The 72,089-nt window shown below is 39.9% G+C and overlaps 1 protein-coding gene across 1 annotated transcript; it reads left to right on the top strand.

Moving 5' to 3' along the window:
• The first annotated feature begins 18,776 nt into the window (after window positions 1–18,776).
• A2M (alpha-2-macroglobulin) lies at window positions 18,777–64,566 on the top strand. Its single transcript, XM_078450108.2, has 36 exons — window positions 18,777–18,959; window positions 21,484–21,667; window positions 22,523–22,682; window positions 22,851–22,903; window positions 25,056–25,076; window positions 25,354–25,522; window positions 25,968–26,052; window positions 27,858–27,978; window positions 28,733–28,847; window positions 29,273–29,382; window positions 31,210–31,371; window positions 36,251–36,478; window positions 36,728–36,791; window positions 37,782–37,924; window positions 38,504–38,653; window positions 40,857–41,024; window positions 41,631–41,739; window positions 44,132–44,252; window positions 44,928–45,156; window positions 45,875–45,995; window positions 46,331–46,452; window positions 46,794–46,845; window positions 51,284–51,367; window positions 51,649–51,825; window positions 52,611–52,698; window positions 54,193–54,349; window positions 54,659–54,733; window positions 55,395–55,575; window positions 57,136–57,359; window positions 58,706–58,924; window positions 59,353–59,480; window positions 60,547–60,637; window positions 61,750–61,818; window positions 63,248–63,350; window positions 64,055–64,096; window positions 64,424–64,566. Exons 1-36 carry the CDS (start codon window positions 18,874–18,876, stop codon window positions 64,438–64,440), a joined length of 4,428 nt encoding a protein of 1,475 aa, XP_078306234.2. The 5' UTR covers window positions 18,777–18,873; the 3' UTR covers window positions 64,441–64,566.
• Window positions 64,567–72,089: the final 7,523 nt, after the last annotated feature.

Raw genomic sequence — 72,089 nt, 5'->3', positions numbered from 1 at the left:
ATTACAGTGTATGGAGGTCCCATATTTTTATTAACCAACTCCCTTCTGATGTAAATTTGGGCTGTTTCCAGTCTTTTGTCACTACAAGCAATACTGCAACGAATAATCTTGAACATACATCATTTTGCAAGAATGCTAGTAAAACAACAGACTGAACTCTTAGAAATATAACTGCTGAGTCAAATGATTTGTGCAATTATAGGGTTTTTGTGATTTAGTTTTGATAGATGTTTTCTATATTGGCAAACACTGCTGCATATTAATTTTACGTCCAGCTAACCTACTGACTCTCCTATTGTTTGATGTAGTTTCTTAGTTGGTTCTCTTCTATTTTCCAGGTATAACTTATCTCGTATTCAAATAATCATCATTTCACATTTTCCTTTTTTTTTTTTTTTAACGTTTTATTTATTTTTGAGACAGGGGGAGACAGAGCATGAACAGGGGAGGGTCAGAGAGAGGGAGACACAGAATCTGAAACAGGCTTCAGGCTCTGAGCTGTCAGCACAGAGCCCGACGCGGGGCTCGAACTCACGGACTGCGAGATCATGACCTGAGCCGAAGTCGGCCGCTTAACAGACTGAGCCACCCAGGCGCCCCACCTTTTCCTTTTTTAAAGTTTATTTATTTATTTTGAGAGACAGAAAGAGGGAAGGAGTGGGAGAGAGAGAGAGAGAGAGAGAGAGAGAAAGCAAGCAAAGCAGGGGCAGAGAAAGACAGAATCCAAAGCAGATTCTGCACCGTCAGTGCAGAGCCCAATGCGGGGCTCGAACTCACAAACCGTGAGATCATGACCTGAGCCAAAATCAAGGTGGACATTTAACCGACTGAGCCACCCAGGCACCCCTCACCTTTTCCTTTTATTCTTAATGCTCCTAGTTTACTTCATTTGTATTTGCTGAAATGTGTAGAGCAAACTTAGAATAGTAAAGATAGCATTTTCGTCGTCTTTCTGACTTATTGTAAATACTTTGTAAAGACACTATATATGTATAATTATGCATGTATAATACTATATAATTATGGAATTAACCACTCATTCCTCTTTTACTGTGCTTTTATAAAGAGTGGATATTGTTCGAATCCCTTCCTACCTCTACAGAAATGAAATCAACTTGATCATGGTGTAAAATCAGTACTCCTTTAATGTGCTGTTGGATTATGTTTACTAACTTTTCAGTTAAGACATTTTATCAGTGTTCCTGAGTGAGATTAGTGTCTCTCTTATCTCTTCCAGGTCTGGATATCAATGTCATGCTCAGTTCATTAAAAAAAAAGAAAAAAGAAAAAAAAAGTTTGAGTTTCTTGTTTTTGTGTACTCAGAAACAATCCACAAATATTTGAGCATGTTAAGTGACATAATTAAGGTAAGCTGCAAATGCCTGGCACATAGCACCTATAAAGATTAGCTATTAACCAATTTTCATTGATTCTAAGACACACATCTTTTCACATCTCCAAAATCAGGGTGTGTTTTACAATCAGTAGAAATTCGTAATTTAATTAGATGAGGTTTTTTTTTTTTTTTCTTTAAATAGTAGCTTAGATAATGGTGTCCTTTATATCAATGATGTCTTACAGGTGATAAAATGCAGTCATATAACTTCTCTCCACTGTGCTCATCGATATTAAACTACTAATTAAGTCATGTTTGGTATACTTCAAATCCATCTTTTTCCCCCTCTTCCCACTGTCACAACCTTACTTAAGCCCTCATTTTCTCTGACTTGAACACTGAAATAGCCTCCTGGTTGGTCTCCTTGTCTCCTAAATTGCTCTACTCCAACGCGTGTGCCCCCCTCCTACCAGAGTGATTGCGTTTCTGCCACAGCCAACTCATTTCACTGTCTACAAAATTGCCTGTGGAATGAAATCTAAATTCTCCCTTATGGCACAAAAGGTTCTAACTCTCCCTGCATATTACCTAACCCCCATGTTGTTTCAAAACCCGTGGTTTTCATCACACCGACCTATCTACCTAGAAAATATTTTGCGTCTGTCTCTGTATCAGCTAGGAATCCCTCTGGCAATAAATAACAGAAAAGCAACTAATAGTTGCTTAAACAAATAGGAAAGAAGTCCATAGGTTGACATTCCAAGGTTGATGCAATTGCCCAATAATGCTGGCCGACACCAAGGCCTTTTCTATCTTTTGGACTTGCTTAGCATGCAGACCTCCACCTCCTCCTATTGCTTCATCATATCAAGATGGTCACCAAACCTTCAAGCATCACATCCATTTTCCGTACAGGAAGAATGAGGAAAGACATTTATTGTGTGACCACTGAAACTTTCACTTTTTGTTACGAAGACAAAAGTTTTCCATAAGCTCCCAGCAGCTTTCCACTTATATGTCGTTGGTCAGATTACATCGAGCTAGATCCACAGCTTGAAGATGGCTAGGGAGAAGGATATGCAATAGTCTGCTTGGCAAATATCTTCTCAGTTTTTGAGACTGAGCTCAAGAATTATATCTCAGGAATTTAGGGTATATGTAGATGTAGACAGATATAGATATAGATGATATAGATATAGATATAGATATAGATATAGATATAGATATAGACATAGATATAGACATAGATATAGATATAGATAGATAGACAGATGATAGATATAGATATAGACATAGATAGATGGTAGATATAGATATAGATATAGATATATATAGATGATAGACATAGATAGATATAGATAGATATAGATATAGATATAGATATAGATATAGATATAGACATAGACATAGACATAGACATAGACATAGATAGATATATTCATCATTAAATGAATATTAAACACCTAGTACATACCAGGTACTGTTCTGTCCTAGACACTAAGGGGATATAGCAATGAACAAAATCCTTCCCCTTGCAAAACTCCTATCCTAGCATTACCCTTTGATCCAATATGTCTACTTCTAGTAATTTACCTTACAGACTACTCTTCAAAAACACAGATGTTCATGAATGCTATAACTAGAATAACAAAAAAAAAAAAACATTGAATATCAATATGGCATTGATTAATTATAATACATACATATAAGGTAATTCAAATGAATATATCTCTCTTGATATAGATAATTATGTTGACATGGGTAGTTATCTACAATATATATTTTAAAGGAAAAAAATTATAGAGCAAAATGTATACTATAATAAACCCACACTTTTATTTTTCTCTTTTTGACGGAGAGAGAGATTGGGGTTGGGGGGGGGGAGAGAGAGAGAATCCTAAGCAGGCTCCACACCTCAGTGCAGAGCCCAATGTGGGGCTCAATCTCACAGCTTTAAGATCATGACCTCAGCCACAATCCAGAGTCAGATGTTTAACCAACTGAATCACCCAGGCACCCCAAATCACACTTTCTAAAGAAAATCCCTAACAAAATTCATGTAGAATCTCAAAGGACTCTGAATAGCTAAAATGGCTTTGAAAAGAAGAATCAGTTTGGAAGACTTGACTTCTTAACTTCAAAAATATTACAAAACTACTACAGTAATCAAAACAGTGTTATACTGGCATGAAGACAGACAAATAGATCAATGGAAGAGAATAGAGAGCCAAAAATCAAATCCTCATAAATGATCTTCAACAACAATGCCAAGACCACTGAAGAGGGAAAAGATAATCTCTTCAACACATGATGCTAAGAGCTGGATATCGACATGCAAAAGAATGGAGTCAGACCCTCATCAAAAATTAACACAAAAATGGATTTAAGAAATAAATGTAGGGCCTACAACTATAAAATTCCCAGAAGAAAACAGAGGGGGGAAGCTTTATGATATTGAACATGCCAATGATAATTGCACTACCTCAAATTTAAGAACTTTTGTACATCAAAGACATGATCAACAGAGTGACAACATCTATGGAATGGCAAAAATATTTGCAAATCTTATATTTGATTAGGGGTTAATATCTATTATATATAAAGAAATTCTACAGCTCAACAATAAAATATCCAATAACAAGCTTTGTTAAATGAGCAAAGATATTGAGGAGGGCACCTTTTGTGATGAGCACTGGGTGTTGTATGGAAACCAATTCGATAGTAAATTTCAAATATTAAAAAATAAAATAAATAAATAAATAAATAAGCAAAGAGCTTGAATAGACATTTCTCCAAAGATGATATACAAATGACGAATAAACACACCAAAAAATGGCAGCGTCACTGGCCATCAGAGAAATGCAAATCAAAATCACAATGATATATTATCTCGCACTCATTAAGATTGCTACTATCAAAAACAAACACACAAACAACCAAAACGAGGATATGGAGAAACTGGAACCCTGTCCACTATTGGCGTCATTGTAAAATAGTGCAACTGCTACGAAGATCATAGTGGTTCCTCAATTAAAAATAGACCTACCATATGATCCAGCAATCTCACTTTTGGGTTTATATCCAAAACTATGGAAAGGAAGTTCTCAAAGGGATATTCGCACATTCATGTTCATAGCAGCGCCGTTCACAATAGCCAGAAGGTAGAAGCAACCTAAATGTCCATCAACGAGGGAATGGATAAACGAAATTCTATACAACGGGATCTCATTCAGCCTTAAAAAAGAAGGAAATCCTGCCACATGTTACAACCCAAATGAGCCTTGAGGACATTGTGCTAAATTAAACAGGGCAATCACAAAAAACAAATGCAGTGTGATTTCACTTATATGAGCTATCTAAAGTAATCCACAGAAACAAAAGGTCAGGTGGTAGTCATCAGAAGCTGGGGGAAGAGGCAAAAAAGACAGTTTGGTGGGTATAGAGTTTCAGATTTGCAAGAATAAAAAGTTCTGGAAATCTGTTTCACAACAACGTGACTATTCTTAATGCTATTAAACTGTAGGTTTAAAAATGGTTGAGATACATAACATATAGAGAAGTTGAATCCCTATGCTGTACATCTGAAACTAACGTAACATTGTGTGTCAAATCTACTCAAATAAAAAAAAAATTTAAGTACTATAAAAATGGTTAAAATGGTAAAAAAAAAATCCATATCTGCAGGTTTATATATTTTATTATTTACAATATTTATAGACTAGAGCTATTTGGAGTGGCAGCTCATGTGTTATTTTCTATTTTCTCCATGCCTATATATTTTATAATGAGTGTGCATTCTTTTCATAATCAGAGATATATTTGAAAAAATGGAATAAATTAAACGTTACTTTCTTGGGGCGCCTCAGTGGCTTGGTCGGTTAAGCGTCCGACTTCGGCTCAGGTCATGATCTCACGGCCCGTGAGTTCGAGCCCTGCGTCGGGCTCTGTGCTGACTGCTCACAGTCTGCAGCCTGTTTCGGATTCTGTGTCTCCCTCTCTCTCTGCCCCTCCCCTGTTCATGCTCTGTCTCTCTCTGTCTCAAAAACAAATAAACATTGAAAAAAAATTTTTAAAAAAAGTTACTTTCTTCTCTTCAACTCTCTTCTTAAAAAATAGTGACCATTTATCTGTGCTTTCACTGTCACCAATAGAATGTATGATGTTTATTGAATGAATTAGTGAATTTATCATCAACTAATGATGATGATGATGAATAATGCTTTCAACAATCTATTTAGCATCAACTTGAGAATTAAATTTAATATGGTTCTTTATTTAATAAATATAGTTATTAAATTCCTATGATGTACCAGACTATGTAATTTTCCAGTAACTTAATATTGTTATTTCTTGAAACCATCTTTTAATGAAATCAGAGAAAAAGAAAAAGGGCTGATAACATTAAAAAGCAAGCCACTTAATGAAATCCTATAATAAGCCAAGATAACACACACCAGCTGTGGAATTTTCTGGTAGTTTGGTTTCACAAAAGAGCCTAAATATATAGTGAAGTGAAGAGATTTAACATCCTTCAAAAAGTGTAACTAAAAGAGCGAAATACCTTCTGAAAAGTTACCCCAGCCTCTGCCAGAGAAAACTGGTGGGAGAACAACTGTCTCTTCACTTAGAAAATATTGCATTCTGGGGCACCTGGGTGGCTCAGTGAGTTAAGCGTCCAACTTCAGCTCAGGTCATGATCTCACAGTTCATGAGTTCAAGCTCCGCGTTGGGCTTTGTGCTGACGGCTCAGAGCCTGGAGCTTGTTTTGGATTCTGTGTCTCCCTCTCTCTCTGCACCTCCTCTGCTCACTCTCTCTCTCCTTCAAAAATAAATAAACATATAAAAAAAAAGTTGCATTCGTACCAACTGTAAGAATATTCGTGGTAAGTTATGCATTGTTCTGAAGAAATTAAGAAGCCTATATAAGGATCTGGTTCATGCAAATATGAGCCAGAGGAGAAAAGCAGAGAAAAACCAAAATTTTGTCTCAAAAGGTCCTATGTCACATGAAGAGACATTTCATAGAGTAGATTTTGTCATAAACGTGAAATCTTAATAATTATTATTCCTTTGAAATAAAGCTTCAATGGAATATATTGTTTACCTAACCTTTAAATGAATTATAGTAAAAACTTTCTTAACTACACCTCACTTAAAAGATTCACCAGATAATAGGGTGGAATAATCATTGGAATCTACTCCTGAAATCATAGCACTATGCGCTAACTAACTTGGATGTAAATTTAAAAAATAAATTTTAAAAAAATCACCATATAAAATAATATCATCCATTTCAAAAAATGAAATCAGTGAAATATTGAATGCTTGTAATTAATAATCATCCCTATTATCCCCACATACTTTTATTCCTAATAGTTGAGTTCTGTGCTTACTCGGAATTTTTGTAGTCAGTGCCAAATCTGTTATGCAGTTGCATTATTAGAATTATAAATTTTAGTAATACATTACATGATCTGATAAATACAAATGTGAAAAAAGAAAAGAGTTCCAATTTTTATATAAATGCCTACATAATAAAGGAGAAAGATACCAAATAATCTAGCTGTATTACCTCCAGAAGCTAGAAAATAAAGAACAAACTAACCCTAAAATTAGCAGAAGGAAGAATATCATAAAGATTAGAGCAGAAATAAATGAAACAGGGAAAAGAAAAACAATTTTAAAAACCAAAGAAATTATGAGTTTTTAGAAAAGATCAACAAAATTGACACACCCTTAGCTGAACTACTTAAGAAAAAAAAAGAGGACCCACATATCTGTAAGAGAAGATATTACAACTATTCTCATAGAACTAAACAATCACAAGAAACTATTATAAACAATTTTAAACCAACAAATTGGAAAACGTAGAAAAAAAACAGAAATTCTTAGAAACCTACAAATTACTCAACACCCAAAAAATGAATAATTCAAATAAAAAATGGGCAGAAGATATGAATAGACATTTTTCCAAAGAAGACAACCTAAATGTCATCAACAAATGAATTGATAAAGAAAAGCTGATATACATAAACAATGCACTGTTGAGCTAGATAAAAGCAGCAAATCCTGCCTTTTCTGAGGACATGAATAAACCTTGAAAGTATTGTGCTAAGTGAAGTGTCGGAGAGAGAAAGACAAACACTGTATAATCTCACTTGTACGTAGAATCTAAAAAAAATCCAAACTCGTAGGAACAGAGAGAATCATTGTCGCCAGAGGCTAGGCGTGGGGGAAATGGGGACATGTTGGTCAAAGGGAACAAACCTCCAGTTACAGGAGGAACGAGTTGTGCAGATTTAATGTACCACATGTGGAGACACTTAACGATATTGTATGGCCTATTGGAAAGTTACCAGGAGAATAAATCTTAAATACTCTCACCACAAACACACACACACACACACACACACACTGGCAATTATGTGAGGTGATGGAGGTGTTGACAACCACTATGGTGTTAATCGTTTCACTGTATATATAGCAAATCATCATGTTATATACCTTAAACTCACACAGTGTTATAGGTTAATTACATCTTGGTAAAGCTAGGGAAAAAAAAAAGAAAAAGAAAATTGTGGAATAATTTCCAAAACGTTAAAATATGTTAGCAATCCATACCATACTTTTTAACGACGTGGAAAAGCTGCATCATGATGTCTAACCAATCAATAGAGTTTTGGGCCTCTGGGGCCCGATTTAATAGCCCCAATCGGTCCTACAAGACTGTGCCATTGCTACCCCTTCAGACACCCGTAGCAAGCCAGGCTGTTACCTAGGCTTCTGACTGCAAATTGGAAGTTCCAATGGCCCCTTCATTGGGTTAGATTAATTTTGCTAGAGTAGCTCACAGAATTCAGAGATACGTTTTACCTACTAGATTATCAGTATATTATAAAAGGACATAACTCAGGAACAGCCAAATGGAAAAGATGCATAGGGGCAAGTGATGAGGAAAGAGGCACGGAGCTTCCATGCCCTCTCTGCGTGCACCGTTCTCTTGGCCCCTCCACATGTTCAGAAGCTCTCCAAACTCAGTCCTCTTGCGGTTTTGTGGAGGCTTCATTACACAGTCATGATTGATTAAACCACTGGCCGTTGGTGATTGATTCAATCTGCAGCCCCTTTTCCCTCCCTATCACATGGTTAGTTCTCCCGGCAACCAGCCCCCATCCTTAGGGAAGGTATTATGCTAAGTGAAATAAGTCAGTCAGAGAAGGGCACATATCATATGTTTTCACTCACATGTGGATCTTGAGAAACTTAACAGAAGTCCATGGGGGAAGGAAGGGGAAAAAAAAAGTTACAGAGAGGGAGGGAGGCAAACCCAAGAGACTCTTAGATCCAGAGAACAAACTGAGGGTGGATGGAGGGGTGGGAGAGACAGGAAAATGGGTGATGGGCACTGAGGAGGGCACTTGTTGGGATGAGCACTGGGTATTGTATGTAAGCCAATTTGACCATAAAGTATCCTAAAAATAAAAATAAAAGTCATCTCATAAGCGTAATAAGAAATACATTTGTTGCTCTCAACACTTAGAAAATTCCAAGGGTTTGGGGAGTTGTGAGTCAGGAACCATGGACAAAGAACAAATATAAATGGGAAATATATATATTTGGTCATCTTAATGACCATTTGGTCATCTTAATGACCAAATATATATATTTTTCTTATAAATCGCAATACTGCAGTTACCAAAAGCTGAAAACCACAATTTTATACACACACATTTATTAAAGGACTACCATTGTTTCATACCCTTTGCTTTGTACATAACATGATTTAGTTCCAAATGATACTGAAATACACATTATTTCAAAGTAAGTAAAAGGAGACTACGTATTTATAATTTGCCATGAAAGTTTGCCATGAATTATAAGAACAACGACATTGAAAACTTAGCAGCTTTTAGTAATATCTTACAAATATATTCCATTGTTTATTTCTTACAAATTGCTATAGTACTAGAAATTGTGGGTTATTTAAACCACGCACAATTCAACCAATGGCTAACTAATAACCTTTGGGCACGACAAAAAAAAACACAAGAAAGAAATTAGAACATCTAAAGCTCTCAGAACATTACTCAGCTCGGGTGGCTCAGTCGATTAAGTGTTTGTTGGTTTTAGCTCAGCTCAATGATCTCACAACTCATGAGTTCAAGCCCCACATGAGGCTCTGTGCTAACCGTGGGGAGCCCGCTTGGGATTCTCTTTCTGCCTCTCCCCTGCTCACACTTTCCCGGTCTCAAAAATAAATAAATTAACATTAAAAAAAAGAACACAAGTATTGTCATTAACATCTAAGTAATTAAATAAAGCTCGATAATCAATTTCATGTTTTCCTATTCTTAAAATCTGATTCCAAGGTTTTCTCCCAGACCAACTATAACTCTCTAAAATGAAGGTTCTGCCACGAAAAAGCTCCACGGTGAACATGAGAGCCACGGAGAACAAAGTGAATTCATATGGCAAAGCGATGAAATAATCCTGTGTGTTTCAGGATGCACACTCACACACACACACACACACATACACGGATGCATACATACACACATTTTTTCATTCACCAAAGGAAAATTCATCCTGCAGCATTATCTCCTACCTTGCTTCGTTATTCAACACTAAACTGCATACATCAAAAGATAAAAATAGAAAATACAAATACCTAAATTAGGACAACAATATAGCAGAATATTTTTACAACTTGGGGTGCAAAAGGACTTCCTAATCAGAAAATAAAACTCCTACACAAAGTTAATATACAAGCAACAGTCTTCGTACAAGTGTCAATGATGAAGTACATCACTAGTAATCATAGACTTAAAATAATGTACCCTTTTGGGGCGCCTGGGTGGCTCAGTCAGTTGAGCGACTGACTTCGGCTCAAGTCATGGTCTCACGGTTTGTGAGTTCAAGCCCCACATCGGGCTCTGTGCTGACAGCTCAGAGCCTGGAGTCTGCTTCAGATTCTGTGTCTTCCTCTCCTTCTGCCCCTCCCCTGCTTGCACTCTGTCTCTCTCTCAAAAATAAACATTAAAAATTTTTTTTAATAAAAAATAAAGTCAAAGATAAAACACTAAACTTTCTGATAATTTTGAGAAGCTATGGCAAGCATATTGTTTGGGTTTGTTATGCTTTTTATCTTTGTACATTCAAATATTTTTCTCATCAAAAATTAGAAAAGGTTCTATACACAATAGAGTACTACGTGGCAATGAGAAAGAATGAAACATGGCCCTTTGTAGCAACATGGATGGAACCGGAGAGTGTGATGCTAAGTGAAATAAGCCATACAGAGAAAGACAGATACCATATGGTTTCACTCTTATGTGGATCCTGAGAAACTTAACAGAAACCCATGGGGGAGGGGAAGGAAAAAAAAAAAAGAGGTTAGAGTGGGAGAGAGCCAAAGCATAAGAGACTCTTAAAAACTGAGAACAAACTGAGGGTTGATGGGGGGTGGGAGGGAGGGGAGGGTGGGTGATGGGTATTGAGGAGGGCACCTTTTGGGATGAGCACTGGGTGTTGTATGGAAACCAATTTGACAATAAACTTCATATATTGAAAAATAAATAAATAAATAAATAAATAAACATTAAAAAAAAGAAAAGGTTCTATAGGCTAACCAATTTGGATGTAAATTAAAAAAAAATAAATAAGACAAGTTAAAAAAAAAACAAAAAACAAACAATAAAATAAAATCTATCATACTTGAAAAAAAATTAGAAAAGGTTGGGGCGCCTGGGTGGCTCAGTCTGCTGGGCTTCCGACTTCCGCTCAGGTCATGATCTCGCAGTCCATGAGTTCAAGCCCCACGTTGGGCTCTGCTCTGACAGCTCAGAGCCTGGAACTTCCTTCAGATTCTGTCTCCCTCTCTCTCTGCCCCTCCCCTGCTCATACTCCGTCTCTCTCTCAAAAAACAAACAAACAAAAAAAAAAAAACTAAAAAACAAATTAGACAAGGTTAATGTGATAGCACAAATAAGAAACACTGATCTTTGAGAACCTCTCTGTAGATACATATTATCATAACTTCAAGTTTTCTTCAGAAAGATACTGGTACAAAGATAAAGCAAATGCACACTCTGATAGAGTGAACATAGTATGTCATTAATTAAGCTTTCTGACTTTGATGGTAGTTAACAAGTAACCAGCTGAAATGTCCTGCATTTTGCTCTCAGAAACTACACTACTCTAAATGTTCTCTTCACTGAGGCAAAATAAAAGAAGTGTAACAATTGTTACCGTTGGAGAAGATACATTCAGTCCCTGGCAAGCACTGTACGAATACAATGGAGACATTTCTTTTCTATTTATTTCTGTTAAGGGTCATATACTGTACCTCTAATCCTAGCTCTTCTCAATTCCCAAGTAATCCTCCTTTGTTCTTTTTTTTTTTTTCAATATATGAAATTTATTGTCAAATTGGTTTCCATACAACACCCAGTGCTCATCCCAAAAGGTGCCCCCCTCAATACCCATCACCCACCCTCCCCTCCCTCCCACCCCCCATCAACCCTCAGTTTGTTCTCAGTTTTTAAGAGTCTCTTATGCTTTGGCTCTCTTCCACTCTAACCTCTTTTTTTTTTCCTTCCCCTCCCCCATGGGTTTCTGTTAAGTTTCTCAGGATACACATAAGAGTGAAACCATATGGTATCTGTCTTTCTCTGTATGGCTTATTTCACTTAGCATCACACTCTCCAGTTCCATCCATGTTGCTACAAAGGGCCATATTTCGTTCTTTCTCATTGCCCTGTAGTACTCCATTGTGTATATTGTTCTTTTTTTTTTTTTTTTTTTTTTTTTTAGTATTTGTTTATTTTTGAGAGAGAGAGAGTGAGAGAACAAGCAGGGGAGGGCCAGAAAGAGACAGACAGAAAATCCCAAGCAGCCCCTCCCCCCTCCCCCCCAGCGCCCCCCGCCCCCACCCCATCAGCACAGAGCTTGAAGTGGGGCCCGAACTCACGAACCCTGAGATCAAGCCCTGAGGCGAAATCAAGAGTAGGACACTCAACCCACGGAGCCACCCAGGGGCCCAATCCTCCCTTGTTCTTACCAGAATCAGTTTTCCTGCATTTTGCTCCCTTCCTTTCTTTTCTGTGAACCCCCTTTCTTCTTTCCTTTACTTTCTTGCCTAGCTTATCCCTTTACCCCAGCTTTTTAGCAGTAAATATTTGCTAACTCTTTCGAAAATGTATAGCATTTGCTCTCTTTTCTGTCAAGGACTTGTTCCCAAGGTACCCGAACTTGCGGTATTTGGATGCTCTTCTACACCAAAGCCCAGAGCCCTTCTTCAGTCATTAAGATCCACTAAGGTTTACAGGTTAGAAAAAAACTGGGTTCCACCCTGCGTCGTGGGCAAAACTACCCCCACGAAACGGACAGCACCCATATCACCGTCCCCGTATTTACCCGCGAGAAAGTTGAGACTCAGGGAGTCCAGCGAGTTTCCCAGGACGGCCTAACCGGGTCAGAACTAGGACGCAGGGTCCTGACCACGGATCCAGTAACTCTTTCCCCTCCCGCCCGTCTTTCTTCTCCCTAAGGAAAGAAAGTGACCGACTTCGGCTCAGGTCATGAGCTCGCGGTCCGTGAGCTCGAGCCCCGCGTCGGGCGCTGTGCTGATGGCTCAGAGTCTGGAGCCTGTTTCGGATTCTGTGTCTCCCTCTCTCTCTGCCCCTCCCCTGTTCATGCTCTGCCTCTCTCTGTCTTAAAAATAAATAAACGTTAAAAAAAAGGTTTTTTTTAAAGGAAAGAAAGCTCCGTCTTGGGGGAAGGGAGCATTGTAGAGAAAACGTGCCTCTTTATCTGGGAGTGTAGTAAAGTGGCTCCATTTCTCCCCAGGATAATTCCTCCATCCACTTGCTTACATCTATCTCACGCATCCTCAGCCACCTCTCCGGGGGTTAGCACTCCTCACCCCGCAATATCCAACCTCTCCCCTTTCGTTTGACTCTCCCACTCAGCGTGTAGAGAGACAACATTTCACATAAGCTTGTACAAGGCTCTTGGCTCGTCAGAGAAACTCCCTCCCGCCCCACCTGTCTGCCCACGACTTCCCTCTCATGCCCTTCCCTTCAGACAAACTCAGTGACGCTGGCCCCTTGTTTTCTCTCACTCCACAAGCTCCCATCAGGCTTCCCACCAACCCAGACTCTGAAACTGCTGGGTCCCGGTGTCCTCCTTGTCCCCAGATGGAGAAAAAACGATCATGTGGTCTATTAGTTGCCTTTCTTTGAGTTTGTTTATTTTGAGAGAGAGAGCATGCGTAGGGAGAGGCAGAGAGAGAGAGAGAGGGAGAGAGAGAGCATCCCAAGCAGGCTCCGCACTCTCAGAGCAGAGCCCCCGATTCGGGCCCAGTCTCACCAACTGCGAGATCATAACCTGAACCAAAGTCAAGAGTAGGATGTTTAACCAACTGAGTCACCCAGGTGTCCCAGTTGTTTCTAGCTTCTTAAAAATAACAAGTTTTGGGGCGCCTGGGTGGCTCAAGTCGGTTAAGCGTCTGACTTCAGCTCAGGTCATGATCTCTTGGTCTTGTGAGTTCAAACCCCATATCGGGCTCTGGGCTGACAGCTCGGAGCCTGGAGCCTGCTTTGGATCTTATGTCTCCCTCTCTCTCTGCCCCTCCCCTGCTCCTGTTCTGTCTCTCTCTGTCTTTCAAAAATGATTAAATGCTAAAAAAAAAAAATTATTTTAGGAACTTAACTTCTGTTATATTTTGAATCGACACACGATAAAACCATGCAAACTTTTGAAATTATTTTTTTTTCTAATTCTGTATGCTATTCACAGATGGCTTGGCATCAGGCCCCAATAACTCAAACTCATAAAAGTCTTCTCTTGGTTATTCTCTTCTTATAACTGTCCTCAGTGGGCTGCCTGGGTGCCTCAGTTGGTCGAGCATCTGACTCTTGGTCTCAGTTCAAGTCTTGATCTCAGGGTCGTGAGTTCAAGCCCCAAGTTGAGCTCCGTGCTGGGCGTGAAGCCTGCTCATTACAAAATTGTCCTCAGAGATCCCACACTCTCCTGTGTTTCTCTCTCCGTCTTAGCCCTTCTTGTCCCATTGGGGGCCCCTGCCCATCACCTAGACACTGGTGTCCCATGGGGCTCTGTCCCGGACTCTCTTCTTCAGCATATCCTACCTGGGTATTATCCCTTTCCATGGCATCAGCTTTCCCCATTTGCTGCTAAATCTATAATCTGTATAAGTAGGCCAGATCTCAGTAAGCTGGCATTGTTCTGATTTCGACTTTAACCGACAGTAACCAATGTTGTCCATTTTCACCGGGCAGTTCACAATGGAACTCTCATCACATTCTCACAATGAAAGGACACCCAACAGTTAAGAACAGAGAGGATCAATCAAGACAGAGATAGTGACTGAAAAAATGATCTAGTTAGGATACAATTTTTGCCGCTTTAGCAAAGAGATCTCAAAATGCAGTGACTTAAATAAGGGAAAGCATTTTTCGGTAACACGAAAGTCTAGGCTAGAGTGGCCTTTGGATGATTCAGGAATGCTTCGTGCTCTGTCTTCTTTGACACATGGTTTCCATCTTACGGTCGACAATAGAAGTTCTGAGCATAGTCATTGTGTCCACATTCCAGCCCGTGGTAAGGAACAAAGGGGGAGCACAGAACCCAACCCTTACTTCTGAAGTCGTAAAAAGCCGCACACATCATGTTCCCCAACACCCCAATCGCCAGAACTTAGTCACATGCCACACTCAGCTTCAAGGGAGGAGGTGAGAAATGGAAGTTTTTAGCTAGGCAGTTTGTCCTCAGCTAAAACCCAGTTGTGTTATTAAAAATAGAATTAGAGAAGGGGTAATAAAATACAACCAACAGTTTCTGCTGCACGTGCAACAGATATTTCTGAAGTTACTATTTTCACTTAGTCTTTTCACTACCTCTATTTCCTATTTTATTATATTCTGTTTCATTGTTTTAAAACTTGATCATAATTCACCCATCATATTATGACCACTGTAGATGAAGACCCATACTTTGAAAAACATGGTTCTAAGCCTACCGTGTCAAATATGGTACCCAGTAACCACATGGGCTATTGAGCGCTCAAAATGTGATTAGCCTGAAGTGTTATGTGTTGTTAGTGTAGAATCCCATACCAGATTTCAAAGACTTGTTACCAGAAAAAGAACATGAAGCATCTTTAGCGATATTTATATTGATTAAATGTTGAAATGATAGTACTTTGGATATAATGAGTTAAGTAAAATATATATTACCAAAATTAATTCAATCTGCTGATTTTTGTATCTTAACGTGGCTACTAGAAAATGCAAAATTACATAGGAGGCTCACAGTCTATATGTCTATGAAACCATACTGCTCTAAACCCTAGATGCAAATGTTAAACTCCCTCTGAATATTAATACTTGAATATTCCACAAGTACTTTCTAAAACTAGACTCTTTCTCTTCCCAACCCTTAGCCCTCCTGTCTTCTTTGTGTCCCCACTCAGTGCATCCTCAGCTAAAGGCATTCAATCAGTTAAAGGCAACACAATCCACTCAGCGACCTACCAGGAAAACTGAAAGGCATATTCTCCTTTATCACATTCATGTATTCACTGTGTGCTGTAACGTTACCTCTTAAATGTGATATAAATCTATCAGTCATTTTCAACGTTTTTTATTTATTTTTGGGACAGAGAGAGACAGAGCATGAACGGGGGAGGGGCAGAGAGAGAGGGAGACACAGAATCGGAAACAGGCTCCAGGCTCCGAGCCATCAGCCCAGAGCCTGACGCGGGGCTCGAACTCAGGGACCGCGAGATCGTGACCTGGCTGAAGTCGGACGCTTAACCGACTGCGCCACCCAGGCGCCCCTATCAGTCATTTTCTAATCTCATCATGAATGCCCTAGTTCAAAATACCATCATCTGTCACCTAGATAATTGTATCAGTTCCCAAATGGCCTCTCTGCCTCCTGGGTTGTCTCCTTCCAGTCAGTCCTTCAAAGTGACCTTTCTGAGAAACAAATCTGGAGAAGTCACTTCACACCTGATCACTCCCCTAAACACCTTAATAGTGCCAACAAGCTCCTTTTTTATTTGAAGCCAGATTGCTTCACTTTTCGGAATGCATGGGCCTCTTCTCTGTACCAAGTGCTTTCCATCTCACTAAATGTGTCATGATTATTCTTACCTCCTGAGCCTTTGTATACATCATTCCTTATGTGCTTAGAACGCATTTTTTTTAATCGCCTTCTTCCCTCTGGCTAAACACTACTCATATTTCAGAGCTTCATTAAAATTTTGCTTTCCCATTAGAATTCTTTTCCAAAGCCCAAGACTGGATTATGTGTCCCTCTTCTGCATTCCCAGAGCATCCTGAACTTCGATAAGAATGTTTGGCCACTAAAAGGATGAGATCGTGCCATTTGAGACAGCACGAATGGACCTTGAGGGTATTATGCTAAGTGAAATAAGTCAGAGTGAGAAAGACAAATACCATATGATCTCACTCATAAGTGGAAACTTAAAAAAAAATGAATAAAAAGCAAAAAGAAGAATTGGACCTATAAATACAGAGAATAAACTATATTCCCCTCACCCACTGGTTGGTAGGCAAATGGGTGAAGGGGAGTGGGAGACACAGGCTTCCAGTTATGGGGTGAATAAGTCACAGGGATAAAAGGCACAGCAGAGGAAGATAGTCAATGTATCTGTATAGCAACATATAGGGACAGATAGTTGCTGCACTTGTAGTGGACATTGCACAATGTGGAATGTATAAACTTGTCACTGTGTGGTATGCCTGAGACAATTGTAACAGTGTGTGCCAACTGTATTCAAATAGATACATAAAGAACATTGCATTAAAACGCACGTACAAAAGACATTTCTAACAGTGCGAGATGCTCGAAAGAATCATTGGAGCACTATGTCGGTGAACACGTTGCTCACCAGTGTGTGCAGTGTGGTACACACTCCTGGAAGAAACAGGCACAAAAATCGTTGGGAACAGTGGTATCTGAGTGAATGAAGCCACACCGTCAATTTCAGTAAAACGCTATATTTAATTAACGCTTTGCACTACATGTTACACGCTGTATATACGAACGTGTTCAAAAAGGTGACTCTGGCAATGCTCCATGAATGACTCCGTTTGCTGCTATTTCCAAATAAGAAGGCAGAAAATATTAAGGAAAAAACAATCACAGTTAAAGAAGACAATAACCGACATAAAAATATGCTAGCGGAAGAGTAGATTAGGAGATGCAAAAACAAAACAACAACAACAACAAAAAAAACACAGCAGTGATCTGGAAGACAGGATAATAGAAAGCACCCAAGCTGAAGAGCAAAGAAAGCAAAGAATTTTTAAAAGGAGGATACGTTAAGGAATCTTTTGGACAGAATCAAGCAAATAAATATTCATGTTATAGGGGCCAAAAAATAATAATAATAATGTTTGGCTACAGTATTTTTATTGCTTGTTTATTTGTCTGCTTTCACACCCACAGAACATAAGACTTTTTAGTGCATACCTGTTTTTACATATTTGACCATTCCATCTCCATAATTTGCATGATACTGAGCCCTACGTGGCTTGATAAATACTTATAAAACAACCAGATAGTTGAATGGATGGATGGATGGGTGGATGAATGGATGGATGGATAGTTTGAATAGATAGATAGTTGAATACATGATGGATGGATGGACGGATGGATGGGTGGATGGATGAAATAGTTTATATGATTAAAGACTGTTGAAGAGTAGTATATTTAGAAGGCAGTAACAAAACGTGTGTGTACAGTAAATGATAAAGACTATTGTGATTTTTGCACTGTAGGTCAAAGCTTTGTTCTTGAGGTCCTGCCATTTCTCTTTTCAGCTTCTCACTATCTCAATACAGGAAAATATTTTCTATTTTCATTCCCCCAGGATCTGGCTCCACATCCGCCATCCAGTAATATCCCTAAGGTCAAACACCTATTAGCTCAATCCAATATCATTTCCAGAGAGAACTACTGAATGCTGAAACTGCTTCAACATGTGAGCAGGCATATCTAATGGAGGACTTGCAGGCACGCTGACCTGAAGTGAAATAGCTATTTTGAGCCTGTCCAGTGTTGCTTAAATTGTAGCTTCCCTTGCCAACTATTCAGGCAAGAGACGTGAGGAAAGCCACAAAAGGAGCTGTGGGGAAATGGAACGAAGAAGTAAGAGAGAGAAGGGGTTGCAAACCCGATTAGTTGCTTTACAGTAAAAGGCAGAGAAAGCGAGCATGAAGGGGAATGTGGATTTTATCCCTCCAGGAATTCTCTTTAGCCCACAAGGAATTAACCTTGACTGTAATTGGGCCCCTGAGAGCAATGACCCTTTCACAGAAGTTCAGAGACCTCTACTTTGTTTAGACACCATGTGTGGGTGGAACTTCCTGTTTGCACAGAGAGCAGCATAAAGCCTAGTTGCCCTGAGGAATGTCTGGGACCAGACCAGTTGCAGGGGAGCGGGGTGCAGTACGGTCTGGTCTCCTGGGGGCCCTTCTCCCTGCAGCATGGGGAAGAACAAACTGCTTCATCCAAATCTTATTCTCCTCCTTCTGATCTTCCTGCCTGCAGATGCCTCAGTCCCTGGAAAACTGTGAGTTTCACATAGAACATAAAGAATCCTTTCCCTAAAAGAGAATCCTCTCTGATTCTCCTTTGTGTGATTCATTTGTCTTTCCCATGAAACTGTCACCTTCTTACCCCTAAAGTCTCTTCCCATGATGAGATTTCATAAATCTGGTTTATTCATTCTTTACTTATTCTTAACTAATCTTCTCCAACTCTCCAAATCTCTGAATTTCTAAATTTGCTAGGCATATGCAAAGACTTTCTAAGGGGCTTTGGGAAGTGATCCTTTCAAAGGAATCGATTTCCAGATCCTCACATTCAGATTGCTTGCTCTCGACCGTGCTATTTATCCTTTATTACTTCCCCTTCCTTAATTGTCCATCTTCCACTTTATAAAAGAAAGACAAAAAAAAAGAAAGAAAGAAAGAAAGAAAGAAAGAAAGAAAGAAAGAAAGGCAAACCTCTCCTTCAATCATATGCTACCATGGAGCACTGTCCTGGGGTATAAAAATCTGTAGGATGCCAAATCATAAAAACGATTTGAAATATTGATATTGGTGTGGAGAAAGCAAAGGATTCTAACGATGAGGGAGAAAATTCTTTGGCAGATTATGTGATGATGAATGCTTTGTGTCAACAAAGTTGAGGGGCATCCAAACAAAATACCAGCTGACAGGTGATTAGAAGCGATTCTTGATAATAGATACTTGATAATAGATAATAGATAATAGATACTTGGTGAATGTTGGTATATAATGCAGAAGGAGTTGCAAGAACCGGTAACAACGATATACTTGTTTTATCTGTGTTTTATTTACTTTCAGGTAAACAGTTTTTCACAGCACTCATGTCTATACAGACTAAAAATAGTAACACAATTAATGTTAGGCCTCTTTCAATTCTTGCTATTAAGGAATAGCCATTCGTGGAAACACAAAAACAGCTCATTGTTCTCATTAAATATGTGCTTCAAAAATATTTTTATTTGCTATAGTATGTGTGAATCATGACTTGTAATACATTCATATTGTTTTGATCAGTTGTATTCTCATAAGACTTCTAAAAAGAATTCAATCCAGAAGAAAATGCTTAGCATTTACAACTTTATGGTCGCATAAAGAGTTAAAGTTAAGGGGCGCCTGGGTGGCTCGGTCGGTTGAGCGTCCGACTTCGGCTCACTTCACGATCTCACAGTCCGTGAGTTCAAGCCCGGCGTCGGGCTCTGGGCTGATGGCTCAGAGCCTGGAGCCTGCTTCCGATTCTGTGTCTCCCTCTCTCTCTGCCCCTCCCCCATTCATGCTCTGTCTCTCTCTGTCTCAAAAATAAATAAATGTTAAAAAAATTTTTTTTTAAATTAAAAAAAGTTAAAGTTAAATTAAGCACCCATCCATAGTATTATATGTATGAGCATATGTATATATATATATATATATATACATATATAGTTAATAAAGAAGCCAGAGTTATCCATGAACATATTTTGAAGCATTAAAGTCTTAGGACAAACTTCTGTGTAGTCAGTGGCATGGTAATTCAAGTTTAAGGAGGGAAAAAAAAAAGAAAGATGTTAAATTTCTGATCATCACAGAAAGGACATTTTGACATATTTTTTAAATAGGTCATATTGGGTATGTTGTTGCTAGAATATTTAAGAACCCATCAAAAACTTATAAAAGACTGATGTAAGTTTTAACTTTTAAAATGTCATTGGAAATAGTATCTTTTGCTATTATTTAAACTTGTGACAAAAATATACATGTTTACTTGAAAATATGTAAGGAATGTGTAGTGTCTAAAAATTATTTTAGGAATTCTGTGAGCAGAAATGTTTGAAAACTACACAGCCAATAAAACTATGTATGAGGGTATTGTCAAAGTCTGTTCTGCTCATGAGTTATCTCGGCCCAAAATTCCATCACTAGAAGGCCATTTGTGGGCGGAACCACTGTCTAGCCAAGAACTGAAGGGCAAATATTGAAAATGCAAAGAGCCAGAGTTAGGTAACAAGAAGATAACATTAGTTGCTCACCACAACTGAGACTTTAAACTAATGACTTTCTTTGAGCGTCAGATTCCATATCTACAAAGTGGAAGCAAGTATTTTCCATACAATTTTCACAGGGTTGTTGGATATATATATCCAGGGAAAGTATTGCACGTTGATTGGTTTTTGTAATGTCTCCCCTGAGACCTTGCTTGCTTTTTACAACAGTCCCAGTGTAAAATAGATTTACGACACCATAAGTGTAATCAGCCTATTTCTGATTTGAATTTTGATGCTTGCATACGGTGTTCCTGAAAGTGAGGTGTCTCAGCAAATTTGCTCACACGAGTCAAATGTTCACTGCAATGGCATTGGTGATGGAACAGGGAATAAGTCTCGCACGTGCCGTTCCACAGCAGAGATCAATTTCATGTTCACCGATATGTCTTCTTGTGGTAGAGAACGAATGATAGTAACAATAATTGTGATGGAAAATAGTGCTGGCGATAACACCAGGGTGATTCCCCTCCTACACTCTCCTCTAACTGGACTCCCCGATTCCCAGGCAGTACATGGCCCTGGTCCCCTCCCTGCTCCATACTGAGACCCCTGAGAAGGGTTGCATCCTTCTGAGCTACCTGGATGAGACAGTGACTGTAAGTGCTTCCTTGGAGTCCCTCAGGGGAAACCAGAGCCTCTTCACTGACCTGGTGGTGGAGAAGGATTTATTCCACTGCGTCTCCTTCACTGTGAGTATGCCTATTTGACTTAATACACTTGATTCTACTGGTTAGGGTCATAGGCATATAGAATTCAGTCAAGATAAAACTTTGAGAGCCTGGAAAAGACTTCAGAAAGAAATCTAAATGTAGTAACTATGCATAGGAATTAAGAAGCAGTGTGTGTGAATTTCCAGCCATGGGAGCCAAATATTTATAGGCATATTAAAAATCAACTTAATGACCAAAGAAAATTTCTGTTAGCCAGGAGGGGAAAAAGCAGTACGCACTAGACAAAGGGAAAATGTGACCTCTTCTTAAAATGTGACTTCTGTGAAATGGAAAATAGAAAAAAATATTAATAAGGCACACTAGACCAATGCATGATGTACACCCCCAGTGGTGGCCTGACAGGAACACATCACCCCATACTGAAGAGTGAAAATTGTAGAAATTTCCATAAGCACATATCCAATCTCTTCAGAGTTGCCCACATGTAACATGCTTATAGCCTACGGCCAATAAACTATGGTAGTTTTCTTTCCCATAGCCTTAAAATATATTCCTACCATGCCCTTTTAGCACATAACATCAGCTTGGTAAAGTTCAGTATATAATTGAATCAGGACTGTATTTGTTGATCTATAAGGAGATGTGAGTCTCACTTATGACCTCTTTTACTGATATATTTTCCTCCATCTTCTGTTCTGTCTCCCCATTTGTAAAATGACAGAAGTAATTCCTGTCCATGGCAACTTCCCCTACTGACAATCAGGGGGGTGCAGTGAAGCAAAGGGGCCAGATGTCCAGGGAGGAGAGGAACATGGGGTGGCGGGGGAAACTTGGGAGACTGAATGGGTTCTTGGGGTCTGTCTTATGTTTCAGGTCCCAAGATCTCCATCCAATGAGGAGGTCATGTTCCTCACTGTCCAAGTGAAAGGACCAACCCAAGAATTCAAGAAGCGGACCACAGTCGTGGTTAAAAATGAAGAGAGTCTGGTCTTCGTCCAGACAGACAAAGCCATCTACAAACCAGGGCAAACAGGTATGAAGAGGCCCTACAGTTAGAACAACTCCCAAAAGAAAAGATCTTCCTCCCCTGCATATTCCCCAGTCAAAGGCCTTGTAGTCCTGGTTCTTTAAAAGTTTGTCTCACCGGCCCATAGGCCTGACTTAAGGTCTCTGGGACTCATGGAAAATATTTCTGTTTCAGTGAAGTTTCGTGTTGTCTCATTGGATGGAAATTTTCACCCCCTGAGTGAGTTGGTGAGTCTCCAAATGTCTATATGGAATCATTCTTATCTGGATAAACAATCTGGAAGCCTCTTTTTGGTGTTGGAGGAGGACCAGGGAGAGGAAGAATCTGGTATCACTGGTGGTGATTTCTGGCAGTACAACAGTGAGAGGTCCTCATTTAAACCAGAACCCCAGCTCAAGAGAGTACCTAATTCTTTCCATCTTGGTACTGGTACTTAGTCACCTGTCACACAGTTAAACTTATTCCTTATAAAGTTCTCAATTAGGCAAATTAGAAAGAGATATTACATAATAGACCCACCTACACCATCAAACAGCTTAAATTCAAATAAACTCTCAAAGAGTTAGAATTTTTCTAAACATACCTACCAAAAACCTCCTCTATAAAGGAAGAGTGTAATCAGTCTTTGTTCCTTGAAACTAACACTACTTGATCGCTTCTCAGCCTTTTGGCTAAGGTCAAGTGAAACTAACCCTACTTGATATTGATAAGAAATAACTCTTTCAACTTTAATGCAGACATCAAACAAAAGAGTCTTCGTTTTTCTCTCCCAAACCCACCACCCCACCACATCTTCTTGTCTCAAAGGCAATTCTTTTCTTCTAACGCCTTAAACAAAAGATTCTCACGTAATCCCTGCTTCCTCTCTTTGACACTCGCATCCACTACATCTGAAAGTCATGTTAGCTTGAAATATACCCAGACTATTTCTATTTCTTACCACTTGAATTACTACAATCTCATCCTGGCCAATATCACGTCTTTTGTTTTTTTAAGTTTTGGGGTTTTTTTAACGTTTATTTATTTTTGAGACAGAGAGAGACAGAGCATGAACGGGGGAGGGTCAGAGAGAGAGGGAGACACAGCATATGAAACAGGCTCCAGGCTCTGAGCAGTCAGCACAGAGCCCGACGCGGGGCTCGAACTCACGGACCGCGAGATCGTGACCTGAGCCGAAGCCGGACGCTCAACCGACTGAGCCACCCAGGCGCCCCAAGTTTATTTATTTTGAGAGAGAGAGAGAACGAGTAGGGGAGAGGCAGAGAGTAGAAGGGACAGAGAATCCAAAGCAAGCTCTGTGGTGACAGCAAGCAGAGAGCCCAAGGCAGGGCTCAAACTCATGAACCACGAGATCATGACCTGAGCCAAAGCTGGAAGCTCAACCAACTGAGCCACCCAGGTGCCCCATGGCCAATATCACTTCTAAAAAAGACTATTTCCGTAACCTTGAAGCTGGTCTCCTAGTTTCTACTTTCACACCTCCGTCTAAAATAAGCACCTTATCCATCATTGTAGTAGCCTTACTGTCCCCCGTTTTTTTCTTCTTGGCATTTCCTACCTGATATATAAATCAGGTGTGTGAGTGTGTGTGTGTATATAATATGTTTATCATATATATTCTTTATATTTCAGATACATGACTGATATATCATCGATATATATCTTAAATTCATAAATATTAAATATCAAATCAGTATCAATATAAAATTATAAATATATAAATATTAAGAATATATAAAATATGTATCTTGGGGCACCTGGGTGGCTGAGCCGGTTAAGGTCCGACTTCAGCTCAGGTCATGATCTCACGGTTGGTGGGTTGGAGCCCTGCATCGGGCTCATTGTCGTCAGCACACAACCCGCTTTGGATCCTTTGTCCCCTTTTCTCTGCCCCACCCCACTTGTGCTCTCTCAAAAATAAATACACATTTTTTTAAATGACTAAATATTGATAGCAGAGGAGCTATTCCTCTTTTTTATTCTTCGAACTAAGAATTCTTTGGCCATCTCAATATTTGGATCTGAGTATGGTTACTTATAATTTTGTTGGTGTTTACTTCTTAATCTGTAAAATTTCATAACAAAGGAGTGAGTATTCCTCACTTGATGCTATAAGCATTGAAGTAATGTCAGTAAATACTATTGCTAATGAAAGGCTGTGCACATACCTATATTTTGCTGATAGCTTAATAAGCTCTTAGTATTATTTATTAATTGCTTAAAATAGATTAGTTAAAAGTTTTATAAAACTTAACCTGAATTTTTTTCCTATTTTACTATAGATAGAGGTATTCTGCATAAAGATGTCTTGCTTATAAATCACAATTAAGAATATTTGAAAATAATTCTACATTCCTTTATTTCTCTTTTGTCTTTCAGATTCCACTTGTATTCATTCAGGTAAGCAACAGGAAACATTCCATAATCAGAATTAAAGTAATACATTTAGAGAAAATGTTCATATTTGAGAGGCTGTTACATTCTACCGGAAGCTTGTCATTAAGGGAGAAATGTCTGAGTTCATACAGCACCAGATAATTTTAAGTCATCTTCCTTCCCTCCCTTCACCACCACCCCATTGGTTGTCTTTGTGAATAACATAGGGGTCTCCATAGATTTCTGTTATTGTCTCTAAGGCTCTAGGCTCTTTTGTAAGTTACAATTACTGTATCCATAGGACCCGAAAGGAAATCGTATCGCACAATGGCAGAAACTCAAGTTAGCGAGTGGCCTCACGCAACTGGCCTTTCCCCTCTCATCAGAGCCCATCCAGGGCTCTTACAAGGTGGTGGTACAGAAGGAATCAGGTGGAAGAACGGAGCACCCCTTCGCCGTGGAGGAATTTGGTATGGATAATGGAAAGTCACGGAGCATTTTCTTCATATCCAAACTTCCAGGGCCTGGAATTTGAGGTTATTTAGAGTCCTTTCATTTCCTACATGTGAGGTTGGGCTTCGAGTAGAATCAGTTATATCTAACCCCAATGAGACTATCAATAATCTGTGAATAGGACTTTGTATAGCTTGGTTGCTTTTTGTAATAATTTTTAATCTCAAAAAAAATGTAAAATACCTTTAAGAGAAGGCTTCCATAATTCATTAGGATTACAGTGATCCGTCACAGTCCTTCAATCAGAATATCCATTTGATGGTAAGGTGGTTGGAGAGAAGAGTACAGCTAACTTTTCAGGATGCTAAAACACTGTTAGGGAATTGTTACAGAGAAACTGAGAATACTAACTCCCCAAAAGTTGAAAAACAATCACTAACTTCCTTTATCTCCGATGAACAGTGCTCCCCAAGTTTGAAGTGCAAGTAACAATGCCAAAGATAATCACTATCTTGGAAGAAGAGGTGAATGTGTCAGTTTGTGGCCTGTGAGTTTATTGTCATTATTTTTTTTATCGTTTGAGAGAATTATTTAAAGGAGGTTCACCATGGGGAACCTGGGTGGCTAGTCAGTTAAGTGTCTGACTCTTGATTTCAGCTCAGGTCATAATCTCGCATTTCCTGAGTTAGAGCCCCACGTCCAGCTCCGTGCTGGCATCAGGGAGGATTCTCTCTCTGTTTCTCTCTCTCTCAGCCCCTCCCTCGCTTGTGTGTACTCTCTCTCTCTCTCAAAATAAGTAAACTTTAAAAAAAAAAAAAAAGGAGACTCACCATTTGGGATATTTTCACTCATTTCTTTAAGAACAGTGGGAGGACAAATACTTTAAGTACATGGAATCATCCCATCTCTAGAACCTTCCTCGCCTGTTGCTTCTCTATCTTTCCTTCTTATGTTCTTTCATGTCCTTACCAGCATCGTCATAACTATCACGGGGCAAGTAACTGTTCCTAGAGAACCTATCTATGAGGACTGATTCTGAAAGTGACAAAGCTATACGCGCACACACACACGTACACACACACACACACAAATGGGATAGTGTTGAAGGATACTGACTTTCCCATTTCCCAGGTAGAGGAAATTCTGTCATCAACAGATCATTTACGTGACCTTGCATACATAGTGGAAAAATAGCTTTGATTCAGAATTTGTAGAGATAGGCATATTACCAAGATCTCAGCTGAGTCATTGGTCTACCCAAGTCATGTCACATTCCTCTCAGCACTGCCATTTTTCCTGATGAGACTGGACATGATATCTCAGTTTGGTCCTTTCCAACCTTGAAAATTCATGTTTCTAAAATCTAATGCTCCCATCCCCAGTCGCCCATCGATAGCACTAGCAGAAAGAGCAAACAGAGTGAAGAAACCAGCCCTGCCAACGACCGCACACGTAATGCACCCACAATTCCGCAGGGTCCCTGCCCCAGCACTGTCTCAGAATAATCGCCACCAAATTCCTGATCCTATGTAACTGGTGAGCCAATACTCTTGCAAGTAAAGATTCAGAAGATGTTTTAGATAGGGAAGCAAACAAATGCCCTTGAAAACACATCAACCATCAATGACATATCTATATGGCACAACCCCAGTTTCATAAAAAGTAAACAAGTTAGGGGCGCCTGGGTGGCGCAGTCGGTTAAGCGTCCGACTTCAGCCAGGTCACGATCTCGCGGTCCGTGAGTTCGAGCCCCGCGTCAGGCTCTGGGCTGATGGCTCGGAGCCTGGAGCCTGTTTCCGATTCTGTGTCTCCCTCTCTCTCTGCCCCTCCCCCGTTCATGCTCTGTCTCTCTCTGTCCCAAAAATAAAAAAAAAAAAAAAAAAAAAAGTAAACAAGTTAAACTCCATATACATAGAGAAGGCTACACATCACAAGAGGATAATGGAAAGAGACACCATCATATTAATAGTTTGTATTCCTAGGTAGAATTGAGGGCATTTTCTCTCTTCTTTATTTTGTTGGTATTGTTTTTTTCCCCTCTCTCTTAAGAACAGGGGTAGCTTTGGTAATAAGAGATGTATCTTTTTAAAGATGGGATTAAAAATAAAAAATTAAGGGGTAAAAAAGACATGATCAAAGAAGACTAGTAAATCTCAGCATGTTGCACTAGAGATTTGTTAAAAAGAAGGGTCATTACTTAACTTACTTGCTCTCAGCATTGTGAAGGCCCTGCAGAGATTAGAGGGAAGTACAGAGAGGAAATATACTTCAGCTAAAGGGGGAATATAAATAGGTAGAAAATGGGGATGTTCAATGTCTGCTTTGATTCATTTGGCAATGTTCCTATGACAGATACACATACGGGAAGCCTGTCCAAGGACATCTGACTATGAGCATGTGCAGAAAGTACAGTAACCCTTCTAACTGCTATAGTGGAGAGTCGCAGGCCATCTGTGAGAAATTCAGTCAACAGGTAGGTGGAAGACTGTTCCTCCTAAGGAACTAACAACAGAGACATTGTTGATAAGCAGTGAGTTACAACATGGTGCTAACCCAGGAAGAGAACACTCTACAAGAGAATGCTGTGTTAGCCACAGTAATTTACATGTCAGTGATTTAGCACAATAAGAATTATTTCTTTCCTATAATTGGCTACTGGGAGTGTGCTCGGTTCACCAAGCACCCAGAATAGTGGAAGTGGAGAGCAGTCTCCAAACCTGGCATTCAAAGCTGCCTTGGACATCTACTTGTATGAAGGAAGAAGGAAAATCATTATACCTGTTAAGCATTTGGGCTGGGAAGGGTATAGGTTTTGCCTTCTTTCTGTGAGCAAGAACTTGTCACATGGCCCCACCTATGTGCCAGGGAGGTAGGAAACACAGTCTTCAGATGGGCAGCCACTTCCTTGCAACAGTTGTGTACTATGGAAGGGGGGCCCGGCTTTGGTGAAAAGTTAGGTCCTCGCTACAGTAAGATTACCCACAAATTTTTAAGGCATGCCTATCCCATTAACTCTAGGGAATATTAGATGCTAAGAAATATATGTCTGTAATAAACCAGATGCTATTAGGAAATGTAATCATAACTAATCCCTAGAGAATATTTATTGTGTTCTTGTCATTAGAAAACCCCTGGGTTACATTGTCCCTTCAAAAAATCCCACCAGATTAACCAACCACTGACCTGTCCAGTATTACGTTTCTATATTTTGCTTTATCCCCTCCTAGCTAAACAGCCAGGGCTGCTTTTCTCAACAAATAAAAACCAAGATCTTCCAGATGAAGAGACAAGGGTATGAAATGAAGCTTGAAGTGGAGGCCAAGATCCAAGAAGAAGGAACAGGTTTGTGTACCATGTGGGTATGGGGGGAAAAGCAATGAACACTGATTTATTTCCTTTGCCAAATTATGAATTGGAAAGGAAGTAGTAACATAAGAAGTTCAGGGGGGATTGGGGCACCTGGGTGGCTCCGTCGGTTGAGCGTCTGACTGGGGCTCAGGTCATGATCTCGCAGTTCACAAGTTCGAGCACCAAGGTGGGCTCTGTGCTGACAGCTCAAAGAGCCTGGAGCCTGCTTCTGATTCTGTGTCTCCTCCTGTCTCTGCCCCACCCCTGTTTGTGCTCTCTCTTTCTCTCAAAACTAAGTTAAAAACATTACAAAAGAAGAAGAAGAAGAAGAAGAAGAAGAAGAAGAAGAAGAAGAAGAAGTTGTTCAGGGGGGATCATCCTTCCAAAAAGCAATTTATTTTCTTTCTTTTTTTTTCCAGAGGTAGAATTAACTGGAAAAGGATCCAGTGAAATAACAAGAACCATAACCAAACTCTCATTTGTGAAAGTGGACCCATACTTTAGACAAGGGATCCCCTTCTTTGGGCAGGTGGAGTATTTTCTAATTCACAAATCAAATTACGTAGCGTCATTTAATAAACATATATCCTGCTAAAACCAGACCTGCTTAATATTATCTATTGATTAATATAAGCAAAGGTATAAAACCACATAAAAATAAATCTTTCCCTCTATAAATTTGTATATGAAATCTATAAAATCATTCTAAAGCACCATCAAAAGCAGACGGGTTGTTTTCCCCCACTTTTTGAACAGCATTGTGCGCTGTCACTCAATCTTTTCATCTTTTCACTACCGGTAGATAGTGTCAGGTTTTTATATTTCCTCACAAGAATCTCGAAATTCCCCGTGGCCACTTACATGATCCTCTGATCACTTACATGATCCTAACTTTATATGGTAGTGAGTGGGTAGGTGGCTTTAATTGTTATTTTGAAGTCTAAAAGATTCTACTGTACCTAGTGTTTCTCCATGGATAGTACAGTTAACACTACTTTCTTTTACACTCGCAAGAATGTATTAAAAACCAGTACACATAAGGGTAAAATACTGCTGTGTAAGATTTCCAGATTCTAAAAATATAAATTTTCTCATGTGTCTACGAAAAACCTTGTATTGTTATTTTTCTATTGGAAACAGATATGTGCAAATGGGTCTTTCTGACTCCAAAAGTCTGAGATGACAGTTGTATGCCCACCAATGAGTAATTACCGTGTATCATATTCTTAATGGAAATGTTATTGAGGTTTCAGGTGTGGAGACTGTAAAAGACAGAGGGACTAGACCCCATTAAGAAGTGGTGAAGTGTGTTTTAGAATGTCTCGATTATGTTCTGACAGCAAACAATTTCAGAGACTTTAGTCACTTCCTAAAATGCACAGTCTACTTATTTTTAATTTCTCAGAAGCAGATTGTACTATTTTTGTATTTCCTTCCTGCCAAATAACTACCCCATCAATCATAAGACTCTCTCATCAGTTCGAGAGAATCTAACCTTGACTTTGCCCGCACAGCCAACGTTTCATTGGCGAACTCAGATCTTACGAATTAATTACATACGTTGACCCAAGTCTTTGAACAGTGCTTCCTGCAACCAAAAGTGACTTCTACTGAAAAAGAATCGTCCTCTTTGAAATCTTAACTGGACTACTCATCTACCGAGTTCCACATTAGCAGTAATTTCACTTTTGGCCCTTACTGAATACTATATGATTTGCCTCAATTTTGCATTTTGCACATGGGGAGTGCCTCCTGCTATCTGCCTACCTTCCAAAAGTTGGAAAATCTAGACTGGGAAGCAGATATATAGAAAGCAACTAGAAAAGTACACGGGATAATGTATTAGCAACTTCTAACTTGTGCATTTATTATACTTCAGAACACTAATCCATGAAAAGCTAACGGTCAGCCACCAAAAAAGTGCCTGGGGCTCAATTAAGTTTGGGTAAGGGGTTAAAAATTGCCATTACTATCTGACTCTTGTGTTCTGTGACTCTCTAAGGGTTCTGTGTAACCCACAGCACTTCTAAAATATCCAGAGAATACACTTTTCAGGTCATCCCTATCTTCATTTCCATGATTCCCCATCCCTTTACACTGCTTTACTGTTTGTCTCAGGACTGATGACTGCTAAACACGTATATATCATTTATGCATTTATTTAACATCTATCTCTTTTACTAGACGGTGAGCTCTATTTAGATGGCGGAGCTTTGTTTTGTTCACTGCGATAGCCTCAATGCCCAGAACCGTATCCAACATACAGGACGTACTCAAGAAATATTTGTGATAGAATGAATGTTTGGTGACTGCTGGGTATTAACCATATAACTGATCCACAGATTTTAATCTTCAGGTGCAACTAGTGGATGGGAAAGGTGTCCCCATGCCAAATGAACTCATCTTCATCACAGCAAATGAAGCTAACTATAAATCCAATGCGACCACTGATGAGCATGGCCTGGTACAGTTCTCTATCGACCCCACCAGCGTGATGGGCACCTCTCTCACTGTCAGGGTAAGTTGGAAGAGACGTCACCAATGACATGAAATAGCCTTGAAAATAAGGTTGCAACCTAGAAGTGGTGAAATTTCCAAGTGGTGTTTAGTCCTATGGAAATGAAAAAAAAAAAAAGAAATTGTAAGTCAATTTTTCAGGTCAACTTTGAAAACACTATTAAAAGGGAGGCAGTGTAGTGTTGTGGTTAAAAGCGTGGGTTCCATTTGTGCGCTGTTGAGAATGCAAAATGGTGTGGCCACTGTGGAAAACAGCACGGCAGTTCCTCCAAAATTTAAAAATAGAACTACCGTATGATCCAGTAATCTCATTCTGGATGTATATTCAAAATAATTGAAAGCAGAGTCTCAAAGAGATATTTGCACACTCATGTTGACAATAACACTACTCACATTAACCAAGAAGGGGAAGCAACTCAAATATCCACCAACACATGAACGGAAAAACAAAAGGTAGTCTATACATACAGTGGAATGGTATCAGGTTTAAAAAGAAAGGAAATCTGTCACATGCTACAATGTGAATGAACCCTGAAGACATTATGCTACGTGAAATGGCCCGTTACCAAACACACACACACACACACACACACACACACACACACACACAAACTGTATGATTCCACTTACATTAGGTCCCTGAAATAGTCAAGTCATAGAAACAGAAAATAGAATAGTGGTTGCCAGGGGCTGCAGAGGAGAAATGAGGAATTGTTGTTTATTGGCTTTAGTTTTACAAAGATGAGAAAACTCTGGAGATCTATTGCCCACTGCTTAACACCAGCAATCTGTTCACTTACAAATAACTAAGATGGTCATTTTTGGTATGTGTTTTTTCCACCATTAAGAAGAAAGTGTTTAAAGAAAGAAGAAAGGAAAAAAGGAAAGGGAAGGAAAGGAAAAGAAAGGAAAGGAGGAAAGAAAAGAAAAGAAAAGAAAAGAAAAGAAAAGAAAAGAAAGGAAAGGAAAGGAAAAGGAAAGAAAAGAAAAGAAAGGAAAGGAAAGGAAAGGAAAGGAAAGAAAAGAAAAGAAAGAAAAGAAAGAAAAGAAAGAAAAGAAAGAAAAGAAAGGAAAGGAAAGGAAAGGGAAGAAAAGAAAAGAAAAGAAAAGAGTAGGTTCCAGAATCAGATAAATTATATTAAAATCCTGGCTTGACTCTATATTAAGAGAAAATAACGAAAAACTTCTATATTTTATTTTCTTATCTGTAAAGTGGATACAATATTAGTACCTAATTCCTGGGGTTGTTGTGAGAATTAAATAAGATAATACATTTTTAAAATTATTTTTTATTTTCAACTTTGTATTTAAATTCTAGTTAGCCAATACAGCGCAGTATTGGCTTCAGGAGTAGAATTCAGTGATTCATCACTTCCGTATAACACCCTAGGCTCATCACAACTAATGTCCGTCACCCATTTAGCCCATCCCCCATCCACCTCTCTCCATCACCCCTCAGTTTGTTCTCTATCATTAAGAGTCTCTTATGGTTTGTTTCCCTCTGTCTTTTCTTTTCCTTCCCATATATTTGTTTTGTTTCCTAAATTCCACACATGAGTGAAATCATATAGTATTTTTCTTTCTCTATCTGACTTATTTCACTTGGCGTAATACACTCTAACTCCATCCACGTTGTTGCAAATGGCAAGATTTCATTCTTTTCGATGGCTGACTAATATTCCATTGTATTTATATACCACATCTTCTTTATCCATTCATCAGTGGATGGACATTTGGGCTCTTTCCATAATTTGGCTAGTGTTGATAATGCTGCTATAAATATATAGCATTTAAATATATTGGGGTGCATGTGCCCCATCAAATAAGATAATACATTTTGAAACTAATAAGAATTTAAATAAAAACTTGAAACAAAAAAAAAGGAGGGGAGAAACAAGAGGAAAAACCTGGTAACCTAAGTTGAGTCGTCCTGAAATGAAGACAGAGACTGCCAGAAAATGAGACTAGAGAGCATGAGGCTGAGGGTTTTGAGAAAATGTTTGTTACATATAAATTACAGAAAAAAGAAAAGGCTGTATTCAGTCAAGCTCTATAGACGAAGAAATAGCGACAATAACAGAAAATGCCATTGCACAGATTATGATTTACTTCCATTCACAAGGAACCCAGAGTCCAGTAGTATGGAGAAATGGGAGGTAATGAAAACACTATTGTAACTTTTGATGGAAAGCCGGCTGAGGTACACGTAGCACATGGGAACTTTGCAGAATCCACAGAGCTACATTACTGTTCTCCAGGGTAAAGAAGTGAGTTTTGCATTAACGTGTTAAAGAAGATAAGGTAGATCTAGAGGTCAGAATCAGAAAGGTGATTGACATTCAAGGAAGAATGTAGATCTTGTTGCATTGAGCAGTGAAGTTAATGAAACAACTATGAAATTTAAAAAGTAAGCCTAGGGGCGCCTGGGTGGCTTAGTTGGTTGGGCGGCCGACTTCGACTCAGGTCATGATCTCGCGGTCTGTGAGTTCGAGCCCCGCATCGGGCTCTGTGCTGACAGCTCAGAGCCTGGAGCCTGTTTCAGATTCTGTGTCTCCCTCTCTCTGACCCTCCCCCGTACATGCTCTGTCTCTCTCTGTCTCAAAAATAAATAAACGTTAAAAAAAATTAAAAAAAAAATAAAAAGTAAGCCTAGAGACTTTAAGAAAAAAAAAAAAACATGAGAAACAAAATTTAATAAAGGTTTTTTTCTTTTATGAAAGAAAGTGCAATCAACCCAAATGGCTTTTCAAATACTAGGCCCCTAAATAGGCAAAGGAAGACATTATTCTGTATGTAATATATTCATGTTTATAGTATTAGACACAGAATCCTCAAGCTACTTTTAGGAATATCTCAATTTAAAAGTAATGTCCTTAAGGGAGCACCTGGGTAGCTCTGTCGGGTAAGCGTCTGACTTCAGTTCAGGTCATGATCTCACCATTTATGAGTTCAAGCCCCACATCGGGCTCTGTGCTGACAGCTCAGAGCCTGGAGCCTGCTTTGGATTTTGTGTCCCCCTCTTTCTCTGCCCCTCCCCCACTCATACTCTGTCTCTCTCACTCTCAAAAATAAATAAACATTAAAAAATTTTTTGTAAGTAATGTCCTTTAGTTATCAGGGTTTGGGGATTAAATGTGATGTTTAACTTCTTTTTTAAAAGTTAATGTGTTATTTTGAAATGAAAATAGAAAAAATATGTACTTATGAAAAAGATAATACATATTAAAGCACTTAGTAAGCCCCCTTTAACTTGAATATGAATATTATTACTGTAAAAGCCCATTTTAACATCACTAGCATTTAAGGTTTTTTGGGTGGTTTTATTTTTAGAGGGAGGGAGAGAGAGAGAGAGTGAGAGCAAGGAGGGAAGAGGCAGAGAGAGGGGGAGATAGAGAATCCCAAGCAGGTCTCCCCCATGAGCACAGAGCCCAATGCGGGGCTCAAACCCACAAACCATGAGATCATGACCTGAGCTGAAACCAAGAGCTGGTCGCTTAACTGACTGAGTCCCCCAGGCGCCCCATTAACATGACTAGTAGCATTCATTTCATGTGTATACACCCTATAAATTATTGTTCTTGCTTTATTTTCCCCCTGCTATTCTAATTTTCTCCAGATTTTTGTTATACCCATATAATTCGCTTTATATTAGCATAGAGTTCTCTATTCATCAATGGAAATGTAAATATACACAGAGATATATGGATACTCAAGTAAACATTATATAATAATGATGACAAATAAATGGGATATTTGATTGATCCCACTTTACATGGATGGCATTAAAGCCCATATCTCCTAATTAGCTAAAAATTGAGTGTTCGCCCATTTATTCAATCAAGAACTGTCTTGAACGTTTTCCACGCGCCAGGCAATGTGCTCATCCTGAAAATAAAAATATTATTTTTAAATAACCCCTCTGGTAATTATTTATATGTTATCACTGGAGCATATATTGAAATATAAATAAAGTGTTTTGCTGACACAAGGATTCATTCATGCCACTTGGGAGGTGAGGATGAGGGTAGGGAAAGCCTGAAAAGAATATGGAAAGTCTTCTGCATGGAGAAGAGTTAAATGACAACCCCAAAAAGGCTTATGAACCTTGAGAGTCCAGAGGGACAAAAAGCGTTAAAAACAATCAGCCTGGGTGGTTCAGTTGGGTAAGTGTCTGGCTCTTGATTTCGGCTCAAACCATGGTCTCAAAAGTTGGTGGGTTCGAGCCCCGCTTCAGGTTCTGTGCTGGCAGCTCAGAGCCCGCTTGGGATTCTCTCCTTCCCTCTCCCTCTGCCCCTCCCCTGCTCTTGCCACACAAGCTCTCTCGCTCTCCAAATAAATAAGTAAACATTCAGAAAGCAAAATAAAATAGTCAGCCACAGACAGCGCAGGAGTGATAGACTTCAGCTAATTGACCAACTCAACTCTGGAACCCAACGCTATTGACAGAAAGTATTCTCAGACCCTTAAGTTTGAAACATGACATATTCATAATACCTGGTGGAAGTCCATTGTAAATAAGTCTCCGAAGTGTAGTTCTTCAGTTTCTGGAGACTATTTGGTCTCCTCAATGGGCTTTTAGAATTCCAGCGTCTCTGTCTGCGTAGGTAAAGTGGCCCCCAAAACAGTGTCAAGCAAACTAAACACAGCAAAAGATGCCTCTGTGTATGCCCTTCAGAAGGTTAAATACCAACCCAGGAGCCTCTGGGGTGCAAAGGCCTGCAATAGAGATAAACACTCTCTCACTTTTTTACTGTGGAGTAAAAGATTTCTAGGTGCTAGTTAAGGTAGGACGATGAACCAAGGCAGTTTTGTGAGAACTTTGATTCCCTCTGACATATGATCTATGAAATTAATACTGGTTTTTTTTTTTAATTCACTAGGTCAAATACAAGGATCAGAGTCCCTGTTATGGCTATCAATGGCTGTCAGCAGAAAACGAAGAAGCTTATCACACTGCTAACCTTGTATTCTCCCTAAGCAAGAGTTTTGTCCACCTAGAGCCCATGCCTCATGAACTGCCCTGTGGCCAAACTCAGACAGTCCAAGCACATTATACCCTGAATGGACACGCCCTGCAGACGCTGAAGGAGCTCGTGTTCTATTATCTGGTGAGAAGGAAGGCCAGTTGGTTGACTCCCCATAGACAAGAGCCCTCTGAGGGGCAAAGAACCAGGAAACTCCTTAGATGTCACTACTTTGACTTATGATCCATGTTCCTTTTGAAAGTTTGGCTTCTCTTTGGGCTAATTATTGCCAGCTCGGGCTCAATAAAGTAAGAATGACGCATGAAGGGCAAGACATGGGGTGTAAGATTTTTGTCAGGCAAACCAAGTTCCTTTTCCTTGCCTTTTCTGCAGATAATGGCAAAGGGAGGCATTGTCCTAACTGGGACCTATGTGCTGCCTGTGAAGCAGGGACATAGTGAGTATTTCCATAATTCCACATTTCTGCCCCACTCCGACACAGTCAGCCTTACACTGCAGAAATACCAGAAATAGTTTCAAAAAAGAGAGAGGGTTTCCATCTAACGCCAATAAATGAGAAGCTGAGAGGGGAAAGAAATAATGGCGTGTTGTTTTTTCGCCCTTTACCGAATATTTCTTTTCTTTTCCTTCAGCACTGTATTCTGTCCAGATCATTTAAAGTGTTGATGTTGTTGTTTTATAATCTATGCATATTCCACGTTTTCAAACCATAGACAGTCATGGAGCTTCTTCTCAAATGGCATTTTAAAATTGTTTTAGGAAATGGAGAGAAAGGTAAAATTTTGGAATGTTTTCTATATGCTCCGTCTTTTGCTGAGTCATTTATATCTTTATATCATATTCCCTTTTGAAGATAGTTCTGATTTATGAAAGGTTAAATTGGGTACTTCCAGCATGGATTGGGACTCTCACCATGAATAAATACGGACCGATATAAACCTCCGAAGTTTTCAGCTCTTCTAAGGAAGTCTCAGGGACCACTTACAACAAACCTTATCAGTGAACCACTCTTTTGACGCTTCTTCATAACTTCTGGTTCTATCTCCCTTCTCTAGTGTGAAGTCTAGATCAAATAGTAGCCAAGTGGATGTCTCCATGCCCTCAGATAAAATCAGAACTTTGTGTAGACGAGTTAAAGCTGAAAATTAGCGTGGAAACATTGTATGATAAGAGAAGAGAGCACTTTGATAAGGTTCTTCCTAAAGCTAGAGTTCTCAGAGGTACAGAATTCTTAGAGGTAAACATTCTATGTTTACTACTAAGCCTACTAGGTCTGCTGGTTGCTACCTATTATACCAACCAATAGAAACAGCCGTTAACCAGACCAGGCTCCTAAAACTGGCTTCGTGGGACAGAAAACTTTCATTTCAGCCCTGGGGAGACGTCTAACCCATACTCACAATTCCTCATTCTTTCTGTGCTCCAGTGAAAGGCCACTTTTCGGTGTCAGTCCCTGTGGACACAGACATTGCTCCCATCGCCCGATTGCTCATCTACGCCATTTTACCTGACGGGGAAGTGGTTGGGGATTCTGCAAAATATACGATTGAAAACTGTCTGTCCAACAAGGTGGGTTTTTTTTTTTTCAATTGCTATTATTATCAATTATTTTCTGCATGTGAACCACTGGGGCCAAAGGGGTTAAAATGAATCCTCCAGAGATTTTCAGCAAGGGAATGGCAGAGACACACGAGGAATCCATGCCACTTGCCTCCTAGTTTAAAATTCTCGTGCACTGTCTCTTACTATATGATACAGTTCAGAGTATCTTGCTCCCGTCTATGATGAAACGTTGGAAACACGAGTTTTTAAGATTACTAGGGAGCCAAAAGAAAAATATGAGAGCATCTAGAACCGTGTGCACTCACCCACACTTAACAAACACCTTACCGTGTAACAAAGGTAAAAAATGGAATCTCAAATTTAATCATTTATAAGAATTAGATATCATTACAATGGTTCAACTGATTCTTGGGAGTCAGAGTGAAGCGTAGGGGACAAAAAGCCTCAAGACTCCCATGGTGCTGACCACCGCCAAGTCAAATAAAGTGAGTACGTCCTGAATGTGTGGAACACTCAGGAAATGCTTGTGAACGATCAATTAAATCAGGACATTTGTTTTTCTGACCATTCTCCCCAATTTCATAGGTGGACTTGAGCTTCCGTCCAGCACAAAGTCTCCCGGCCTCACACATCCACCTGCGAGTCTCAGCTTCTCCTCAGTCCCTCTGCGCCCTCCGTGCCGTGGACCAAAGTGTGCTGCTCATGAGGCCTGAGGCTGAGCTGTCCGCGGCCTCGGTGAGTTCCTGGCAGCCCTGGGGGGTCAGGAAGGGCCGTGCGAGGGGCTCAGGGCGAGGAGAAAGGCCTATCTGAGTAAGATAGAATCTATCAAAATTCTATTTACCTAGGAGTTAGTAGCTTTGATCTCTTTCATGGGCACTTTTTTGGGTGAGAAATATATTACATTTCAACACATAGATATGTATTTGTTTACATAAGTTTATATACGTATACAAACATAAACACGCATATGTACATGTGTGTTTGTTTATATATATGTATGTCAATAAAATCATGCACCATTCAAGCCCCTGAAATCCTAGAGCTCTCTAAACTGGTAATAGGTATTTTCAAACTAGTTGTAATGTTTGAAAAAGCCTAACAAAAGTGGTACATTTAGGTGCACGACAACTGATACGAAATATCAAATTTCTGTTTTTGTTAAGAATTATATCAAACACTGTAGGTTCCAAGATGAACACAATTTCTGAAGGAAGATATACATTGTCTCTGATGAATAAAGATTTGGAAAAATGGAGGCACCTGGGTGGCTCAGTTGGTTAAGCATCTGACTTCAGCTCAGGCCATGGTCTCACCGCTCATGAGTTCGAGTCCCCCAACGCCAGTGTGGAGCCTGCTTGGGATTCTTGGTTTCTCCTCTCTCTCTCTCTCTCTCTCTCTCTCTCTCTCTCTCTCTGCTCCTTCCCCGTTTGTGCTTTCTCTCTCTCAGAATATATAAACTTTAAAAAAAATGTTTTTGGAGAAATGAATTACTATATGATAAATGACATTAATAAATTAAATCCTTTAAAATATCAATGGAAGAAATAGCACAAGTGTATGCTGGAGTAGAACAATGAGAAACAAGTCAACACTTGCTAATAGTCATTTGCTTGTGTCTTCAAATTTTCAATATGAAGCCAATTGAAATAACCTCTTCCGGTAGTTTCTTTTTTACTATCAAAATTTTACAAAGAGAAATGTATATTTTTTACTCCCTAAAAAAAAAAAAGTTATAAGAAAAGATTTTTAGTTTTTTAGTCCTTCCAAATGGAATTTAATTGAAAATATTAGAATTCTTCTAAAGGAAGTATTGCGTACGTTTCAGTAGAGGGAGCAAGGGCATATATGGGAAAATACAATGTTTTATGTTTAGAGAACAATTTCATCCTTCTTGGGGTCTTTTTATTTTTTTTATTTTTTTTAATTTACTTTAAGGGGGGAAGGGGCAGAGAGACAGGGAGAGAGAATCCCAAGCAGTCTCCATGCTGTTAGCGCCGAGCCAGACGTGGGGCTCGATCCCACAAACCATGAGACCATGACCTGAGCCAAAATCAACAGTCAGTCGCTTAACTGAAGAGCCACCTAGGCGCCCCATCTCAGGATCTTTTTAAATTATAGCAACACTGGTGGATAGATAAGGCAGAATATCCTGTTAATTTTTAATAAAAAAGTAGAAGCTTTCAGGTATTTAGGAGTAGACCTGGGTTAGAACACTAGTCCAGTCCTCTCGAGCCTTGATAGTATTTTACTAATGAAACAATTTGTTCCCAGTAACATAAGCCATTCATTCAACAGGTATTTATTTAGTACCTGCTGTGTTGTAGGTGTACCTACTGTTTGTTGGAATGCAGGGATCTATTAGTGAACTCCTTGAACAACAAGAAGCCATGCTCTCATGGAACTTCTGCTTCCATAGATGAGATAGACAAGAACATATAATACGCTTTCAAGAAAAAACCAAGGGGGGAGATGGAGAATATGCCTAAGAAAATATTATCCTATCCTATATAGAGGATATTTACTTATTCGTGTGCCCGTTCAGAACATGTGTTCGTTAATGTTGTTATACACTGAGTCAGTTGCTAACCACAAGGAGAGACAAAACTATCATTTCCTTCTATCAGCCTGATGTTTTATACCATGTCTCAAATATAGCAGGCATAGATTTATCCCAATAAAGTTTTATTCCATTCTAGTATGGAGTCTAGTGTTTGCCTCTGAACTGTGTAACGAGCTATCATGATCCTTGCGTACTTCGATGGGGATGTTTGGGGATATTTTTCCCTAAAATTCTTAAAACAGCTTCATCTCTGTAAATTATTTAAGCAACAGTGGCACTCAAACAAGACTGACGGTAATTATGCTTTTCTTTTCTCTTTGCACGTAAGAAGAATAAGCCACAAATAAGTTTGTCCTTTTGTCCTTTGCATTCATACAGGTTTATAACCTGCTACCGGTGAAGGACCTCACTGGTTTCCCTGCGAGTTTGAATCAACGGGAGGAAGATGATGAAGACTGTGTCAATAGCCATAATGTCTTTATCAATGGAATCATGTATTCGCCTGTATCAAATACAAATGAAAAAGATATGTATAGCTTCCTACAGGTAAATTCCTTGTATTTTAGATTCTAAAGATGTTTTGAAGATTTTGAATTCTAAAGATTCATGGAATATTATATATGCAAAAAATACATATTTGTTTTAATACCTTCATATCACAGTTGAGGGTAACGGGACACAGAGAGGTCAAGTGACTTCTCCAAGATTATGAATAGTAGCAGATCTGATCATAGCAAAGAGCCAGAGCTAGAACTTTTTGGACTACTAATCAATTTTTTTTTAATTTTTCCCGAAATTCATTGCCTTGTATTATTTATAAATGTCACATATATAAAATATTACTGTTAAAAGAGTTTTACCAACAGAATAAAATTACTTCTGTGAGTATACCAATAACCTTTCTACAGATGTGAGCATTAAAAGTTCAACATTGGGGCACTTAGGTGGCTCAGTCAGTTAAGCATCTGACTCGGTCTCAGCTCAGGTCTTGATCTAAGGGTCATGAGTTCAGGCCCTGCTTGAGTTGGGCTCCACTTAAAAAAAAAAAAAAAGTTTAGTATTAAGCTAATTGGAATGTTTGTGAAATTCAATGAAGTATGTGCCTATATATTTTACATTTATGTACTAATTCAGTGATAATTTCCTTCATAGGATATGGGCTTAAAGGTATTCACCAACACAAGGATTCATAAACCCAAAGTATGCTCACCACCTGAACCCTATGCAATGCAGTCATCTCGAAGACTATTCGCTTCTCCAGGTAAAAAAATAAAAATAGAAGCTAATATACTGAATCAAACAAAAGATTTTTTAAAAATATAAAATGTGATAAAATGAACAGAAAAGCACTTGTGATTCAGATATATTAAGGTTCTTGCTCAAGATCACATAGCAATACAAACCCAAACATTCTGATTATGTCCAGCCCCCACATATGCAATGCTGGAGAGGATACAAGGCAGACTGTAAGAAGTTTCATAAGAGAGGTACAGGAACTGTATGTCAACTATACTCCCATTTAAAGAGAGAGAGAGAGAGACAGAGGTACAGATATACAGAATAAGAGAAAGGATTAATTCTGATTGAGCAATCAGGAAACTCATTCATGAAGAATCCGCTTCTATTCTAGGGGTGCCTGGGTGGCTCAGTCAATTGAGCATCCCACTCTTTTTTTTTTTAATTTATTTATTTTTGAAGGAGAGAGAGAGAGAGACAGAGCATGAGCGGGGGAGGGGCAGAGAGAGAGGGGGAGACACAGAATCCGAAGCAGGCTCCAGGCTCTATACCGTCAGCACAGAGCCCGATGGGGCTCGAACCCACGAACCGCAAGATCATGACCTGAGCCAAAGTCAGACGCTCAACCGACTGAGCCACTCAGGCACCGTGAGCATCCCACTCTTGATTTGGGCTCAGGTCAGGATCTCACAGTTCATGGGATCAAGCTCTGCATCGGGCTCTGTGCTGACAGCATGGAGCCTACTTGGGATTCTCTCCCTTCCTCTCTGCCTCTCCCCTACTTGCTCTTTCTCTCTCAAAATAAATAAGATAAACTTTAAAAAGAAGAAGAAGAAGAAGAAGAAGAAGAAGAAGAAGAATCCACCTCTAGTAAATGGAGATGTGTGAGGTTGAAAGGAAAGATATAATTTCTAGTCACAGGATCAGCATAAATAGAAACAGAAATGTTCACAAGTTGGGACTACATTCTCACCAGTTAGGTAAGGAAGCTCTAACTTCCCCAAAATATCGGTCAATATTCATGTTGAAATCACATTTATTTGTCAGTGATATGGGCTACTTTACTGGTGAATCAGACACTAAGTAACCATTTATTTATAGTTTGATATTGTCAAATCATGGTGGAATATTAGTTGAATACACACTAAAGAGTTTGTCAAAAAATCAAGGAAAATATTCAATGAAAATTCATTAGTTATATGGAATTTAAATAAATATTATTATATATTTTTTATTATTTATAAGCTAAAGTCTATAATCCTTTAAAGTAGAATTTATAGTAGGGGCACCTGGGTGGCTCAGTCAGTTAAGCAACCAACTTCAGCTCAGGTCATGATTTCATGGTTCATGTGTTCGAGCCCCACATCGTCTCTGTGCTGACAGCTCAGAGCCTGGAGCCTGCTTCAGATTCTGTCTACCTCTCTCTCTGCCCCTCCCCCTCCTCTCTCTCTCTCTCTCTCTCTCTCTCAAAAGTAAACACTTAAAAAATAATAAAATAATTTTTTTTAAAAAAGTGGAATTTATAGCAAACTTATGTATAGGCACAAATTTTTTTTCAGAGAACTGGTTGTTAAATATTTACCAGCACACCATTAACAGAAAGTAAACAGGCAAGAGAAAACCCCACTGACCTTCTGACACATGTGGAAAGAGTGCTCGCTTCAGCAGCACATATACTGACACATGTGGAAAGAAAGAACTCGTTTTTAATGTTTATTTTTATTTTTGAGAGAGAGAGACAGACAGAACACGAGTGGGGAAGGGGCAGAGAAAGAGGGAGACACAGAATCCAAAGCAGGCTCCAGGCTCTGAGCTGTCAGCCCAGAGCCCGACGCGGGGCTCGAACTCACAGACCGCGAGATCACGACCTGAGCCGAAGTCGGACGCTTAACTGACTGAGCCACCCTCACGCCCTAAAAACGTTTTTATCCTTGATCCTTCACTCCTATAAACTTCTCAGAACCACTGTCATAATGTTTGGGGACAATGGTTCTTTGAGACCCCACAGAGGAACATACCAAATGGAAACTGACTCCTGCCCTTCTTCCAATCCACGTTACATCACTCTCCTTTCGAGGCAATGTGCCATAAGCACAGAGGACTCTTTTCTGCTACAAAGGCAATCCGAGGCTCTTTCTGCCTCTAGATCTCCATGTCCTGTATTTGTGATTCTCTTACCCCCACTCACTTTGGACTTATTCTAGTCCACTTTGGACTTATTCTAGTCCAAACGTAAGCTCTAGAGTTCGGCTTACATATCACTTCCTCAAAGAAGTATTCCCTTAGCACCAAAGCATCCTCTCCTGGTTCCTGTCTGTTCCATCAGCCTGTTTATTTCTTTTGTAACATGTATTACAAGCTCTCATAAGCTTAATCTTTGTATTTGTTATTTCTGTCTCCTCCCTCGCCCACCATAGCCATATCTGAATTGCAAAGAGGCCAGGAACTTACAGATATGGCACATGTTTCAGAGGCATTCACCGAGACTGTGAGAAAGTATTTCCCTGAGACGTGGATCTGGAACTTGGTGGCCGTAGAGTAAGTAACTTTCTTTATATATAAAAGGTACGAATATAGACGCCTCACGATTTTCCGGGTTTGGCTAATTTTTCAATATCCAAGTATTTCTTTTAGACACGTTCTTATTTTCAGGAGAGGCTGAACATAAGTACTTCTGCTATGAAGTCTCACTCTTCTAATTATATCAGAGCTGAGAAATTTTGCACATATTTAATTCTAAGACTTCCAGAAAATGGGAATAAGGACCAGGTACTGCATAGACTAACACCTGTAAGAGATCTTTCACCGGCCAACAGTCTTGGGTTAAGCACAGAATCAGTCAGACCAACGAGACGCAGTCATAGTAGAATTAAAAACTGTAAGCCTGCCTTCATTGGAACAGTATTTTCAAGAGTAAAATTTAAGAGCAATCTCAAATTACAGATTCAATTTGTAACAACATTGTCTATAATAGACAATGCTATAGTTACATGTCTAGAGAAGATTCTGATATAGACTAGAATTGCAAACAGAATTGGAAGGAAAGGACTTCTAATATTTTCCCATTTCAAGCCTTGATTATCCTCTCCTTTATTGATATTTCTACTGAGTGCATTCAGGTCACGACAATAGAATTATTTATAGGAGTTCTCTTCCTAGAAAGAATTTATTTCACTGTTTGCTTTCTGTTCTTCACATTTCTATCCTCCCCAGCGCATCAGGTGTGGCTGAAGTGGGAGTAACAGTCCCTGACACCATCACGGAATGGAAGGCAGGGGCCCTCTGTCTGTCCAATGACACTGGACTTGGTCTCTCGCTTCCCGCCTCCCTCCGCGCCTTCCAGCCCTTCTTTGTGGAGCTCACAATGCCCTACTCTGTGATCCGCGGAGAGACCTTCACGCTCAAGGCCACTGTCCTAAACTACCTTTCCAATTGCATCTGGGTAAGGACCTCTCAATTGAACACGAGGTGACAGTCCAATAAATTGAAAACTGCACTCTTTGAAATACTGTGCCAGATGAGCTCACCAGAAGAGGAATCCTCTCAGAGATATTCATATGTTATAGACGCCATGGTTGCCGGTATTTCCAAATACGTGCAACTTAAAACAAGCTTCTGAGCCTTGCCACAACCCCATAAGTTTAGGAAGCTTGTGCAGTATGAAGATTTCTGACAAGGTGGACAAAAATCAGTATGCTTCATTCTCACGTCTTAGATCCCTTAAGGTTTCGACTTCTACCTTCCACATATTTAGTTTTCACATAGCATCCTAGACCAATAGATATATCAAACCTCACTTTGAAAGTTATTTGTGAGCATCTGACCTCCCCTGAAACCACAAGCATTTATAAATCTTGTACACTCTGCTGGGAGAGCTGAAGGAATGGTCAAGATCCCAGGCCAGAGATGTAGAGTTTCCACAGGCAACATGCCATCATGACTTTTGCACCTCCTGTCCCACCCCATGAATGAGCAGATTATTGAAAAATACTAAGGTTTCCATGTCAGATCATGGAAAGGTAGTTGGTCTGCACTTAGATCATCTCTACTATTAGGCAACCTAAAATCTAACCAATCCCCAACATGCTTTATTTCAAACCATTATGCTTTTGGTCTCCTTCTCCTTCTGATCTGTCTCTTGGATTTACGTGTGGTTTCAGGTTAATGTGCAGCTAGACGAATCTCCTGCATTCCTAGTCCAGGAGAAGAAACAAGAGTCTCACTGCATCTGTGGGAATGGCCGGCAAACTTTGTCCTGGGCAGTAACACCAAAGGCATTAGGTGAGGGACACTCTCCTAGAGACAATTCTCTACTCAAGGATTGTATAGGTCAGCAGGATCCTCACATCTAATGTTATTTCCCTGAGGCAAAAACACACCCCCTCCAATGGTAGGATTTTCGCCTGTGTCTTTTACTCTAGAAGGCTCTCCCCACTTCCTTTACTTCCACCTCTGCCTTGGATTCTCAGTATCATTAGCCTCTGTGTTTCCATTCCTGCTCCTGTGTTTTTATAAAACAAAAAGAGGTTACAAAACATTGAACACTTATGAAACGTGAGGTTTGGAGGCATGGAGAAAGAAGGCGATGGTGCTCATCTGTACTGCCCCTTTTTTAGGAAATGTGAACTTCACCGTGAGCGCAGAGGCACTGGAGTCTCAAGAGCCATGTGGGACCGAGGTGACTGTGGTCCCTGAATATGGAAAGAAAGACACAATCATCAAGTCTCTGCTGGTTGAAGTAAGTAAGCCAATCCATTTGACAGGTCACAACGAGTCAATAAAAACAATGGTGAATCCAGTTGAGATCCCAAGTTTTAGTTAAGAAGGGTTAAATAATACATAATCACAGAAGAGTTCACAATATTCTCTCCTCTTCTCTTTCTCCCTCTCTCTCTCTCTCTCTCTCTCTGTCTCAATATTTATATCATTTTTCCCTCACTTCCTCCTCATCTATCAACCTGTCTCCTTCATATTGCTTATACTTACAGAATTTATTTATGTAATACATTTGGAAGTCAGTTCTACTACCAAAGTACATGTCCATTCTTACCTCTACCTTTTCTTTCTTTCCACCTAAAGCCTGAAGGACTAGAGAAGGAAGCAACATTCAACTCCCTGCTCTGTCCACCAGGTAAGAGTCACTCATCATAATTAAGATAGCATTGACCAAAGTTTGTGTAACATTTAAAGTTCGAAGAATTTTGTATATTATTATAAAGTCCAGGAGACAGGTTATATATATATATATTATATATATATATTAACATATATATTATATATTATATATATATTATATATTATATATTATATTATAATATATAATATTATATTATATTATAATTAAATTATATATTTAATTAATATATATTATATTATATATAATATATATATATTATATATTATATATATATTATATAATATATATTATATTATAATATATAATATTATATTATAATTAAATTATATATTTAATTAATATATATTACATTAAATTATATAAATATAATTAAATTATATATTATAATATATAATATATTATATATTATATTAAATATAATATATAATATATATTATATTATATATAATATATAATATTATATATATTATATATTATATTATATATATGTTATATATATTATATATAATATATATCTCATATATGTTATATATATTATATATAATATATATCTCATATATGTTATATATATAGTTATATATATTATATATATAATACATATCTCATATATATTATATATATAGTTATATATATTATATATATAATACATATCTCATATATATAATATATATATTTATATATATATGTATATGACATTATATATTATTCCTACGCTTCCCTACAAGGTAAGTAAGACCCAGAGAACCATCAACCCATTTGAGAAGACACTAAAGAAACTCACAATAGAAGATACAACTTTATCTTGGTGAAGAATTTTCTAGTCTAAACAAAAACACTTACAGAAATTTGGTACACTAAGAAATTTATCGACACAATGTGTTCTCATCTCAAACAACATGGAGTCAACATCATACATGTGTTTCTTGACTTTGTCTACCTATGAATTTTTGTTTACTGTGTTTATTATACTGTCAAGACTTCAAATATATAAAATGTGTTCTAAAAACATATTTGCCTGGTTATCTAGCCTTATTTCTACATTTAAGTGAATTTACCACCAAATCCTTTTATCATGGCTTGCCTTCCATTCCTGAGTTCTTTACTTTGATTTATTTCTTATGTGTCTAGAGCTGATCATCAAGCAGTTTTATTAAAATTAATTTTTATTGGGGGCACCTGGGTGGCTCAGTCAGTTAAGCATCTGACTTTGGCTCAGGTCATGATCTCACAGTTCATGGGTTCAAGCCCCATGTTGGGCTCTGTGCTGACAGCTCAGAGCCTGGAGCCGGCCTCAGATTCTGTGTCTCCCTCTCTCTCTGCCCCTCCCCCAGTCACACTCTGTCTCTCTCCCCAAAATAAACAGCAAAAAAAAATTTTTAATTAATTTTTATTGTCTGTGTAATACAAAAATACATTCTCCTTTAGAAAACACAGCTTCATATTAAAGGCAATATTTTTAATACTTTAATTACCATCCATATATGTTTAAAAATAATATGCATAGATGAATTTATTTATATATGTGATTTATGTAAATGGTATTAAGTTTCATCCTGTAACTTGTATAAGCAACATTTCGTGACTTCTTACTCAGCAATCTAGCTTAAAAATCTAACCATGTTAAATTATAGAACTAGGTAATCCCTTTTAGTCCCATTCCTAAAAGGTAATTCCCTTTGATATAATTTAGTAAAATTCCCTACTATCGATATATCACAGTTCTGATTGGTATTTTAGCTATTCCTCATTTTCTTAACTATTTGCCAGATGAATAAATATAAATAAATAAATACCTCCTTATGTATAGATGCAAGGGTGTTTTTTTTTTAATTTTTTTAATGTTTATTTATTTTTGAGAAAGAGAGAGAGAGAGACAGAGCATGAGCTGGGAAGGGGCAGAGAGAGAGAGGGAGACACAGAATCAGAGGCGGGGTCCAGGCTCTGAGCTGTCAGCACAGAGCCTGATGTGGGGTTGAACTCACGAACCATGAGATCGTGACCTGAGCCAAAGTCGGACACTTAACTGACTGAGCCACCCAGGTGCCCCGCAAGTATTTTTTAAGTGTTTATTTATTTTGAAAGTGACATAGAGAGCGAGCGGGTTAGGGACAGAGAGGGAGAGAGGGAGACAGAGAATTCCAGGCAGGCTCTGAGTCAGACGCTTCACCAACTGAGCCACCCAGGCACCCCCAGATGCAAGTATATTTATTTGTAAAATGTGAAATTCCTAATTAAGAGGTGATATGTATATTCTTCAGTTTTAATAGAACTTTAAAAACCCTTTTGCTAATATCTAACAGTTAATATTCTCACCAAGTTTATATTTCCCTCCGTGATCACCAGCATCTTTTACCATGAAAGTTTTCAATTTTGGTGAAAATTTTAGATGAAAAAATATAATGTTTTAACCTAAATCTCTACAATCACAAGTGACGATGAGCTCATTTTTACACATTTATGAATGCCTTCATATCCTGTGACCTTTCAGGTTGGAGTGATTTTTTTTTTTTTTTCTGATTCATCTGTATCTGACTGATTCTTTATCTATTGAATAAGTTGTTTTTTTTTCTTTTTGGCTTGGTAATTTGTCTTTTACCTTTTTTATGGCATCTGTTTTTTTTTTTTTTTTAACGTTTATTTAATTATTTTGAGAGAGAGGGGAAGGGGCAGAGAGAGAGAGAGAGAGAATCCACTCAGGCTCCTCTCTGGTATCTGTTTTCTTACAAAAGTTTCTTGGGGGGAAGGTAAGAGAGTTTTGTTTTTTTTTTTAACATACAAATAATACAGGGCCCCTGGGTGGCTCAGGTGGTTAAGCATCCAACTCTTTTTTTTTTTTTTTTTTAACGTTTATTTATTTTTGAGACAGAGAGAGACAGAGCATGAACGGGGGAGGGTCAGAGAGAGGGAGACACAGAATCCGAAACAGGCTCCAGGCTCCAAGCTGTCAGCACGGAGCCCGACGGGGGGCTCGAACCCACGGACCGCGAGATCGTGACCTGAGCCAAAGTCGGCTGCTCAACCGACTGAGCCACCCGGGCGCCCCAGCATCCAACTCTTTATATCGGGTCAGGTCATGATCTCAGGCTTCATGAGTTCGAGCCCCATGTTGCCTGCTTAGGATTCTCTCTCTCTGCCTCTCCGTGCTTGCATGCAAGTGTGCACATGCACTTTCTATCTCTCAAGAATACATAAAAAACATTAAAAAAAATTTTTTAACATACAAATAATATATAATATATATAATTATATTATACGTTATATATTATATATTATATAATTATATATTATATATTATATTATTATATATTATATAATTGTATATTATATAATTGTATATTATATATTGTATATATAATTGTATATTATATTATATATAAAATTAAAATTTAGATACACAACTGTGTATATAAATGTAATTAACAACACACATAATTAATGTATACAACTTGATGAGTTTGGAAATAAGTATACACCTGTAAGACTGTCACCACAATCTATACTATAAACTTATCCATCACCTCCAGAAGTTTCCTGCCACTCACTTATTAGCATATTTTTTGTGTGATAGGATCACTTAGTATGAGATCTATCCTATTAGCAAATAAGCATTTAAGTGTTCAGTATGGTATTGTTAATAGCAGGCATTGTTCTATACAATAGATCTCTATAGTGTAATCTTCCTGCGTAACTGAAAATTTGTACCCTTTGACCAAAGTTTCAATGTTAATTTCACGAGAAAGGGGGATGCAGCATGAAGATAAATGCTACATTTCTCTTTCATCGTCATGAAATTTACCAATCCTAAAATGGCAGTAAATGTATGCCTAGCAGCAGCAATTATTCTATGTTCAGTGAGTCAGATACTGTTCACCTTCACCCCCAGTCCCATGTCTCGGGCCCCCATAAAAATACGACCTTCATATCTGTGAAATTTGAGGGCAGTAAGGACATTGTTGTCGGAATTTGGAAATCCCAGAGATTTTTTCTTTGCTTATGTATACATTAGGGGGTTTTTTCATACAACTGTCGAGTAAGGAGGTTAGGAATAGACGCTAAACTGATCATCTTGTGATAACCATCTCATGCTAGCCACGGGATGGTCACGACGGAGTCACAACATCATGGGCACTTGTCAATTTGTAGCCTTGTTTGGAATGCACTCTAAATACATGGGGGAAAAGAGGGATGGGGAAGAAGAATTTCTAGAAATCTCAGAATCCCGTTTGTACACATTTAAGATTATATATATGTGTGTGTATATATATATGTGTATATATATATATATATATATATATATGTATGTATTTTTTTTAAGGGAAATACTGGAAGAGGGACAACTTTTCAGAAGTTTAAGTATAAGGCATAGTCTGGCTTCTGTGTTTTGGAGCTCTGCAGGAGCATTATTTTCATTATGGCTTGTGTGTTTCTCTAGATACCGGAGTGTCTGAACAATTATCTCTGAAGCTGCCACAGAACGTGGTAGAAGAATCTGCCCGAGCCTCCATCTCGGTATTGGGTGAGCTCCGTCCCTGTGAATCATTCTACTATATGGGCAGTTTTTACTGTATTTCTTTTCCATAAATACTCCCTCAAAATAACAACTATAATTTCAACTTCAGTCTTCCCTCCGTCTTTGGGCTTGTTCATTGCTCCCAATCATACTCCTGTCCCTGGACAGCTCACCCTTGCCCAAAATCTTCATTTTTCAACCTTCCTAAAATTATTCCTTTCTTCTTAAGGATTCGGATAGATTATAATCTATAAGACTTATGATGTCCCATCTCTCCCATTCCCTAGGAGACATCTTGGGCTCTGCCATGCAAAATATACAAAATCTCCTCCGAATGCCCTATGGCTGTGGAGAACAGAATATGGTCCTCTTTGCTCCTAACATCTATGTTCTGAATTATCTAAATAAGACACAACAGCTGACTCCAGAGGTCAAGTCCAAGGCCATTGGCTACCTCAATACCGGTGAGTGATTAAACAAGTAAGTGAAAACTTCACAGAGTCATTTTAACAATACACTGGATTTCCCAATAGGCTTGAATTACTTATCGGTTCTATGGTATGTTGGCTTCTCATAGTATCATAGTTACTTTGGTACTCATGCTGTGATTTTACGGTAACTATCCAGGGTCCAACTTCCCATTAATGTTTAGAACTCAGACCCTTCTAACATATGACAGCAAAATTTAAGAAATATCACCAAAGGGACGCCAGATGGTCAGAATCTCGCAGTTCGTGGTTTCAAGCCCCACATCAGGCTCTCTGCTGTCAGTGCAGAGCCCGCCTGGGATCCTCTGTCCCTCTCTCTCTCTCTCTCTCTGCCCCTCTCCCACTTGTGTGCTCTCTCTCTCAAAAATAAATAAATACTTTTTTAAAATTTTTTTAAAAGAAAGAAATATCGGGGCGCCTGGGTGGCTCAGTCGGTTAAGCGTCCGACTTCAGCTCAGGTCACAATCTCGCGGCCCGTGAGTTTGAGCCCCGCGTCGGGCTCTGTGCTGACGGCTCAGAGCCTGGAGCCTGCTTCGGATTCTGTGTCTCCCTCTCTCTCTGCCCCTCCCCCGTTCATGCTCTGTCTCTCTCTGTCTCAAAAGTAAATAAACGTCAAAAAAAAAATTAAAAGAAAGAAAGAAAGAAAGAAAGAAAGAAAGAAAGAAAGAAAGAAATATCAGCAGAGACCGAGGCATTTTGGTAATTTTTCTGGCCAAAACACATGCCATCTGTCATACTGTTTCATTAACCTTCTATTCCAGGTTACCAGAGACAGCTGACCTATAAGCACCATGATGGCTCCTATAGCACCTTTGGGGAAAAATATGGCAGGAATGAGGGCAATACCTGGTAAGGAATAGACAGTTTTTTGAGCTTCTATTTCCGTACCAGCTCTTTTACATGTATTATCACAAGTATATTCACAGTAACCTTATCAGATATGTATTATTAAACCTGTAGTTGGTTATGCTCAGTACCTATACCAAGACTAGCGAGGTAACCACCAGAAAAGTTGACATTCAAATACATGTATGTTAGATCTGTCCCCAAAATTCATCCTGTTAATAACACCAAGCATATTCTTTCTAAAATAGCTATTCTGGGGGGGTGGGGGGGCGCTTGTGTGGCTCAGTCGGTTAAGCGCCCGACTCTTGATTTCGGCTCAGGTCATGATCTCATGGTTTGTGAATCTGAGCCCCGAGTCAGGCTCTGCACTGACAGCTCAGAGCCAGCTTGGGATTCTGTCTCCCTGCCTCTCTCTCTGTCCCTCCCTGACTCATGCGTGCTCTCTCTCTCTCTCTCTCTCTTTCTCAAAATAAATAAATAAACTTCTAAAAAATAAAGTAAAATTTTAAAATAATAATAATAAAATAAAATAGATGCCTTTGGGGGGGGCACCTGGCTGGCTGAATCAGTAGAGCATGCAATAGTTGACTTCACGTTGTTAAGTTCAGCCCCATGTTGGGTGTAGAGATTACTTAAAATTAAAATCAGTTAAAAATAGTAATGAAATTGGGGCGCCTGGGTGCCTGTCAGTTAAGCATCCGACTTCTGCTTAGTCATGATCTCACAGTCCATGAGCTCGAGCCCCACGTCAGGCTCTGTGCTGACAGCTGGGAGCCTGGAGCCTGCTTTGGATTCTGTGTCTCTGTCTCTCTCTCTCTCTGCCCCTCCCCCGCTCACACTCTGTCTCTCTCTCCTTCAAAAAATTCAATAAACATTTAAAATTAAAAAAGAAAATAACAATAATAATATGATAGCTGTTTTTAAATGGCTATTTTTTTCTAAAATCGCTCCCATAACCATGAGTTTTTAAATAATATGGCCAGTGAACGTATCACATAACTTTTAGATAAACCACGTTAACTTCCACTTGTGGTAGGCTTTTAGATCATACTCATCTTGACTGAGAATAAATTCACTCATAGGAAGAAAGAAATGAGGGGGACCCAGTGACACGAAACATTGTTTTAAAATCCCTAAGGCAAAGCAAAGCAGTTAGAAGTTACCACAATTTTCCGTAGAAGATTCTGCCATCTACAGAAGGAAGTCTCTAAAGAGAAGAAAGATGGAAAACCTTACTCAAATAAGTAAAGACAAGTAACATTAGAAGAACATTAGAACGTTACTCGCTGTAGCAAAGAGAAAATGAGTCAGCAAGGAAATACCAGATTTAGCAGATTAATCAAGCAGTCTAATGAAGATGGGAGTTCTAAATACACGTGAATACCGGTCAGGTGACTCACATCAATGTAAATGGTGTCCGATGAAGCCTGTCACTGTGACGCAGTTATAAAACTATTGTCACAACATAAACATCACCATCGCCTCCCTCCTGCTCAGGCTTACCGCCTTTGTACTGAAGACTTTTGCCCAGGCTCGAGCCTACATCTTCATTGATGAAGCACACATCACCCAAGCCCTCACCTGGCTCTCCCAAAAGCAGAAGGACAATGGCTGTTTCAGGAGCTCTGGGTCTCTGCTCAACAATGCCATTAAGGTGAGGTGTTCGTGGAGTTAGCTTTTATCTGTCCATTCTGATGTCTACAAGGATAATATAGGAATTCCTTAGGAAAGACAAATAATAGATAGATAGATAGATAGATAGATTGATAGATAGATTGATAGATAGATCCCGGATAGTGCCAAGAAAGAAGGGATGGAACGTAGGTTGCTTGTGCTAATTTGCCCCCTGGGGATGCAGACGAGTAAGGATACGTTCCATGACACCCAGGAGCTGATTAAGAGCATTCTCAGAAGTTCAATTAATCAAATCTCTCTCTCTACCCCCCCCCCCCCACACTTACAGGGTGGAGTGGAAGACGAAGTGACCCTTTCTGCCTACATCACCATTTCCCTTCTGGAGATTCCTCTCCCCGCCACTGTAGGTACCACCTCATTCCCCTGCTGAGGCATAGTTTGGACACAATGACACTGCTGTCCGGCTGTCAGAAATATCACCTTACTAAAAGCCAGGTGTCAGCTTTCCTTCTATGCCATGCCAATGCTTCTCGGATCAATAGGAAATGTGGTCAATCCATTAAGAAAGATATACACTATCCCAGGGATGCCCCCTAAGCTATTTCTCCCCTAAGACCTCCCACTCTTGCCATATGTACATACAAAATGAGTTCTAAAAATATGGTCTGTGCTCCTGCCTAACGAATGTAATAATAACATAAAATACTATTCTCTCTCTCCATAAAAATGACAACAGATGGGGGCACCTGGGTGGCTCAGTAGGTTAAGCATCTCACTCTTGATTTCAGCTCAGGTCATGATCTCGCGGTTCACGACATCGAGCCCCAAGCCGGGCTCTGCACCGACAGCATGGAGCCTGCTTGGGATTCTCTGTGTCTCCCTCTCTCTCTGCCCCTCTCTCACCCTCCTGAGTGCTCTCAAAATAAATAAACGTTAAAAAAAAAAAAGAAGGAAAAGAATGAGAACAGATGGACACATGCATTTGGAAAATGATCCGCATTTACCTGGGAAAGCCAGTGTCCCTGTTCACACAGCTCGGTTCCCTCCCTGTTTTCCCCCCTCAGCACCCTGTTGTGCGCAATGCCCTGTTCTGCTTGGAGTCAGCCTGGAATTCAGCAAAGGAAGGACCCCATGAAAAGCACGTCTACACCAAGGCACTGTTGGCCTATGCTTTTGCCCTGGTAGGTAACCAGGACAGGAGCAAGGAGATACTCCACTTACTTAATGAGGAAGCTGTGAAGGAAGGTGAGCAAACATCCTGCCTTCTCTGTATCAAGAACCATACCTCAAAACCCCCCACACCTACCTCCTGTGATCGCTTTCCCCTCTCTTCTCTTGTCTCTATCACCATAAAATCTGGAACTTCTTAAGCAAGTCACACACCAAAAGATAAGAGGCAGGTGCACTGTAGTCGTGAGAAGCTCAGCCTCTGGAGACTGGCTCCAGAACAGTTTAACAGTGTGACCTTGGGCAAGTCGCTTAACTTGTCTATGTTTCAGTTCCTTCATCAGTAAGATGGGGGTAATAATAGTATTTACTCTGCCCCCTCCCCTGCTCAGGTCGAAAAAATAGAAAATAAAATGCAAATGGTAATAGTTTATCCAATAAAATATATTCTACCTTTCTGCCTTAACGGTGCCGTTACGTGTTTATTCTTAAAATGTATCGGGAAGGTTTCAGATATACAAAAAGGCATAAAGGATAATCAGCAAACCACTTTATACTTCCCTCCCAGCTTAAGAAATACAAAATTACCAATGCAGGAAAAATTCTGTGTGCCCCTCCCACCCCCAAAGGCGACCATTACCCTGAATTTGTCATTACCATTTCTATGGATAGCTTTATGTTTACTCCACCTATATTCCTAAACAACATTCAGAATTTTGATGTGTTCTTCATCCTTAAATCAACAGTATCACACTTTTGAGTATTTCTGCATCTTGTTTTCTTGTCTGTTTGTCTGCCTTTTGTTTTTTAAGTTCCACATTGTGCTAACAGGAGTCCCCTACTGAGGGCCTATAGCTCTAATTCATTATTTTCTCTGCCGCATAATATAGTGCAAAATATAGGTAACTCATAACTTATGTTAAAGAGTCTCTCATCATAGGTGTTGTCTCTTATTTGTTGCTATGGCAAACCGTGCTGCAGTGAATACTCACTGATGTGTCTGTCTCCTTGTGCGTGGGTGTGAGTTCCTGTAGGTTCTACTTCGAGAAGTGAATCGCTGATTCGTAGGCAAAACACATCTTCCCCTTTGCTGGATGTTCCCAAATTGTGATTTACTCCGCAGCGTAATTTACTTCCCACAGCAGTTTAAATTGGTTCCCATTAGGTCACACCCTGGTCAGCCTTTGGTTACCTTAAGGATTACTGTTATTTCGTACTGTTATTAGGGTACTATTCGCACCCTAATGAGTGCAAACTCCGTTATCTCATGTCATCTGCGATCCTCACAAGAAATCTCAATAGGAAAATTTATAGAAAATTTCACAAAGCCCAGATAAGGTCTGGATAACATCAGAAACAAGCAACCCCCACAGTCAGGGAGCGAACTTGCTCTGCAATTTCCCCCCAACGACCCAACCATAGCCACCGTTTGACAACTTCGTTGGCTGTGGGCTTATGACTCAGCAACATTTTCCACCTTAGGCTGGCTGAAACAAACCACGTTCAGGTTTACGCAGAAGGAAAAGCATCTAGATAAGGTCCAAGGGAATATAATTGGAAGGCACCCTCCACTTAAGCTCGGGCTTAAATTAGATATGAATATGTGGTTACTCACAAATCTCTTTTTCTCATCTCCAGACAATTCCATCCACTGGGAGCGACCTCAGAAACCCAAGGCGCCAGTGGGGCATCTTTATCAGCCCCAGGCTCCCTCAGCTGAGGTGGAAATGACGTCCTATGTGCTCCTCGCCCACCTCACGGCCCAGCCCGGCCCGACCTCCGAGGACCTGACTTCGGCCGCGGGCATCGTGAGCTGGATCCTAAAGCAACAGAATGCCCACGGGGGCTTCTCCTCCACCCAGGTCTGTGTCTGCCAGAAACTTTTGCTTCGCCTTCAGGGAACAAAAGCTCTGAACAAGATATAAACACATGCAAGAGGGAAAAATGAGGATGCGGATAACCCGAAATGAGGAAAATATGACGAGTATTCAGGGAGAGCGAGAAATAAGGAAAACTCAAAGTCAAAGAGGGCTAAAAAGAAAATTCCTGCAGTTCTGGCACCCCAGCCCTGTTATCATCACAGTCCCCTCCTGCCAATAAAAACTCTACCTCCCTAAAGAAGTGAGACCCTATGTGCAATGGCCACAGCAGAATGGCTTTTAAAAACCTACCTTCAGGAATCTTCTGGAAGTTCTAAGAGTCCCTTTCAAACAACAGTTGGAAACAGTTTCAAACAGTTTGAACAGTTTCAAACAGTTCTCAGGAGCGCCACTCAAAACCCAAAAAAGCTCTCCTTGCAAATCTCTGTATTCAAAGGTCCCCTTTAACCGGCTTATTTTGAAGCCGACACATTTTATGCTTCCACTATTCATCCTTTGCTATACAAATATTTGTTCACCAGCAGCATGAAGAACTTGCTTTATTATTGCCAACATCGTAAGACTATCTAAAAAAAATCCGTCAATAGGTACACAGCAGGAAGTGTTATTTTCAGAGAATTTAGGCTTATTTTTCCATATGAATGGGGAAAACATGGAATACTTTTATGACAACAGTTATTCTTTCTTAAATCTATTGTTTAAAGAATATCATTCAGGTTCAATGCTGAGAAGATTTGAGAATTGAGAAGATGGCATGCAAGGGTGGGAGGAATCCAGACATGTGGTAAAAAAAAAAAAAAAAAAAAAAAGGGAGAGCCAAAAAATGCCAATAAATCAAGAAGATAATTATAATTAAGCATGCCCCTGATCATGGCTGCAAAGGACCTTGGGTTTTCTCAGGGCACTGAACTCAGCAACAGAGCAGAGTTTAATTTGGGGTGAGAGGCAGACTGATCTTTGGTTGAGTGATGGCAGACATAACCACAATTACCAAGTAAGACATCTTAGACAAATAGCTAATGCCAATGAATGATTCCCATTCACATATACTTTCCACAGCCCATATCCCACAAACATTCATCCATAGGAAAAGATCAATTTTCTGAGAAATAAAAGAAGCCTCTAAAGCATACAGTTGGAGGCAGATATGTGCATATTACGGTTCTGTTATCTATCTAAGGATTCTAATCAATCTGGAAATTAGAACTCCATTATTTAAGTAGCAAGGGAAGCAGGAAAGAGGACGTCAAGGCCCATCTTGTCGACATGCCTTTGGGCCCTCAAAAGGTTACTGAGCCTACACAGGTTCTCTCACTCGTCTTTTCTAGGACACAGTGGTGGCTCTCCATGCCTTGTCCAAGTATGGGGAAGCCACTTTCACCGGAACTGGGAAGCCTGCACAGGTGACCATCCAATACTCAGGGGCGGTTTTCGAAAAATTCCAAGTGGACAGCGACAACCGTCTGTTACTACAACAGACTTCATTGCCGAAGGTGCCTGGAGAATACACCATGACAGTGACAGGAGAAGGATGTGTCTACCTCCAGGTGAGACTCTTGGGGCACATGGGGTCAGAGGGCCCACCGGAACAGTCCTCACTAAAAAATCCCTAACTCAGTGGGGCGCCTGGGTGGCTCAGTGGGGTTGAGCTTCCGACTTTGGCTCAGGTCATGATCTCGCGGTCTATGAGTTCGAGCCTCGCGTTGGGCTCTGTGCTGACAGCTTGGAGCCCGGAGCCTGCTTCAGATTCTGTGTCTGCCTCTCTCTCTGCCCCTCCCCCACTCATGCTCTGTCTCTCTGTCTCTCTCTCTCTCTCTCTCTCTCTCTGTCAATAATAAGTAAAACATTAAAAAAAATTTTTTTTTCAATTCCTAACTCAGCAAATGATAGGGCCACCCAGAGAACGAGTTGAGGAAGCTTGGAAGAGTTCTGGTGACCAGAGGGAACACAGATTTTTGTCTTTGATGTTCCACAGACATCCTTGAAATACAATATTGTGCCAGAAAAGGAAGAGTCCCCGTTTGCTTTGGATGTACAGACTGTGCCCCAAACCTGTGATGGACCCAAAGCCCACACCAGCTTCCAGATCTCACTGAATGTCAGGTAAGACCTGTGACTGGATCGTCTAATTCTGGGTATAAGAACCCGTCTTCTAGGGGCGCCTGGGTGGCTCAGTCGGTTAGGCGGCCGACTTCGGCTCAGGTCATGATCTCGCAGTCCGTGAGCTCGAGCCCCGCGTCGGGCTCTGTGCTGACCACTCAGAGCCTGGAGCCTGTTTCGGATTCTGTGTCTCCCTTTCTCTGACCCTCCCCCGTTCATCCTCTGTCTCTCTCGGTCTAAAAATAAATAAACGTTAAAAAAAAAGAGCCAGTCTTCTTACCGGAACTCCCATTAAGCTGAGTGGCGTGGCAATAAATGTTTGCACTACATTTGTTGTAAAAAGCAATGCGTCCTCATGCCGATACAGAATCGCTTCATGATGGGGTATATGCATTGTGCCTCCCCTGCCTCCAGGATCTGTGATTGTGAAACCTCATTATTGAAAAGTTAAGTCCCCTCAATAAGAACTAAAAAAAGAGAACATTCACCCTTGCCTCTGACCCGAATTCCTGATTTAATTCTAAATGTAAGTGAATTCATTCTATTGTAATGAAATTCTATATCGTTCTTGCTCTCTCCGATTGCCAAAACGTCTGAATAGAAGGACGTAGTGAGTCTGTAGTTAGAATTCCTACCGACAATAAGTAAACCTCAGATTACACACAAAATAATCGATTTGCATACATGCACAGCAACATTCAAATAGCTCCAGGGCTTACCAAAAAACGTTTCTGCCCACAGGAATGTTCTACCCTGGCTGGGGATACCGTTCAGGACAAAAGTTAAAAGTATACGTAACAAATAACGCGCAGAGGTTAGCGGTCTCAGGCCCAGCTATGTGTCACTCACAGAGCTTCCTTCAACTCCAGAACCTCGAGTCCACACACGTAAAATCCTGATTCATCAGGTTTAGGGTAAAGCCCGGTCTCTGTGGCTTTAACAAGCTCCCTATCACTTGGGTGGGATATTTAGGAAGGCTTTCATGTACTATTGAGGGCTGTGATGGCTTACTGTGGACATGGGAGAAAACACGGAAGGCCCTAATTTCCTTTCTTCCCCAAATCTTCAGTTACACTGGGAGCCGTCCCACCACCAACATGGTGATTACTGATGTGAAGATGATATCTGGCTTCATTCCCCTGAAACCAACAGTGAAAATGGTAGGTCTATTATACGTCCAGGAGGCTCTAGTTTATTTGATGTTTTATGTATCTCCAGACTGAGAAAATCTTAAAATATTTTAAATCAACTTCTACCAAAGGCTAGCACTTTCTCCAAATCAGAAATACAATTTAGCCTGCTTGTATATGGGTTTTTTGATGTGTGGTGGGTTTTTTTTCTTTTTTCCTCATGGAACTCTGTTTTCATGCATCTCAAAATTCTGTGAACAGGTTTTTGATCACGCTGTTCCCATTCAAAAGTATTTATTTTAAAAAGCTAATAACTTAAAACACCCACACACACAAACGAATGGTCCACAAAACATTCTCCCTTCCTTCTGAAGGTTTTACGAGGCATTATTATCATTAACCAGTCTTACTTTTAAACTCAAATGGCCAACAGAGACAAACAGTGCTGAGACCATCCTTCCACCACTGATTAAGACTAGGGTGGCAGGGATTAGGGATAATATTCATTTAGTCCCCTGAGCCTTCCGGGCAGACATGGTAACCTTGCCAGATGCAACAGACTTTTCATCCGCTGCTTTGATGACCCCCGGAGGGACTGTGTGTCTCATTTCACAAACAGCTCTCTTCGAGAAGCCACAACGTACTAGAAGAATATCAGCAGATTCCTGGAGCTTAGACTCTTAAGATAAAGCTTATGCACCAGTGGAAAAAATATATGAAAAATAACCAACGGGCACAAACTAGAAGTATTACAGAAGTTCGGAGGAAAATGAGATTGCTATAAATTAGAGCAGGCAAAAAATTAAAAAAAAAAAACAGTTAAAAAAGGAAACCTCCTTCATGAAGGAATAGAATGTAACTTGAACATTGAAATACGGAAAATTCTCAAGTTTAGGACATTTATTTCACATTTCTGCAGATATATCAACATTACACATAGGCATGTGCCAAACTAATATTAAATGCTGCCTCCCAAGTATCTTTCATTTTTACTTTAAAAACATTATCATCTTTACTTACAAAAATCATTCGAAGCAGCTTTACCCTCAGGCTTAATTTGGTAATCCAAATTCTCCTTTTCTCTGGTTTCCCCAGAGGCTTCGTCTGTTTATTAACATTTGTGATGTATTAATTTTCTCCAGCTTGAAAGATCTAACCACGTGAGCCGAACAGAAGTCAGCAACAACCATGTTTTGATTTATCTGGATAAGGTGAGAGCCCTGCCACTCTAGTTGCGAAAAAAATATAGATAATACTTCTTCTAAAATTTTTTTTAATGTTTATTTATTTTTGAAGGAGAGAGAGACAGAGTGTGAGTGGGGGAGGGGCAGAGAGAGAGGGAGATACAGAATCCGAAGCAGGCTTCAGGCTCCGAGCTGTCAGCACAGGGCCCGACGCGGGGCTCGAACTCACAGACCGCGAGATCATGACCTGAGCCGAAGTCGGATGCTTAACTGACTGAGCCACCCAAGCACCCTGATAATCCTCCTTCTAAGGGAGTTATAATAATCCTATTCTAAAGGAAGTGAATGAAGACATTTTGGAGACATCACCTCATGGCAAAACTTTGAGCATTCTAGGGGTGCCTGGGTGGGCTAAGTGTCCAGCTCTTGATTTTGAGTCAGGTCATGATCTCACAGTCCATGAGTTCGAGCGCCGTGTCAGGTTCTGTGCTGAGCAGAGGGATTCACTCTCTCCCTCTCTCTCTGCCCCTCCCCTGCTTGTGCTGTCTCTCTCAAAAAAACATTTTTTTAAATGAGCGTTCTAATATTAATTCCAATAAACATTCTCCTCTCCTTTATTCACATTTCATGTGAGACAATGGGAAGAAATGGCTTATTATAATATTGGGATATGAATATTTCTAGGCCTCATAAGCAAGAAATTCTCTATACAATGTGTTTTTTATGTCCATAATCTATTTTGAAAATATTGAATAATGTAAGGAAGAAACCCAGTGGTAAACCCAATGGTTTCTTCTTTACATAATTATATCAACATCAATTCTTATGTTGATGCTGCTATATCAATTATATATTATATCTCAAATATATCAATTATATAATTGACACCTCAATTATTATATCAACAGCACATCAACAATATAAAAGGGGAAAATACTGTCCATCTCAGCAAGGATGTACCAAAAAATGATAAGATCAGTCCACCCATAAACTAATCTCACTTTATAGTTGTGTAATCTAACATAATTTATGCATTCATATATTAGTGGATGTTATAGTTTATAAGTTTTATGAAATTTTAGTAAGGCTGTAATGATCAATTTTTTATATTCCTTTTTGAGTTCACACAGTATTTCTACAAGATTGCGAAGTAAAATTATACCAAATCTCTGGATATGTAAAAATGGACATGACCATTCAATCAATAAAATCATATATCATTCACCCCCTATAAACAGAGCCCATGGACTAGCATTTATTTATACGACTATATGAATTGATTGGATTATTTAAGAAAAATTTTGGAATTTTTCATTCACTCTGGGAACTTTCTGCAATTTAAGGACACTGTTTGTTGATTAAAAAAAAAGGTTCTTTTCCCCCAAGAAAGTAGATGAATACTTAAACTCCTTCGAAGAAGACAGAAGAAAAATTTTAATTCCCTTTTGCTTTCTAGGTGACCAATGAGACACTGAGCTTGTCCTTCATGGTTCTGCAAGATATCCCAGTGAGAGATCTGAAGCCAGCCATAGTGAAAGTCTACGATTACTATGAGACAGGTAAGTGTGAACAACTTCCACATAGAAATTAAATTTCTTTTTTTTTTTTTTAATTTTTAGAGAGAGCAAGAAAACCAGGGAGAGGGGCAGAGGGAGAGAAAGAGGGAGAATCCCAAGCAGACTCCACACTCAGTGCAGGGCCCGAGGCGGGGCTCGATCCCACGACCGTGAGATCGTGACCTGAGCCAATATCAAGAGTTGGTCACTCGACTGACTGAGCCACCCATGCACCCCTAGAAATTAAATTTCTGATCACAGAAATTTCGATTTGAGAACTGTATTGGGGCCCCTTATTACACTAACTATTCTTATTTACTTCATTTTGTCTCCATCAAGTCTGATTCTTCTCTGTCTTCTATACATACGTTGTAGAAACTCCCAGTTGTATAAATATGTCAATTACTAATACCAACCACCTGTAGGACATTTAGCTCCCTTTTCTTCAGATAAGTCAACGATAAGACACCATGAGATTTAAAGAAGTATAACATGTGAACTGTCCTTCAGAAGCGTAGGGTAAAGAGAAACACAACACACTGTATTTGAAGAGTTGGCAACAGAAGGCCACAAGCAACGCATCAAATGGATGATGCTGAAGTTTCCGACCCAAGTCTTCCCATAAGGAAAGATTTTTTAAGGGACCTGTCTCCCCCAGGTGTTTGCTATCCCTCTCACTTCACCTAATGGTTTTTGTTTTCATTCAGATGAGTTTGCAATTGCTGAGTACAGTGCCCCTTGCAGCAAAGGTAAGCAATGCACACGCTTTCCAAATGCAGTCACACCCCCTTTGGCTTGTCCCTCCCATAACATGAAATTCTGGCTAAATGCTTTTCATAGATACCCTCTTGCTCATAGTTCAACTTATTACTGAAAACTTCATTTGTTGGGAAAAGGTCACTGATGGCCAAACTTTAAAGGGTTACTTTTTGAATAATTATAAGTAATAAATCTCACTTCCCACTATATTAATCAGGTTTCCTTAGGCACCGTGCTACCCAGATCTAAAGGACAGAATATTCATTGCTCAGGAGACCCATGTCCCTCTTGATTTTCTCTTCTTTCCACTCTCACAGATCATGGAAATGCTTGAAGACCACTTCAATGAAAACTGCTTTGCTGGAATACCTGTTCCACAGACTCAGGTCTCTGTGGAAGAAAAGAATTTTTGTATGTCTGAAGATCTGAGGAATAAACCTTTTTTTCTGGCCAATCTTTACCACTGGTTCCTCATTCATTCAATAAACATTTATAACATTTCCATATAATTCCCAGTAGAATCTTAAGATTAAACATTGATAGCAATCAAGGGTTGAGGGACTTCAGAAAATTAAAAATGTTACCGGGAGGGGCGCCTGGGTGGCTCAGTCGGTTGAGCGTCCGACTTCAGCTCAGGTCACGATCTCGCGGTCCATGAGTTCGAGCCCCGCGTCGGGTTCTGGGCTGATGACTCGGAGCCTGGAGCCTGCTTCCGATTCTGTGTCTCTCTCTCTCTCTGCCCCTACCCCGTTCATGCTCTGTCTCTCTCTGTCTCACAAATAAATAAATGTTTAAAAAATAAATAAAATAAAATAAAATAAAATAATAAAAAAATAAATGTTACCAGGATATTGGTCTGAGTAGGTTTCACTTGGGGCTTCAGGAGAAGGATTATGTACTAGGAGAGTGGGAAGGGTGTTTGGTTACAGGAATACCCTAAGAAAAAGCCAGAGTGCATTTTAGGAGAGAATAAGACTGTCTCGACTAGAAAAGACTTCCCACATTAAAGGGAAATAATGAAATACAATGTTGGATAAGTTACATTGGGAGGCAGCATAACTAGTTAGAACTTCACCTGAGCTGGGATTACATGTCCTCAGAACCAAATCTGCCATTGATTGATACAAGTGATCGGTTTCAATAAAGGATGTCAGATTGAAAAAAGTTGAAGGGGTGACACATCAGAAACGAGTCCTTCTAAAATAAAAAATCTATAGAACTCAGCAGCCCAAATAGGAGTGTTATATTGGAGCATTTTTTTCCCCCAGAACTTTGAGCCAGGATGAAAGCATAGGTGTAAACTCAAGAAGCGATTCAGAGGCAGAAATCAGCATCCCCACAATATCCGATCTCTACATTTTCTTTGTGGGAAGTATCGAAATCATTTATTGTGTGGCTAGAGGAGCAGAAACTCCAAGAGCTTGTAGAGATCTCTGGAATAATCCTAGGAGTCCTCATCTTCATTTGGGTTGGTTTGACAGAAGCTTGGATGGTATCGGCTAAGAGCTTTTTTTTTTTTTTTTTTTTTTTAACGTTTATTTATTTTTGAGACAGAGAGAGACACAGCATGAACGGGGGAGGGGCAGAGAGAGAGGGAGACACAGAATCGGAAGCAGGCTCCAGGCTCTGAGCTATCAGCACAGAGCCCGACGTGGGGCTCGAACTCAAGGACCGCGAGATGGTGACCTGAGCTCAAGTCGGACGCTTAACCGACTGAGCCACCCAGGCGCCCCTCGGCTAAGAGCTTTAAAGGACTTTGAAGTTCAAGCATTCTGAGCTCTAACTCTGGACTGGGCAAAAGTAAAAGATAAAAGCTATCACTGAACTCCATACATTCCAGCCTCCCCCTCTCGACCCTACATGAATTCCAAACCACTTGCAAAGCTGCAATATCACTGCGGAGGCCCCTCACCAAAAACCTCACAGGGCTAAGGGAGCACAAAATTTATTCAGCACAAATTCGATACTCAGGACCAAGCTAAAGTCCTTCCAAAAACACAGGGAAGAAATGATTATCCTAACGGTGAAGTGGTCAGGGTTTCCCTCTTTGGAGAATCACCTCCCTTCCATATTTTATATAATTTTCAGCGTGGTGTGGTGGGAAAAGCATAGGTTTCCAAAGATGTGGAAAGCGGGATGGTCTCAACATCTAGCTCTGGCATTTAGCACCTATGTAATCTTACCCAGCACTTACTGCCTCTCACAACTCAGTTTTCTGATCTGTATAAAAGGAGAATATTATCAGCCTCCACAAGCGTGTATGAGGATGAAAAGCCAAAGGTCCTCCACATAACGGACCTCACTGGGCACAATGGTGCCGGCTGGAACCAGCAGTCACTTCCGGTTCATCTGCAAAATGGGCCTAGAAACAGCGACTACCTCAGGAGATAGCTGCGAGCAGTGTGCTTAATCTAGTTCTTGACACACAAAAACATTCAAAACCTAAATGGTAGCTCTTTATTGAAACGATCTTTTAAAGCCTGTCAATAACCCCATGACTTCTTCAAGGGAAATCTATGCAAAAATGGAGACGCTCAAGGTCGTTTCTGAGTAAGGGTAACAATACACCCGGAGAGCAGTTAACCACAAGAAAGCAGAGCTGAGAGGTGCCTGGGTAGCAGCTCAGTCAGTTAAGCGACCAACTCTTGATTTCGGATCAGGTCATGATCTCATGGCCGTGAGATGGAGCCCCATGTTAAGCTCTGCACTGAGTGTGGAGTCTGCTTAAGATTCTCTCTCTCCCTCTCCCTCTGCCCTGCCCCTCCTCTACTCATGCCCTCTCTCAAAAAAAAAAAAAGCAAATCTGAAATTACTTGCTTTAAAAATTACTATTAGGAATCCAATCGTTTTCTCCAATTTCCTGAGTAGCGTTGACAGAAAGCTGAGACTTTAAAAATATATTGGAAAGTGCAGGTAATTGGGTTAATGCCCTTACATTTGTTCTGCCAACAGGGCAGGGGGAGGAGGGCAATAGGTCTGAGGCTTGGGGGCTGTGGGCCAACTCCTCCCAGGATCCCCTGGGCCTCGCGCTGTAGGACTCTGACGCTCAGCCAGCACTGAGCAGCCGATGGTTCGGGATCCAAAATGATCCCGTTCCAAACTCTAATTGTGCAGGTTCCCTCCTGTAAAAGGTTCACAGCCTCCCTCCCATCCTCATGGCCTTCACCCTCGCCCAGGCTGCCTTCACCTCCCACCTTAAGAGCTGCTGTGCCCTCCAGAGCATTCGTGTCTCCAAACCACTCACCAAATTGCAGCCAAAGTCTTCTTCGGAAAATTCACATATTTTTAAGTGTATTTACATATTTTGAGAGAGAGAGAGAGAGAGCCCAAGCAGGGGAGAGGCAGAGAGAGAGAGAGAGAGAATCCCAAACAGGCTCCACCCTGACAGCACAGGGCTCGAGGTGGGGCTCGAATTCATGAATGGTGAGATCATGACTTGAGCTGAAACCAAGAGTCAGACACTCACCCAACTGAGCCACCCAGGCGCCCGGATTTTTCACATTTGGTTGTAACTCTTCTTTGTCTAAAGCCCTTTGGCGGCTTCCCATTACATTAGTCCAATGGTTCTTTCTGGCTTGTTGGGTCCCGCACGTTTCCCCCTACCTTTTCAGGGTCCCATCAGCTCCTGAGATGTACAGGACACTGTGCTAGGTACTCAGGGTGCACAGGGGAAGAAATCGGAGGAAGTCCTGCTACAGCCCAGCAGGAGAGACAGATGTCTAACTGGTGACGTAATTACCTAATTAAAATGTAAGAGGGGGCACCTGGGTGGCCCAGTCGGTTAAGCATCTGACTTCAGCTCAGGGCACGATCTCACGGTTCACGAGTTGGAACCCCACATTGAGCTCTGTGCTGATAGTGCTCTTGTGTTCTCTCTCTCAAAAATAACTAAGCACTAAAAAATTAAACCTCAAAACAAATCAATAAAATGGCAGTGAATGACACCCAAGGAAGCCAGGGTGCTGGAGACTTCCTGGGGAGGACGAGCCAGGTGGCTCACAGAGACTTTAACTCTCCACTCCTCCCCCAAATACTTCAGTACTGAGTACGATATGTACGTGCATCCATGCAATGGCCGAGGAAAAGCGATGCTGTTTCTTTAAGAATTTAAAACTATGGTTAAAAATGAAAATATATTTTTTAAATGACAAAGCAATTTATAGGCAGATTCACCAAAACCCCTATCGAGGTTTCAATCATGTTTTGTGCAAAAATGGAAAACCCATCTTAAAATTCATACGGGATTTCAAGGGACCCTAAAGTCAAAACACTCTTTAAAAAGAACATATTTAGGAGTGCCTGGGTGGCTCAGTAGGTTAAGCGTCCGACTTCAGCTCAGGTCATGATCTCACAGTTTGTGGGTTTGAGCCCTGCGTGGGGGCTCTGTGCTGACAGCTCACCATGCTTTCTCCAGATATGGAGCAACCACTTTTGTCAGACTGAGAAAGCTGCTTTGGTGACTATTCAGTCTTCAAAAACATTTTCCACAAAATTCTAATTGGAGAATACCAACCTCTTGTTACTACCTCGAGTCTCATTACCAGACATTCCTCAGGGCAGGGGGGCGGGGGGGTGGGGCAGTGCAAAATAAACCTGTCACAGGAAGCATGTGTGTATATTCAGGTAAGATTCTCATGGAAAGTTGGAGAGGTTCGATTGTAATCCTTCCTCCTGAAAATGGAAACTCTATTTATTCCTACATGGGCAATAAAAGGGCACATCGGGAGAAATGGAATTGTGACCCATTGAATGGTCCTCTGGATGGGAAACGCTTTCTATTCATAATGTTCCACAGATAGCTCTGAAATACAAGGTTTTCTTGGAAAGCAAGGAATCTGCATTCAGTCTACAAGTACAGGCAATACCCCAAACTTGTGACGGACCTAAAACCCACATAAGTTTCCAAATCTCACTGAAGTCAGGTAAAAATATCTGTCTGTATTATCTAGCCCTGAAAATATTCGCACCTAGAACTCTCGAGTACATAGATTCAGGAAGACCTAAAGAAATCCTTGTCGTTAAGTTTTTGCCTCGTCAATGAAAAAAAAAAAAAAACTGTCTTCACCAATGTGGACAATGAAGAATTGGTACAGTTATGGGCCTAATTTGTCTACCTCTAGGATTCTTTTATTACCCACAACGATTGCTGAAGAATAAACAAGTCCTTTCAATAATACTTTCAAAAGTACTTCAATGTGAACTCATTCTTCCTTATCTCCAAAGGAAATCTTCTTTTCAAATTCCAGTTTTCTAGGGGCACCTGGGAGGCTTAGTTAGTTGGGCATCCAATTCTTGATATTGGCTCAATTCATGATCCCAGGTTTGTGAGATCAAGCCCCACATTGGGCTCTGTGCTTAGCATGGAGCCTGTTTGAGATTCTCTGTCTCTCCCTCCGCCCCTTTCCCTTGCTCACGTGTGTGCAATCTCTCTCTCTCTCTCTCTCTCTCTCTCTCAAATCAAATAAATAAAATAAAATTCTAGTTTTCTACAGAAAAATAATTCACAATTCACTAGCATTCTTCAAAAGCTTTACTTGGAACAGAAAAGGTGACTCTGGCTACAATTACAAAATCTAATGGGTCTTGGGGCACCTGGCTGGCTCAGTCCAGGGGAGCGTGTGACTCTTGATCTCAGGGATGTGATTTCAAGCCCCATACTGGGTGGAAAGATTACCTAAAAGTAAAATCCGGGGGCACCTGGGTGGCTCAGTCGGTTAAGTGTCCGACTTCGGCTCAGGTAGTGATCTCGCGGTCCGTGAGTTCAAGCCCCGCGTCGGGCTCTGTGCTGACAACTCAGAGCCTGGAGCCTGTTTCAGATTCTGTGTCTCCCTGTCTCTCTGACCCTTCCCCGTTCATGCTCTGTCTCTCTCTGTCTCAAAAATAAACGTTAAAAAAATTTTTTAAAAGAAAATCCAATGGCTCCCAGACGAAAAGAAAAAAATAATATTCACAATTTGGCCCATCATCAAAAGACAAATAAGCTAAATGTATTTTATAAAAGTGAGTTACATTAATTAAGCAAAAATACATTCAAGAAGCTGTGGGGAATATAAATAAGATAGGTATCTTACCTAAAGGAATCTATAGTCTAGTTGTGAAGGTCATTTGCACATAAGAAAAAGATAATCATTAACCTAAAATGTGTACGTTTCAAGGCAGTAGTAGATACCAGAGATTCTAAAATCTAGTTATCCTCTTTTGTAAAATTTATTTAAAAATGGGTATTTCCAGGTTCCCCCCTCAGAGATTTAATTCGGTATTTCTGGAGCTGTGCCCAGGCATCTATATTTTCATGAGTTCTGCAGCTGATTCTGTTATATAGTCAATTTTCAGAACCACTGATACCGTCTATAAAAATACATTGACTATATATTTCTAAGGATGGAAATATCACTGAGGACAAGGCAGCAGTTAGGAAAGCTACGTAGAGAAAGCTACTTAAAAAGCTACTTGACAAAAGGCTTGTGGTGGACCTTAAAGGAGAGCAGGATTCAACATATCGGGAGGCCTGGTTCTTCTCTTTCTTGGGTCTACAGCTAGACAGGAAGCCATGCGGCCTCCAACAAGGTGATCGCCGACGTAAAGATAGTATCTGATTTCATTCTCCTGAAACCAACAGTGAAAATGGTAAATGGATGGTAGGTGTTTGAATTTTCTGTCTCCCTAGCATAAGGCTATACCAACAACATTCTCACCATGTCAACGTGCATCAGGGCAACATTGGGCCTAATCTAAGGAAACTAAATTTATCTGCGACCAAGTGTATGGTTAGCATTGTGTTAGGTTCCAATACAAGAATTGTAAGAAAGATGTTGGGATTAATTGAGCCTACATTCTAGTTAAGAATACTAAAAGAAAAAAAAATTTTTTTAAAAACAATAACTGAAGCTATCAAATAACATTTAAGGACAAGATATAATTAAGCACCAAAATTGTTGGTATAGTTTTTAAATACCGTGAGAATTCAGAGAAAGCTGAGATCAATGTTAGAATAGAGAAAGATACCTTCATAGATAATCTCAAATGAATCGCTATCCAACTTGAGGATACTTCTCCCTTTATCCTTTGGTTAAAGGATACCTTTAAACAAAAGCCAGGGATACCTATTTCTTAGTCATAGGAATATTTACCTTTGTGTCTAAGTACTGGTATTCACAATTTCCTGTATATGTTTCCATTCTACTGGACAAATATCTTCACACTCATTTAAAGACAATTAATCTCAGCTTTTTTAATACAGACTTCAGTCCCACGGTCTACTTGTCTCTTAGCACTGAAGGGCTTCAGTTAACATTGGGGATTTCTCTCCTTTGCCTCATCTTGAACGATCTAGCCACGTTGGCAGGAGAAAGCGAGGAACAACAATGTGTCAATTTATGTGGAACAGGTAAGGGCCCTGCAGCCTTGCTTAACACATCCAAGTGGAAAGTCCTTTTAGGTGGGTCTCTTCACCTGGGAAGTACATGATATGGGAAGAGCAATCAGAAGGAAAGCCTTTTGAGAAAGCACGTCTTCTCTGTTCCATAAGATAATGTTGTAAATTCTCTTTCCCCACTGCAGGCTTCCCTGGAACTTGGGAGTGTCAGGAGCAAGGGGGTTTGGGGAGGCCAGTGGGCATGGATTTGTTCATACTAGTATGGCAATATGAGCATTTCCATTTACTTCAGGGAAACACTCTTTTCCGCAAACAGGCCTGATCATTTAGAAGCCCTGTCGAAAGTTACGACGAAGGATAGGAAGTGTTGGGGCACCTGGGTGGCCCAGTCGGTTAAGCGTCTGAGTTCGGCATTAATGATCTCATGGTTCATGAGTTCGAGCCCCACATCGGGTTCTCTGCTGTCAGAGCAAAGCTCACTTCGGATCTTCAGTATCTGTCTCTCTCTGCTCCTCCCCCACTCATGCTGGCTCACACTCTCTCTTGGTCTCTCTCGCAAAAATAAACATAAAAAAAAAAAAAGGATAGGAAGCGTTCCCAAGAGTTGA

This window comes from Panthera onca, chromosome B4 (genome assembly GCF_046562875.1).
Source record: "Panthera onca isolate mPanOnc1 chromosome B4, mPanOnc1 haplotype 2, whole genome shotgun sequence".
NCBI classification, from domain to species: Eukaryota; Metazoa; Chordata; class Mammalia; order Carnivora; family Felidae; genus Panthera; species Panthera onca.
The sequence above is the reverse complement of the archived record's forward strand: the minus strand, read 5'-3'. Positions and strand labels throughout refer to the sequence as shown.

What these genes read in the sequence shown, in the direction of transcription:
- A2M (XM_078450108.2), top strand. Translation starts at nt 18,874, where the DNA reads ATGGGGAAGAACAAACTGCTTCATCCAAATCTTATTCTCCTCCTTCTG. An exon ending in CTTCGCCGTGGAGGAATTTG is followed by an intron (nt 25,523 to 25,967) that starts GTATGGATAATG and finishes TCCGATGAACAG; the next exon opens with TGCTCCCCAAGTTTGAAGTG. An exon ending in TGAAACCAACAGTGAAAATG is followed by an intron (nt 60,638 to 61,749) that starts GTAGGTCTATTA and finishes AATTTTCTCCAG; the next exon opens with CTTGAAAGATCTAACCACGT.